Source organism: Myotis yumanensis, unplaced genomic scaffold (assembly GCF_028538775.1).
Source record: "Myotis yumanensis isolate MYYU_CA2020_CCGP unplaced genomic scaffold, mMyoYum1.0.hap1 SCAF_8, whole genome shotgun sequence".
In the NCBI taxonomy this organism is placed as follows: Eukaryota; Metazoa; Chordata; class Mammalia; order Chiroptera; family Vespertilionidae; genus Myotis; species Myotis yumanensis.
The window spans coordinates 24,785,161-24,853,932 of record NW_027223759.1 but is presented as its reverse complement, the minus strand read 5'-3'; the positions used below and the strand labels follow the sequence as shown (position 1 = coordinate 24,853,932).

Below are 68,772 nucleotides of genomic sequence, written 5' to 3'. Positions count from 1 at the left end.
GTGAATTAAGACATGGTCTCTCAGTCTTTGAGAATTCACTTGCATTCATTCCTTGACTATTTGTGGAAAGGTTCTATATGTTGGCCTTGGTGGCGAGTAGAGATGGGCTACAATAGTGAATAACAAAGGTTTCTGTTTTCATGAAACAGAAAATAGCTATATAGCCAAATGTGTGATAGTGCCCTGACAGAAACATATAGGTTCCAGTGATTGAGAATGATTAGCACCTATATAAAGCAAATTGGAGGCAAGAAGAGTGGAATTAGACTATTGTAGGGTAAGTATAGAGGACGGGGACTTGGTCTACTGTGATACAAAGGAGACTAGAGATGGATTTGGGAACAGCATGGGAGATATAAATGGTAGGCCTACTTGATAAATTGGATTCACAATCTGTTGGTAAATAATTAAAGCAAGATACCCAACTCCTACTCCTAATCACTTGGAGTTTACTGGACTAAATCATGCTTTTCTCACTTCCCCAGAGCCCTTAGCTGGTAGAAAAAAACTGTTATCGCCCATTACAGCCCATTGAAGCAAAGCATGGACCCAAGAGGGCTCAGGCAATGCAACAGCCCATCACCATTTTAATCAACAATTAACTCATTCACTGGTTTGTTGTTCAACACATACTTATTTGTGTACATATTGCCCCAGGTTATCAGAGTTAAGTGACTATTGGAATTAAAAAGAGAGAGAGCTTTAATTTATCCAGCTACTCAAAACAGCTCATTTGCAGATGTTTCGTTTATAGGGAAACATGAGCCTTAAAATTATCTTTTCAAATTACACATTTCATAGATAGGGAGCCAAGAGCAGAGAAGTCAGGTGATTTGCTCAAGTTAACCCAGCCAGTTAATGGCAGGAAGTACCGTAGACCTAGATCTCTTTACAACTGTACTACAATAGATAAGGTGAAGCAACGTGGTGTGGGATAATGGTTTCAAACTTTGATTTAAGCAGGGGAATTTTTAAAATATCTCCAAAGAACTCCAATTTATAAAAGAAATTCAAGTGAAATTTCTCTTGTTGAAAAGGAATGGGGATCCTGGCTCCCACCTTCTCAGTATCCTCCTCCTTACAAGGTGACTATATTTTTAGCAACATTAAATTGATATCAAACAGGCATAGAAAAACTCAGGTTGGAAATCACACCTTATTTGCCTCCCTCCCTCCCTCCCTCCCTCCCTTCCTTCCTTCCCTTTCTTTTATGTGTGTGTGTGTTGGGGGGGGGGGGGGGGGGAGGACAGCCTGATATTTGGAAAAATAATTGAATGGGGTTGCGGCTGAAAAACCATAAGTGATATATCAGCATTACTGAGTTCTTAGTACCTCACAGGCACTGTGCTGCTTGCTCTGCATGCCGTGTCTGATTTAAACCTCACAACTCTCCCGGGTAGGTACTATTATTCTTTTTACTAATAGGGAAAGTAAGAATAAAGGTCAACCTAGTTGTTCACCTACTAGGTAGAAGAACCAGTTTCTGTTTTTTAAAAATAGGTTTGTCTGTTTCCAGGGCCTGGGCCAATACCTGCCATACCACACTGTCTCTCAAACGATGTGACAAGGAAGGAAGGAAATGTTGTTGACTCAGAGGAACAAGCTTAGGAACAGCAGGCAGAGGAATGCAGAGCACCAAGCTTGTTGCTGTTTGGTTTGGGGTTAGTTACCCATTCAATCAACCAATATATACTAATCACTTACTATGTGCTTGGCATTGGGTATATATGAGTAATAAACATACTTAAATTTTCAATAGAGTAATTCAACCAAAATGTATCAAGCACCTCTGCTGTGGCAAGTCCTGGGGAGTGCATGGCAATAGGAAACCAATATTGTCTTGCTTGAGATTCCACTGACCAAGTGTGGTTCCTCTTTCTACTGCTCAACTCTGAGGAATAGAAGGTGACAGTTGAAATTGCCCCATAGATTACAAAAGCTAGCTCTGGGATATAAGTAATTTAAAATTACGTCCTTGTTGTATTTTATCATAGCTAATTTCTACCAGCAAAAAGATATTTTTCTATTACATGACATTTTACTGTAACTTACATTAAAACATTCCTGTCGTTAAGTGAAAAAGGAAATAGCATTCTTTCTAGATTGAGAGTCCATAAAGTGGGCAGTTGAAGACAAAGGTCAGTGTTCTGATTTTCATAAGTGTTCTGGCAGTCATAATCATAAAGGTAAATATTCTTTCACACACACACACACACACACACACACACACACGGAACCCAAATGTCATGGTTGCTCTAATTCATTGAGAGTGACCAGCTCTGGTAAAACTCAAGTAGAAGGGCATCACTGTGGTAGTTTCAAAAGAATGTCTATCAAGAAGTTCTGTTTTCCAAACGACAAGTGCTCGAGAGGATGTGGAGAAAAAGGAACACTCGTGCACTGCTGGTGGGAATGCAGACTGGTGCAGCCATTATGGAAGACAGTATGGAGTTTCCTCAAAAAACTAAAAATGGAACTCCCATTTGACCCCGTGATCCCACTTCTAGGAATATATCCCAAGAAAACAAAAACACCAATCAGAAAGGATATATGCACCCCTATGTTCATAGCAGCACAATTCACCATAGCTAAGATCTGGAAACAGCCTAAGTGCCCATCAGTAGATGAATGGATTAGAAAACTGTGGTACATCTACATGATGGAATACTATGCTGCTGTAAAAAAAGAAGGAATTCTTACCATTTGCAACAGCATGGATGGAACTGGAGAGCATTATGCTAAGTGAAATAAGCCAGTCAATGAAGGAAAAATACCACATGATCTCACTCATTTATGGATAATAAAGACCATTATAAACTTATGAACAAAAATAGATACAGAGGCAGAGCAGCCTCGAACAGACTGTCAAACTACAATGGGAAGGCCAGGGAGGGTTGGGGGGCAGGAGGGGAGGGTAAGAGATCAACCGTATGCATGCATATAAGCATAACCAATGGACATAAGACACTGGGGGGTAGGAGAGGCCAGGGGATTGTCAAGGGCGGGAAAAAAGGAGACATATGTAATACTCTTTGTAATACTTTAAGCAATAAAACAATTAAAAAAAAGAAGTTCTGTTTTCAAGGCTCTTTTTTAAAAATATTTTTTTTATTGATTTCATAAAGGAAGGGAGAGGAAGAGAGAGATAGAAACATCAACATGAGAGAGAATCATTGATTGGCTGCCTCCTATGTCTTATACTAGGGATCAAGCCCACAACCCAGGCATTTGCCCTGACTGAGAATCGAACTGTGACCTCATGATTCGTAGGTTGACACTCAACCATTGAGCCATGCTGGCCGGGCTTCAAGGCTCTTTTGAACCAAATTCAAGAGATTTGCTCTGGCCCCTCTGTTTTCTTACTGTCTTCTTGATGAACTGTTTTATCAATCTGACAGGGCTCAAATCTGCTTGCTCTGGGTAAAGTTGCAGGAGTCTTACCTGAGATAATGAGGCTTTATAGCTACCATGATTATTGTTCAAGATTTCCTTTCCCCATATTTTCTTGTTGCTATAGGCACATACAAAGTCTCAGACTCTATACACCATTCCTGCCTTTCTGTCTTTCACATTTTCCTTTGAAAGCTCCATTGAAATATATGTTCAACTGTTGCTTTTCCTTTAGCTCATGTAAGTATATGTTTTCTCTACAGAATAGGTGCTCTTTAAGTTATAACACTATGAGCAATTACTCTTAGAACTTATTATGGTAATTACTAATATTTATTAAATATCCTTTCTCTTCGTATGACCTTCACCCCCACTTTTGTTTGCACTTGGCCTGAGAACCTAAGGTAAGGGAGGAATGAGGAAAAAAAGACTGAGAAGGTTCACTGTGGCCAATCTGGGTTGAAGGCAGGCTCTTGAAAGAGGCAGTCAGCAACTCAAACAGCAGTGTCCTTGGAGGTGTGGTAAGCAGCCTCCATCACTTCCAGTTTCCAAGAAAGTCCAATCCAGGTTATGGGCTTGCACTCATGTTGGTATTATTCTAAATGTTTATGGTTACTTAGTATATGACCTATTGATTCCTCTGGTCTACTTTTTTTTTCTTTCTTTACACATGCCACTTTCTCAGTTCTGGCTGCTATCATTCCTCCCCTGGATTACTGCCACTTTCTAACTGGTCTCTGTGCCTGAGTTTTGCCTTCCACAGTACCACTTCTAATCCCACTTCCACTATGTACCCAATGTGATCTTTCCAAAACCATGTTGATCATGTCATTTCTCTGCTTAAAATCTTTGATTTTCTTTCCATTGCTCTTAAAGTCCAAACTCTATAATTTAGTTTTAGAGCCTGCTTACCTTTGAGCATCTACTGATCTTTTGAGTCTCAGCTGTCACCCTCCAACTCACACACTCTAAGGCTTAAGCTACCTGAACTTCATTCAGTAGAAGAAAAAGGTTCAGGAAAAGGAGGGAACACCTGGGTTTTAAGAACAACCAGGGAATTAAATACTTACAGGGCTCTTTACAGTATCTTTTTTCTTGGGGTCAGTATCATTTTATCTCACTGCAGATGTTTTCTTCATAGGGCAGGAAACATGGCCACTAATGGCTCCAAACTGACACCTTACAGCTTCTGTCATCAAATAAAATGGACCTCAAGTTCCCTGTGGCCCCAAGTGCAAAATCCAGCTTAGGTCAGGTGTATACCCCTGGACCAATTCACTGACATGAGATATAGGGTCCCCTTGCTTTAATATGGTGACCGAAAGGGTTGCCCTGTGCTGGGAGAAAAAAAAAAAAAGCATGCTGGGCAGATGATCTCAATGTTCCTCAATCATAACCAGTTAGAAGAGAAAAATGATGGAGGAGGAGTTAGGTCGACATCAGTATTTCTGGCTTGGATAACCTAGTGGATGGTGGTGACATTGAAAAGGTTGGGGTGTGCATGGGGAAGAACAAGTGTAGGAGTAAGGGATAAATTCAGTTTTTGACATATTGAGTATGAGATACTAGTCTGTTGAACATCTAGGTGCAGATGTTCAGAAGCTGGTAAGAAATATACACAGATGAGATATATGAAAGACATTAGCATGGGGGCCATTTATGCTTAGGTAGTAGTGGGAGCTGAGATCTTTTGGGGAGAAGATCACCAAAGACATAACACTGGAGGGTATCCCACATTGAAGGTAGGGAAAGGGTAGTGCAGGATATAGAAGAGGCTGTGAGAGAATTAATAGTTATCAAGTCTTCCCAATGTATCAAACCCAAACATGAATTACTTCTTTTAAAATTTTCACAATCCTCCTATAGCATACCTATGAGGTAGGTCTTATTATTATCTTCCTTTTACAAGAAACCGAGATTTATCAGTATTTGATAATTGGTCCAAGGTCTCAGTTAGTAAGCAGTAGGTATAGGATTTTAATCTATGACTAATTCACAGATCTCTTAACATTACATTGTGTTATCTTTCACACAGTAGACAAATCTAGAGAGCTAAATAGAGGAGTCTGGAGTCAGGAAAACTAAGAAAGGAGAATTTCAAGAACGAGGGAATGGTCAATAATATAAAATGTCTAATAAGTTTATTAACCAAAGAACTTATATGCATATATGCATAATCCATGGACACAGACAACATTGTGGTGTAGGCCTGAGGTGGGGTGGGAAATGGTGGAGGGGGGGGGGGGCAATGAGGGAAAAATGGGGAACATCTGAAATACTCTCAACAATAAAGATTTTAAAAACCCACTAAGAAAGTTTGTCATGTATTTTTTTTTTAAAATACAGTGAAAAACAACCACTGGTTTGACAATTAGAAAGTCAGTACTGATCAGCCTGATTCTTGGTGAGTCTAGCAGACTTTCTTGGTTCCAGATAGATCTATCAATAGAAATCCAAGAAGATAAATGGGCTTTGGTCACCTTCCTGGAGAGAGCCTGCCAAGTTTGACTAAGCTTAATACCAGAGAGAATTTATAGTCTTAGATCACATGGGTTGTTACCTTGAGTATAAATCCAATATTCAAAGGACACTTTGCAGGTTCCAAGTTGTTTCCACCTACCTTACCCTCATAGCCATCTGATAAGGTCTTCATTTCATAAAGGAGAAACTGGGGCTAGAAGTGGACAATATTTGTTTTGGAAAGGAAAACACTATACAAAACATCGGCATACCATGTTAAACTATCTCCTGCTCCAGTGGGAAATGTCATCAGACACAGTAGTGCATTTTTAGGACCTGAAATATGTGGGAAGGATTTCAGATTTGACAATGTCTCTTTCACAAGCATTAGAGGAAGGTGGCACAGGCATTTCAGAACCTTTCTCCATGTTACATGTTTAACAGGCAAAACTGATCATAATTGCACAGATCTCTGTGGGCTCTGATCACATATGGATGAAAGGGTTGGATTGTCTTCCAATGTCTGATTAAGTAAGGAGAAATGAACATGACTGGGTTTTTCTCAGAGCCACTATTAATGCTTTGGTTTATAACATACCAGCTGCTTTATTTTTGCTCACACTCACATACATTAAAAAAGTCAATCATTCTATATCAGTGGTCGGCAAACCACGGCTCGCGAGCCACATGCAGCTCTTGAGTGTGGCTCTTCCACAAAATACCATGTGCGGGTGCACACGTACAGTGCGATTGAAACTTCGTGGCCCATGCGCAGAAGTTGGTTTTCGGCCTGGGCGAGTCTATTTTGAAGAAGTGGCGTTAGAAGAAGTAGGGGTACGTTCGCTGAGGTTGACCCCTCAGATTGAGGACGTTTTAAGCAAAGGCCAGCTTAGGAGTACCCTAATTAAGATAATAACAATGTACCTACCTATATAGTTTAAGTTTAAAAAATTTGGCTCTCAAAAGAAATTTCATTTGTTGTACTGTTGATATTTGGCTCTGTTGACAAATGAGTTTGCCGACCACTGTTCTATATAATAAAAGGGTAATATGCAAATTGACCCTAGACAGATTGACCAGGAATGACTGGTCACTATGAAGCGCACTGACCACCAGGGGGCTGACGCTCAACACAGGAGCTGCCCCCTGGTGGTCAGTGTGCTGCCACAGGGGGAGCGCCACTCAGCCAGAAGCTGGCTCATGGCTGGCCAGCGCAGTGGTGGTGGCGGGAGCTTCTCCCTCCTTCGCAGCAGTGCTAAGGATGTCTGACTACCTGCTTAGGCCCGCTCCCCATGGTAGCGGGCCTAAACCATTAGTCCAGCAGTTCTCAACCTGTGGGTCTCGACCCCTTTGGTGGTCGAACGACCCTTTCACAGGGGATGCCTAAGACCATCCTGCATATCAGATATTTACATTATGATTCATAACAGTAGCAACATTACAGTTATGAAGTAGCAATGAAAATAATTTTATGGTTAGATCACAACATGAGAAACTGTATTTAAAGGGCCAGAAGGTTGAGAACCACTGCATTAGTCGGACATCCCCTGAGGGCTCCTGGGCTGCCAGAGGGATGTCTGACTGCCAGCTTAGGACCGATCCCCCCAGGGAGTGGGCCTAAGCCATCAGTTGGACATCCCCCAAGGGATCCCAGGCTCAGGCCGGGCTGAGGAGGACCCCTCTCCCCAAGTGCATGAATTTTTGTGCACCAGGCCTCTAGTTATAAGTATATTGTCCTGTATCGCCTTCACACAATAAGTTGTGGGCTTTTTTTCTCCATGCTAAAAAATATAGTTCTCGGAAAAAAACCAAGATGGCGGCATAGGTAAACACCGGAGATTGCTGCCTCGCACAACCACTTCAAAAATACAACTAAAAGACGGAACGGACATCACCCAGAACCACAGGAAGGCTGGCTGAGTGGAAATTCTACAACTAGAAGGAAAGACAACAGCATACCGAGACTCAGAGGAGGCGCAGTGCGGAAGTAAAATACAAAGGTGTGGAGGTGCATGCGGAGCGGGCTGGTGGCTGAGGGCATGGTTGTCTTTTTCAATTGGGAGGGAGTCTCAGGCTCTGAGCTCCAGTTCCGGGTGAGTCTCTGGGGACCCAGACTCAAACGGGAGAAGCGGGACTGTCTGGCATCGGTCGGAACTCGAGGGCAGCTTTCTCTCCGAGGTACTTGCAGCAATGGCTGGGACACTGAGAAGCAGAGCCTCTGAGGACAGGACTGAGAGCAGCCATAACTGCTCGCTCCGCCCGCCCTGTTGATCCCCTGGGACCCGCCCTGCCCAAGCCTTGCATGGAGGCATTTGCTGGATAACCCCAGGCAGAGGCTAGATTAGCACCTCCCTAGAGGACAGAAGTTCTCCCACTGCAGACACAGCTGATTCTCACAGCCAGCTGGCTTGGAGGTCAAATCCGCGCCCCCCCCCTCCCCCCCCGAGTGTTACCTATAACAATCAAGGCTTAATTACAACAAGACTGTGCACAAAGACCACTAGGGGGTGCACCAAGAAAGCATAAAAAAATGCGGAGACAAAGAAACAGGACACAAATGACAGAAATGGAGGAAAGCAAACTGCTGGATATAGAGTTCAAAACCACACTTTTAAGGTCTTTCAAGAACTGTCTAGAAGCCGCCCATAAATTTACTAAGACTCTCGAAAAGACTGGTGAGACCGCAGATAAATGTAGTGAGATCTTCAAGAAATCTAATGAGACCTCGATGTTGTGATAAAGGACCAACTAGAAATTAAGCATACACTGACTGAAATAAAGAATATTATACAGACTACCAACAGCAGGCCAGAAGATCGCAAGAATCAAGTCAAAGATTTGAAATGCAAAGAAGCAAAAAACACCCAACTGGAAAAGCAAAATGAAAAAAGAATCCGAAAATACGAAGATAGTGTAAGGAGCCTCTGGGACAGCTACAAGCGTACCAACATCAGGATAATAGGGGTGCCAGAAGGTGAGAGAGAGCAAGATATTGAAAACCTATTTGAAGAAATAATGACAGAAAACTTCCCCTACCTGGTGAAAGAAATAGACTTCCAAGTCCAGGAAGCACAGAGAACCCCAAATAAAAGGAATCCAAAGAGGACCACACCAAGACACGTTATAATTAAAATGCCAAGAGCAAAAGACAAAGAGAGAATCTTAAAAGCAGCAAGAGAAAGAAACTCAGTTACCTACAAGGGAATACCCATACAACTGTCAGCTGATTTCTTAACAGAAACTTTGCAGGCCAGAAGGGAGTGGCAAGAAATATTCAAAGTGATGAATACCAAGAACCTACAACCAAGAGTACTTTATCCAGCAAAGCTATCATTCAGAATTGAAGGTCAGATAAAGAGCTTCACAGACAAGGAAAAGCTAAAGGAGTTCATCACCACCAAACCAGTATTATATGAAATGCTGAAAGGTATCCTTTAAGAAGAGGAAGAAGAAGAAAAAGGTAAAGATACAAATTATGAACAACAAATACACATCTATCAACAAGTGAATCTAAAAATCAAGTGAATAAATAATATGATGAACAGAATGAACTGGTGATTATAATAAAATCAGGGACATAGAAAGGGAATGGACTGACTATTCTTGGGGGGGGGGGGGGGAGGGAAGGGGTGTGGGGGATGCAGGAAGAGACTGGACAAAAATCCTGCACCTATGGATGAGGACAATGGGTGGGGAGTGAGGGCGGAGGGTGGGGTGGGAACTGGGAGGAGGGGAGTTATGGGGGGAAAAAAGAGGAACAAATGTAATAATCTGAACAATAAAGATTTAATAAAAAAAAAAACAAAAAAAGAAAGAAAAAAATATATAGTTCTCAATTATCGTTTTAAGTATTTGCATAGTATTCTATTATATGGAGGTACCAGGCTTTATTTAATCAAGTCCCATATTGTTGGACATGTAGGTTGTTTCCAGACAGAAAAATACTTGCCTATTTCCTTAGAATAATTCCAAGAGTAGAATTTCAGGATCAAAGAGAATACATATTTTCAAAATTTAAAAAAAAATTCAATTACAGTTGACATTCAGTATTATATTAGATTCATGTATATAGCATAGTGGTTAGACATTCATATAATTTATGAAGTGATCCCTTGTTAAGTCTCATACCCATCTGGCCCCATACATAGTAATTACAATACTAGAGGCCCAGTGCACAAATTCGTGCACAGGTGGGGTCCAGCCAGCCCCACCCCCAATTGGGGTGGGAGGGCCAAATGGGGGTGGGGCTGGCCGGGGTGAGGGGCGGTGGGCGGTTGGCAGGCCGGCCCAGCCCCCTGGTCAAACTCCCGGTTGAACTCCTGGTCGAGGGGACAATTTGCATATTAGCCTTTTATTATATAGGATAATTGACTATATTCCCTATGCCAAACTTTACATTCCCTTGACTATTTTCTAAGCACCAATTTGTACTTCTTAACCCCTTTCACTTTTTTTACCCAGCCCCCCAACCATCTGGCAAACCATCAGTTTGTTCAAAGGGATTTTATTCATATTGCCAAAGTGCTATTTATAATCATGAAAGGTGTGTCTAAGAGTGCCAGTTTCCTAAACCTTTGCCAACAAGGTGGTATCATTTATTTCTTTAATCTCTGCCAGTCATCATGGAGAAAATAGCCCTCCTTTCACTGTTGTTTTAATTTACATTTCTCCTCCCCTCCTCACTTTTTTTTTTATTATTTCTTAAAGTATTACAAAGAGTATTACACATGTCTCCTTTTTTCTCCCCCTTGACATTCTCCCGACTCCCCCCACCCCCCAGTGTCTTGTGTCCGTTAGTTACTGTCATATGCATGCATATAAGTCTTTCGGTTGATCTCCTACTCTCCCCAACCCTCCCCAGGGTTCCCACTGTAGTTTGACATTCTGCTCAATGCTGCTCTGCCTCTGTATCCATTTTTGTTCATCAATCTATAATGTTTCTTGTTATCCATAAATGAGTGAGCTCATGTGGTATTTTTCTCAGCTTCCCAAGGGCCGTCTCAGTCTCACAGGGGCCGTCCCCGCCTCACCAGGGCCGTTTCAACCTCACTGGGGCAGTTGCAACCTCACCGGGGCCGTCTCACCCTCACCGGGGCCGTCGCAACCTCACCGGGGCCATTTCTGCCTCACCGGGGCCGTTTCAGCCTCACCATGCCCATTTCAACCTCACCGGAGCTGTTTCAACCTCACCAGGGCATCTCAACCCCACCGGGGCTGTCCCACCCCCACCAGGGCCATCCCAGCCTCTCCAGAGCCGCCTCAGCCTCACCGGGGCCGTCCCAGCCTCTCGGGAGCCGCCTCGGCCTCAGGGGGGCCATCTCAGCAACCCGAAGTTTGGCATTCTGTCCTTTTTTGGGTGGCTCCCTGCTGGACAAAATCTCCAGGCGTTCCTGGTGGCTGAACATCCGGCATGCCTGCCCGGACCTCATTTTCTACCAAGTGCACAGATTGCCTGTCTGCCGTCACCCAGCGTCCCATGTGAGACTGGATCTGGTGGGCCTGACCTTGCGTCTGCTGGTACAGCGGTTCCATGTTGCTGGCCCAGCTGTGTCTGACTCCGGCTTCCTCCGAACCCAACTCCGCCCCTTTATTGTGTCCCTTATGTATGCGAGGAGTTGAAATCTGCATTCTGCTGGGCTGGGCTGCAAAAGCATCGGTGGTTCTCTTTGTGTCACTAGCACAGCTTGGTTGGGGATATAATTTGAGTAGGGCGGGGTCCCCGGGAATCACCAGGGCGGGGCCAAGGGCAATGGCGTCTCTGCGTCTATTCGCCTCTCCGCGACTCAGCGACTCGCATCCTGAGTACCAGCGAGCAGTTCCGGGAGACAGCCACTCTCGCTCTCCGGGTCATTGCAAGGCCGTCCCGCTTCTCCCCGTAGGGGTCTGGGACCTTAGTATCCCGCCCCAAACATGCTCAGTGGATTTGAGAGTCTGCATCCCCTTCTGATTGAAAAAAACCGCGCATCCAGTTGCAGCCAGCCTGGTGCGATTCCGTACCTCCGTTCTTGGAGCCTCTGCACAACCTACTCAGTCTCAATGCTCTTCTTTCTTTCCTTCCAGTTGTAGAGCTTCCACTGGGCCAGCTTTCCCACGGTTCTGAATGACAACTGTTTATTTTATAGTTGGTAGTCTCGATGTTATTGTGGGAGACAGCATGCACAGGTCTGTACCTTATGCCGCCATCTTGGTTCTCTCCCCGTCTCACTTTTTATTTTCTGATTATTTAATGAATTATTTATTTCCTTTGCCCACTTTTTTCCTATGGAAGTATCTATTTTAAAAAGAAAAAGATAATATACCAAATATTCCTATCATTAAATGAAAACTTCAAATATTTATTGAGAAGCTGCTCTGTTTGAGGCTCTAGGCATATATACTTTTGTGAACAAAACACAAAAATCTCTGCCTCATGGAACTTATGTTTTAGCAGGAAGAGACATTTGTATTTCTAACCATAATAAGTAGTATAGCCAGAGATAGGTCTTTCTGAAAATACTTGTAGGAGCTGAGGGAGCTAGCCCTGCACGAATCTAGGGGCAAGAGAACTGCCGGTTCAAAGACTCTAAGGTGGTGCCACTACCTGGCATGTTCAAAAACTTGCATAGAGCCCCGGCTGTGTACCTCAGTTGGTTAGAGCATCATCCTGATACGCCAAGGTTATGTGTTCAATCCCCTAGTCAGGGTACATACAAGGAGTAACCAACAAACACATGAATGAGTGGAACAACAAATCAATGTTTCTCTCTCTCTCCCCTTTCTCTCTCTGAAATCAATCAATAAATTTAAAAAAACCATAACCTATAGTAAAATGGGTGCAGGGATAATAATGAAATAAAACCATTTTTGAACCTCCAAAAGAAAAACCATAACCTAAAACCCCAGAATCTATAGGGGAAATTAATTATAAGTTAGACTAAAACTTTGAAAAAAAAAGTTCTTTATGACAAAATAACTTAAAACAAAATCAAATATTAAGTATTTATTCCTGTTGTGTTTCTACTCATCTATAGGCCACCAAGAATTTGTCTCCCTGACCCCCAAAAGAGTGCCACATTCAGCTCTTGTTTCTCACCTTTATCTTTACTTTCTTACTACACATACATGGAGGTATACCAGGATAAACAGAACATTACTGGTATTTTTGAAACTCTTTGGTATCCCAACCTCCCCAGACTGTGTCCTTTCCATCCCACTCAGAACTAACTAGTCTCAGATTTTATGTTTATCATCCCCCCTCATTTTTTTTTAGAGAGAGGAGAGGAGAGAGAGAGAGAGAGAGAGAGAGAGAGAGAGGCATTGATTTGTGGTTTTTTTTTTTCAGCTATAGAACACTTCGGAGTGCTCAGAGGAGAGCAGGTTAGCATGCAATAATTCCAAAAGTCCGTTATTAATTAATTGAGCACTGAGTACCAATTTGGGGGCATAGAGTTGTATTTAGCATTGGAAATGTATGTCATTAATGGGGACTCCGCCACTCTGTTATTCTGGGCACTGGGAAGAGGCTGCCTGCAGCCATGGAGGGAAGCTACTAATATAGTGGAAAACTACTTGACCGGCCACCAGGGAGGCCTAAATCCAATCCAGCTGCTGCCCCCTCACATGAATGGCCTTGAAGGCCAATTCACTGTACAGTAAAGAAATAAAGGGCAAGACCCCCCCCCCCTCCCCCCAATGGAACTGCCTCAGCTCTGCCTCGGGAGTTGGGTGATTCAGATAGCATGTGCCGCAGGTTCATCATCTGTGAAATGGGGATAGTGGTGATACGAAATTTTGGACTGGAACCCAGATTCTTTGTCCGCTGAAGAATGAATCCACCGGCAGAAGGTGGTATAGCAATAGTGGAAATTTATTAAAGAACAAATATAGACTCCCACGTGGGGAAAGGGAAAGATTCTCACAGTACAGACTCCCACGTGGGGAGGGGGAAAGCGGTCCCACCTACTTCCTATTTCCAGGGTCTATAAAGGCAGCAGTTCCTGTGCCCTGATATCCCCTCTGATTGGTCAATATTCCCTTTCGAATTGGTTACTATAGTAACTCCTGAGGCCCTCCTCTCTCATTGTCCTCCTATTGCCTCTGGCCTTTCTTCCCCCTTCTTTATTTTGTAAATATAGACCTATTTTGGCTACTTCCACTTCCCTTGTCTTATGGAAATGTAACTGCTCTGGCTTCCTTGTGTGATGGAAATGGACCTTCTCTCAGTCTGTAGCCCTGTTTTTTTTCCCAGGGTCCCCAATTCTAAAAATTCCCCAAGCCTGCCTCTATGCCCCTAAAATTCCTGTTTCAGCGGTAGTACCTACCCAGTGTGTAAGTTCCCATGGCTGCTGTAACAACTTACCACAGACTTGGTGGCTTAAAACAAAGAAATTTATTCTTACAGTTCTGCAGACCAGACGTTCAAAATCAGTTTCTCTGGGCCAGAATCCGGGTCTAGAGACACCACAGGCGGGTTGCAGAGGGCTCGGGCAGAATCCCCTCGCCTTATCGGCTTCTGGTGCCTCCTGGCACTACTGGCCTTGTGGCTGCATCGCTCCGCGCGCTGCCTTCTGGGTGCATGGTCTGCCTCTTCTCTCGTGAAGGCTAACCCCTAGCGGTCACACTCGTCAGATTTCCCACTGCCTCCTTCTTATAAGGACACGTGGTTTTATTTCCGGCCGTTCCCATCATCCAGGACACTCTCACCATTTTGCAATCCTTCACCTGCAAAAAGACTCTTTCCACTTCAGGCAGCATTTACAGGTTCTAGGCCCGCAGGGGCGGGCAAACTTTTTGACTCGAGGGCCACAATGGGTTCTTAAACTGGACCGGAGGGCCGGAACAAAAGCATGGATGGAGTGTTTGTGTGAACTAATATAAATTCAAAGTAAACATCATTACATAAAAGGGTACAGTCTTTTTTTTTGTTGTTTTATTCATTTCAAGACGGCTGGTAGGGCCTAATATCTTTGGGGCGGGGTGTGCTTATACAGCCCATTCCACTCTGAGTTGTCATGAGGAAATCTGCTAAGGCCGGTAGAGGACTGAGCATAGCATTGGCCCGTGGGCATCACGGAGTAAATATGAGGCCTCCGTTATAGGGCCGCTGCAAGGCTGAAATAAAGCACAGCGACAGTAATTAGAAGTGTACAAGGGGGACTGTAACAATGACATAAAGGCTGAGGTCTGTGGATAGACTCTCCCGCTGCCTCAGACACCGCCCAGTCACGTGCTCCCCACCTCCCCGCCCGGAATCTGAGTCGAGGCCCCGCCCCCTGCTATGCACCCACCCTTCTTGCACCGCCCATCTAGTTTGCGGAGCTTTAGAGGCGTGAGGGCTTTTGGAGTCTGTCTGGAGTATTGCCCACCAAATCGTAGGCTATTTCATCCAATTATGTCTCCTTCACCAGCCTTTAGGTTATTCATCCAAAGCTTCTAGTTTTTAATGAGATTAATAGTGGCAATTTATTTGCTTTCATATGACAAAGAAAAGCAGAAGCTGTTAGAAGAACACAGGCAATATTTAAGACAGCCCGTAGGGGAGGGGCTGGGTTCTGCGTACCTGGGTCCCTGAGGCCTGGCCCGCTCGCCGCGCAGGCGCAGTGGACCCTACTCACCATGCCGACTGTCAGCGTGAAGCGCGATTTGCTCTTTCAAGCCCTCGGCCGGACCTACAGTGAGTTCCGACCCATAGCTTGTGCCTCCCCGCGGAGGCTGAGACCCCTCTCCTAAAGGGCTTCGTGGCCATGGTCATACAGTTTGACACATTTTGGCATCCGGCTGGCGGGGGTGGGTGGGGCTGACGGCCGGAGTGGCGGCCTGGACTGATGTAACCTCAGAAGCGGTCTTGCCCGGGCTGCCTTGGCCTCACCCACACGTGCCCGGCTCGCCGTGTCATTCATTCAGCGTTCTCGGCTGGAGCGCCTACTCCCTGGTGCCAGGGGCCGCATGGGACTGCAGCCCGGGTTGCATCCCGAGTGTAGCGAGCTGAGCGCACCAAGGAGGGAAACATGGGGACGTGCATGAGGGGTAGTAGAAGGGGTAGTAGAAGTTTGAGCAGCAGGACTGACGGCATCTGTTTTTGTTTTATGTTGTTAGTATTTACTGAGTGCCTGGTTGGGTGCTAGGCACTCTTCTAAGCGCTTCGAGAATACAGCGGTGCAGATGACCCATAAGGCCCACTCACACTTTCTGACTAGGGAGGCAAACAGTAATTAAGTAGCACATAAGTAAAATGGTTTTCGGAGAATATTAAATGCTAGCAAGGAAACAAAAAAAGATACTGTGCACAGAATAGCATTAGACAGGGTGGTGACGGTTGAGCTGAGACCTGAACGACTAGGAGGCTATTCGATGGGCTTAGTCTTCATGCTATTCATCTCCTTTCAGTTCTAAAGATAATACCATTTTTTTAAAAAAGGGGGGGAATATTATGTACAATTATCAGCCACCACAGATGTAGCAGTTGAAATTACATCTGTACGCCATGATTATCAGCTCGTATAAAGGTTGTATATAGCAACTTGATTGGCGTTATCTTTGGTTTTAGAGCTCAATATGGTAACATAGCCCTAGTCGGTTTAACAGGTACTCCTTCCTGGAAGAATATGTTACTGTGAAAATAAAGTTAATAAAAATGCTTTTATTGATTTTTATAGAGAGAGTGTAGAAAAAGAGCGAGAGAAACATCAATGTGAGAAACATCAATAGTTTGCCTCCCGTATGCACCCCCACCCGGGATGGAACCTGCAGCCTGGGAATGTGCCCTGTCTGGGAATAAAACAGCAACCTCTCCGTGCACAGGACAATGCTCCAACCCACTGACCCACACCGGCCAGGGCAAAATAAAGTTAGCTTTTAAAAACGGTTTTAAAGGTGCACTTGTGGGTACTATGTAGTCTTGAAGTGTTATTCTCCCTAGAGTTCTGCCATGAGTCCCTAAAAATAGAGGTAATACTCCTGCCCTCTGAACTTGGCTCTAACTCCCTATACTTTTTATTTTCTACTTTGCTTATTTATATTTCTCACCCATCCTTTTAAATCATATTCACACTAATGGTATATAGTTTACCGGATTTGGATAACGTGGTATGTGGGCAAATATTTGTTCATGACATTGATCAGGTATTCATCTCTGGAAAAGAAATAAATAATCCAGGTTTCAAACAGTGGTGAGATTATTTATTGTCATTTGATTTTAAAAAAAAAATATATATTTTATTGATTTTTTACAGAGAGGAAAGGAGAGGGATAGAGAGTTAGAAACAGCGATGAGAGAGAAACATCGATCAGCTGCCTCCTGCACACCTCCCACTGGGGATGTGCCCGCAACCAAGGTACATGTCCTTGACTGGAATCGAACCCGGGACCCTTCAGTCCGCAGGCCCACGCTCTATCCACTGAGCCAAACCGGTCAGGGCTGATGTTTTAATATATTCTCTAGCTGCCCTCTCCCCTTTGTTTCATATTGAGAGAGGTTGGGTAAGCTTGATTTTCCACAAATATCTGTCAGCTACTGAATGTTTAAAATTTCAATCAGAAAGATGTTGAGATGTACTTCAGACAAGACAGAAATAATAGTCTTTCATCATTAGTTTATATTTCATGTGTTTTTCCTTGTAATTTTTTAATTGTTAATTTGGTTGAGATTAAAATCAGAAAAGCAGCTCTGGCTGGTGTGGCTCAGTTGGTTGGGTGTTGCCTCTCGGACTGGGTCCCCAGGAGGGGGCGTGCAGGGGTAGCTAATTGATGTTTTGCACTCATCAATGCTTTTCTCTCTCTATCTCCCTTCCCCTTTCTCTAAAAATCAATAAAAAGTCCTTAAAAAATAAAAAAGGAGAAGCATGTGTGGCAAGCACCTGGTTTTAAAGTAACGTGGATCCATTTTGTTTCTTACCCTTTTTTTTTTCTTTTTTAGACTGGCTTTTTCCTTGTTTTCAGATAATGCCTCATTCACTCTTTTCTGTTCCCATGCCTTTTTTTTTTCAGTCTCTCTAAGGGTTGCTTTTTGTCTGTCCTAAATCCCACGGTTTCTACTTATTGCTTTTCTTTTTACCCCCTCATTCCTTGTCAAGGACATAAAGCTGCTTTTCTTGCTCTCATCATCTGGGCCTTCTGGGGCAGTTTTGTCTCCTTAGGTCTACCTTTTTCTATTGCCTTTTTGCTCAGATGTTTTCCTCTTGCCATTCATTTTCTTGTTAATGGATTTATTGTCACTGTTCTTCAATTCTAGTTCTGTTCTGCTTTGCTGTAATTCCTGGCAATACTGTCAGAGCTACCTGTGTATATCATACAAACCTCTAAGACAGCGGTTCTCAACCTGTGGGTCGCGACCCCTTTGGCGGTCGAACGACCCTTTCACGGGTCGCCTAAGGCCATCCTGCATATCAGATATTTACATTACGATTCACAACAGTAGCAACATTACAGTTATGAAGTAGCAACGAAAATAATTTTATGGTTGGATCACAACCTGAGGAACTGTGTTTAAAGGGCCAGAAGGTTAAGAACCACTGCCTAAGATGTATTTACTTAGGTGTGTCATTTTCTTACAGGGAATTATTAATCACGATTTTATTGCTGTTTTTTTTCTTACTTCTAAGCTTGTGAAGTACAGCTGGAAGTATTACAGACATACTTTGCTTTATTGCAGTTCACAGATTTTTTTTTTTTTTTTTTACAAATTGCTGCTTTAATTAAGTCCTCACTGTCTCACCTGTACATTGTAGTAGCATCCCTGCTCCAATCCCTCTGCCACCCTTCCACCATTCTTTAAAATGCAGATCCAATGATGCTTTTGCTCAGCTGAAAATCCTTCAGTGTAACTCCCCATTGCCAGCAGGCAGGAAGGAAGGCAAGTCCCTGGGGGTGTTATGACATGACTTCTGTCTACTAGTACTTGTTCCGTCCCATCTCTTCTTGACATGAACCTTATGCTTCATCTATATTGAACTTTCCAAATTTGCCATGCTGTTGTCTCCCTACAATCTGCCTAATGAACGCATCCTTTTTTTTTTTTAAGCCTTACCTGACCCTAAGTGGAGCTGATTACTTTCTTTGGGTCATCTCTGTACCTTGCACTTCACTATATTTACACATCTGGTCTTTTTACTAGAGTAGGAGATAGTTAACATAGGAATTGTGTTTTCTTTATCTTTGTAGCCCTGACACTTGGTACAGTGCCTGGTATATAGTAAGTGCTCAATAAATGTTTGTTAAATTGATTTAATATTGGGATCTGGAATCTTAAGGTCACCTTTTCACTAGAATATACTGGTAATGATGCTTTGTGTTCAATTTTTGGTAATGAGCAAACCCTAGAAATGCTGTATCAGGTAGCAGAGTAAAGTAGAATATAACTTAAAATAAGGAAGAAAACAATTAGTTGTTGCAGAGTTACTGCATTTCAGGGCACTGTGACAGGCCCATTATTTTCATGAACTTAATTAAAAATTTTCCAATAGTTGCATGCTATACATAAATGTCTGCAAAATGCTACTTTATGGAGGAAGCATAGGAATTAGAACGTTTATGTAAGGTTCCAAACTCCAGAAATAGTAAGTGGGATAGTCAGAATTCAAACTCTGATAGGCCTGGCTCCAAAGGCCTATCCAAAGGCCTCTGATAGGTCAGGCTGCCTCAGAGAATTTTGAATGATAGGATTTATATGACATTTCAATGTGTTGGGTCTGTAATTTGGAGCTACCCATTGATCCCTATTTAATGGGTTTTTCTTCTAAGTAAATGTAAACTTCCCAGTTCAGGTAACCTAATTCCATAGTTGATGTTAGATGAATCAGCCCTTTAATAAAAGTTTTGTGTGTTTTTTCTTATTTTTAAATTTTTTGTTCAAGCATTTTTTGTTGTTAAGTGGTGACATTTGATGACTGATACTTAGTATGCTTGGTGTAAGGCAATTAATAAGAAAAATGCAGTTTCTACACAGTTCATTTATGCTGATCAGATTAAAGCAATATCCTTTCCCCCCCCACCCCCCAGCTGACGAAGAATTTGATGAACTATGTTTTGAATTTGGTCTGGAACTTGATGAAATCGTATGTATTGGATGCTTATTTTTCTAATATTCTGTGTTTAAGCCCATTTTTCAGATGTTTACTATAGTTTATTTTTGTTACACTTGTGGGCCATGGTGATTCCTGTGTTCTCTGTGTTAAGAGGCTAAGCTCTGGTTCTGAGAGTGTTGCTTTGATTAAAATCTCAAAAGGGGTTCATGCCTTTTTCTGTGTGCAGTCACCGCACGTTATCTGGCTAGTGCTGTGGAGCTGGGTAGACCATCTCAGGTAACCCTAGAATCAGAGTGAGCTCTGGCAGTGAGGTGCCTTATTGCAGATTAACCATATGGAAAGGGACCTGGGAAGCGGTGGAAATGCTGCTTCAGCCGGAGTTGCTGTCTCCTTGGCCTCTGGCTCCCCCTCCTTCACTTATCCGATTCCCAGCCCCACCTTCCTCCATGCATACTCAACCAATGTTAATTCATCCCTAGGTCATTACTGTATATACCAGTGATGGCGAACCTCTTGAGCTCGGCATGTCAGCATTTTGAAAAACCCTAACTTAACTCTGGTGCCGTGTCACATATAGAAATTTTTTGATATTTTCAACCATAGTAAAACAAAGATGTATATTTTTGATATTTATTTTATATATTTAAATGCCATTTAACAAAGAAAAATCAACCAAAAAAATGAGTTCGCGTGTCACCTCTGACACGCGTGTCATAGGTTCGCCATCCCTACTATATACTCTACATTGATCTTCTAAAATGATCTATTTTTGAAGAATGGCTTATAGAAATGATTATGAAGCATTTTCCTAGTTTTTTAAATTATATAATGATTGAAATATTTTTAAAATAGCTTAATTTACAAAATATGTCCACTAATATTGATTATGTAGTAAAGACTTACTTATTTTTTAAGCCTTTTATCTTATTGATCTATTCAGTATTTTATAACACTATAAAGTTAAAAAATTGTCAGGCTGACAAAAATGTTCATTGCCTTGCCTTGTTTTTCCTGCTGTGCCTTTACTAATATTACAGGAAGATTTTTTACATTAATAAGCATCTGTATGCTTGAGAAGTTGGCTAAGATTTCTGTAGTTTATATTAAGTTGCTATCAATAATTTAATTAGATCTCAAAATTAAGTTTGAGGTTGTGCAGTAAGAACTTAGGACTAGATATCAGAAAATTTGAGTAGTAGTTGGAGTTCCCACGATCACTAGCTGTGTAACCAGTGACAGTTACATTGCCTGTCTGGGCCTCACATATTAGTCTCTTTGGGCCTCATATATTAGTCTCTTTGAGAGAGAGAATATGAGAATGCTAGATGTGTGAGCTCAGTAAAAGTCATTTTTATGTTTGTTGCAGATTATAATAAACCTATGTTTTGTTGCAGAAAATAATATATGTAATGTAGTTACTGCTTTATAGTGCTGACAACTACTTTTGCCAAAGAATTTCATTTTATTTTATTGTGCTTGTTTTAGACTTCTGAGAAGGAAATTATAAGTAAGGAACAAGGTAATGAAAAGGCAGAGGGGGCATCTGATGTTATTCTTTACAAAATTGACGTTCCAGCCAATAGATATGATCTCCTATGTCTGGAGGGATTGGTCCGAGGACTTCAAGTCTTTAAAGAAAGGTAAGGGTATATATTCATTAAATACTTTGCCAAATTGGATGTTTTTTCTTTGCCTGTCATTGTTTTAAGTTTCTAGCAAAAACCTTGTTGGACAGGCACACAGCTCTAGGTCTGGCAGTGGTTCTCAACTTTCCTAATGCCCGACCCTTTAATACAGTTCCCCATGTTGTGGTGACCTCCAACCATAAAATTATTTTCGATGCTACTTCATAACTGTAATTTTGCTACTGTTATGAATCATAATGTAAATATCTGATATGCAGGATGTGTTTTCATTGTTTGCGACCCACAGGTTGAGAACCGCTGGGTAGAGGGATGATTAGTGGGTAAGATTCATGTAGATTGTAGCCATTTGAAACACTATCTGAATATTGAGTCATAGCCTTTCATTTTGGGAACATATTTTAACAGTGAAGTGGTTAATGGTTTTATGGAGAACTTTATATGTTAGAAAGTTTGTTAGTTTGTGTGTTGTTTTTTATATTCAGTTCAAATTTGATTTGCTGTAACTTCAGCCTATTGTTCATTTTGTTTACACAGCAGAGAATATACTTAAGTTATCAAATGTTTTGGTTAATAATGAGCAAGTTTGTTTTAATATTATTTTAGGATAAAGGCTCCAGTATATAAACGGGTAATGCCTAATGGAGAAATCCAGAAATTGATCGTCACAGAAGAGGTAATAAGGATAAAATCTTATTTTCCTTTAAAAACAATTTCTTTTGTTTATATATGAGTCATGTGGGTGGAAAAAAGAACAAAGCCGAATCTTTTTTTTTTTTTTTTTTTAAATATATTTTATTGACTTTTCACAGAGAGGAAGGGAGAGAGACAGAGAGTTAGAAACATCGATGAGAGAGAAGCATCAATCAGCTGCCTCCTGCACACCCCCACCGGGGATGTGCCCGCAACCCAGATACATGCCCCTGACCGGAATCGAACCTGGGACCCCCCAGTCCGCAGGCCGGCGCTCCATCCACTGAGCCAAACCGGTCTCCAAAGCCGAATCTTTTGCCAAATATAATTTCTTTGATCATTTGCTAAAATGGATGTATATTTAACCTTCTAGTTTTTAAAAACTGTCAATTTGTTTGTATCAAGCAATGAAAGGGATAAAGCATCTGTTTTGGAAAATAACATCCAAATATTTATTTAAAATACATTTGAGATGTAATTGTTTAAATTGTGGTACAGTGATAAAATTAAAAATTAACTTTTGGGGGAGGTTATTTTGGTAAAAAAATAATCAACTAGAGCAAACTACTTAAAAGAACTTTTTCTCATTTAGTAAATTTTCAGAATTCTTACTGAATGGAAATTCCATGAGGACAATGACTTTGTCTCTTGTCACCACTATATTTTATTACTTGAATGAATGAATATATACTTTTTGAATGAAAATGTGTGATAATGTCAAGAGTGCCGCTAACTTTCTATTACAAAATGTTATTACAAAGAAAAGCCTTCATACTTACCATCTCTAGTGACATGATTAATTTCAGACAGCTAAAATACGCCCTTATGCTGTAGCAGCAGTTCTCCGAAATATAAAGTTTACTAAAGATCGCTATGACAGCTTCATTGAACTTCAAGAGAAGTTGCATCAGAACATTTGCAGGTTTGTGGCTGCATTTTCTTTTCTCTCTGCCTTCCCTTCTCCTCGTGTCACTTTATCTCTCCATTCTTCCTCTCTCCCCTTCTTCCTGCCTTTTCTGTTTCCCTCCCTTTTTCCTTTCTTCTTCATATTCAGAATTTTTCAAAGCATTTCTAAAGTAATAAAATGTGAGAGTGACGAGGTTAAATTTCCTTTACCAGACAACTAATTATTATTGCTTATAAATAGTGTGTGCATGGGAAAATAAGATATATTTTGATTACTGTATAGAACCACTATCTAGTCCTAGAAATTTTCTCGTTTTTTTGTGTTTTGGTTCAGATCATTAGTAGTGGATTATACTTTTAAATAATAAGCCATGGTAATTTGAAGTATGATCTTCATTTTTAAAGTGGGAAATTTTTGGCTTGAATGCACTTTTTGAGTGAGCTTAATTATAAATTGACAGATAAAACTGGAAACTTTTAAATGACCAAATTTTCCTATTGTATCTTTAACGTTACTATACATCATTTCCCATCAGTATAGTGATCTTCAAACCTAAATAATTCCTGAACTGCTGAAGGTCAAGGAACGTAATGATGAGAGTCCTTGAAATAATTTTAGTATTTCAAAACTTTAATGGAAATTACATATTTACTGATGATAACAAATATCAGACTTTAGCTAATATGTCAAATTTGTTTGTGTTGGTTCTGAAATCTACATATATAAAAGCCAAGCGACCAGAACGACCAGTCACTATGATGTGCACTGCGGCCCCACCCCCGATCAGCTTCCCCCCACCCCGATCAGGGGTGGGGCCGGCCAGCCAACCTCCCAGGGCCCCTCACCCAGGCCAACCTGTCCAGCCCAGCCCCCGATTGGCCCGATTGGGGCTGGGCCGGCCAGACTCCACCTGTACACGAATTCATGCACTGGGCCTCTAGTAAGCATATAACTCATTGAGTAAAGTAACACTTCCTTTTTGCTTGTCAACAATTCTGTTCAATTCAACGATATTAATATTTTAGTCACTGGTCTTAGAGGTTGACCAAAATTTGGTTTCTTGGAAATCTTAAAAACTATTTCAGAGTTAATGTAATATGGACTTTAATAAAATCCTTGATTACTAATGCATTTTAATCCTTGATTACTAATGTATATGTGGTTATGCATAAATATGCAAATATATGCATATATATCTAAAACCAGGTTTAAGAAATCTTAAGGACATCATAAATTCTGTCCAAGTTTCTCTTGTTGAATTGTCTGTTAGAAAGCTTAGAGCCAGCCCTGTCCTGTGTGGCTCAGTTGGTTAGGTGTTTTCCTGTGCTCTGAGAGGTCACTGGTTTGATTCCTGGTCAGGCCACATGCCCAGGTGTGGGTTCAGTGCCCAGTCGGGGTGTATACGGAAGGCAACCAGTCGATGCTTCTCTTTCACATTGATGTTTCTCTCTTTCTCCCTCTCCCTTCTCTAAAAAAAAAAAAAAAAAAAAAATCAATAAAAAAGTAAAAAAGAGAAGAAGAAGAAAAGAAAGCTTAGAGCCAAATTTGTGACCCTCGTTGGTAAGATGGTGGGCCTTTAGATTCTAATTTAATATTTACATTGTTCTGGATCTATTTGATATCCTACTTCTATTTCTTTTCTCATTTGTAACTTATTATAAGTTCCTAAAATTACCTTAAATCCTTTGTAGATAAACTGTAGAACAAAGGAAATTAGTAGCTTTTGAACTTTCCCTACACATTAAACTTTAAATGTAAATTCAGTCTTTTAAATTAAATTTTCTCCATTATTAATGTAGAATGTATTAATGTACAATGTATTAACATAGAAAAGTAAAAAATACAGCGATTTGGTAGTTTACTCTAATTTAATAAAACATGTTTACTTGAGGAAATGAAATTCAAAGAAGACAGAGGGAATGTTGATTTGGAAAATGTCCTATAACATAGCACTTGGGAAAGCATAGTGGCAAGGAATTTACTTCAGTTACTGAAATCATGTTTTGTTAGTAGCTTTATAATTTCTCATTACTTTTAATAGTTGTTTGAATTTGTTCCTTATACTCCTCTAAAGTTGCATAAAGCAACAGGCAATTTTAGGGAAGTGTCTAAAAATAATTTAAAAACACATATAGTCTATGTTATCTTTAGAATTTCTGCTTTGGAATATTTAAATCTCTTTTTCTATCTTTTTCCTTCTCTCTTTCCCTCTTTCAACATTTAGGAAAAGAGCGTTGGTTGCTATAGGTACCCATGATTTGGACACTTTGTCAGGCCCATTTACTTACACTGCGAAGCGACCTTCAGATATCAGATTCAAACCTCTAAATAAGACAAAGGAGTATACAGCCTGTGAACTGATGAATATATACAAGGTAAATTTTCTTCTATATTATGTAATAGCTCTGCATAAATCTTGAAATTCCTTCAAAGACAAATCTTGGAATTTGAAAAATGTACTGAGTGCTTTAAAAAAAATAGCAGTGCCTGGGCCCCAACACAGAGATACTGATTATTTGATCTGGAGGAGGGGTTCTGGGTATAGTTTTGTTTTATTATTACACTTTTATCCACTTGGATGATTTTAATTTGCACCTAGAGAATCACTGAAGTAGACCATACCACAATGTAATATTCATATTTGGGTATTATTAAACTCATGTAAGTAGAAGGAACAATAGATTTAGTTAGTGTTTTGGTTTTTTTTTTATGTGTGTGGGAAATACTATTACAAAATGTTTGCCTCCTATTATTATTTTATTGTATAACAGTGACAAGGAATTCAGTAGTCACTTTAAGAGGAGTAGTGGATATTGTTAGAAAAAAAGCAACTATTATCCTTGGCCTGATTGGCTAGTGATTTCTCCGATTTATTTAAATGATTTTTGTTTGTTTTTTCCTTTTTATTAAATTTATTAGGGTGATACTGCTTAACAAAATTATACAGGTTTCAGGTGCACAGTTCTACAATACATCATCTGTACACTGTATTAGTGTTCACCACCCCAAGTCAAGTTAAGTAGTTTTGTGATGGTGTGTGTTTTATTTTAGATGACTCAGGCTTACCAGTGCAGATTTGTTTTCACTGTTGAAAAATGGCTCAATTGTGTTTTCGTCTCTTCCCAGTGGGAGATGAGGCTGTATTAGGATGTCGAAACACTAATTTATATTAGCACCTTTAAAAACTTAGAACTTTCTGTAATCTAGGGCATTTTTAATGTTTTTCTGACTTTTCACCTTCTTTTTATACTAGGTAGGTATATAAACTAATTACATTGATAGAAATAAAAAACTAATTTTGACTTAATTTTTTTCAGACTGACAACCATCTTAAACATTACTTACATATTATTGAAAATAAGCCCCTGTACCCAATTATCTATGATAGCAATGGTGTCGTCCTATCAATGCCTCCAATCATCAATGGTGAGCTATTTCTTAAGCATCATCGATTTTTACTATCTTTTCTTATTCAGTATTTCTGTAGAATTCTCAATAGAGTTGGCTGAATCAAATCAAATTAACTCTTAATCTGAGAATCTCACGTCTTTGGTAGATTTTTCTTGTAATAGTTCTTTCCATTCATTATTCAACAGCATCTTACTTGGGATTTTTGTAAAATTTATAAATGTGTAAGTATTCTTTTAAAAAAAATGTATTTTTTATTTTAGAGAGGAAAAAGGAGGGAGAGAGAGATAGAAACATCAGTGATGAGAGAGAATCATTGATTGGCTGCCTCCTGCGTCCCCCACACTGGGGATGAGCCCACAACCTGGGCATGTGCCCTGATCGGGAATGGAACCGTGACTTCCTGGTTCATAGGTCTATGCTCAACCACTGAGCTACGCTGGCTGGACTAGAAATATTTTTGAATGCTTTTCTCTAGATTTTTTTTGGTTTTAAATAATTTACTTGGTTAAACTCAAAGTTGAATTCTGCTTTGTCTGTTTTATAGTTAAACTAAAACTTTTAAACTGAATTTTACCCTCTTAACTCTTCTGAAGGCTTTTTTGATGAGACAACTTGAATGTAACTACAAAATTTAATGATGTTGAAGCCATAGATGTTTGCTTTTCTTTTCCAATTTACATCAGCTCCAAAGCTTGGACTTTAGTAGTTATAGGGGTTAAGAATCTGGGCTCTGGAGGTAGCCAGATCCAGACCCAAATCTTAGCCTTGCTGCTTACTACTTTGTGATCATGGTCAGTGAGCTCTATCTCTCAATCTTAGTTGTTTCTCTGCAACTCTGTCTTAGAGTTGTGGTGAAGATGAGATGAGATAACCTCCGCTAAGTGCTTGGCATAGCTCCTGACACATTGAATACACTCAGTAAGGCCTGTTATTATTTTGTCTTTATTCTGCAATGGAGCTTAAAATAAAAGCATATCCCCTTACTTTGAGATGTTAGTTTATATTGTGTTCTAAATTAAAATGTAGTTTCTGTTTTGTAGAGCTTTTTGTGCACTTATATTTCTGAAACTGATTGTTTTGCTATTATTTTGTGTTCATTGTAGGAAACCATTCGAAAATAACATTAAATACCAGAAATGTATTTATCGAATGCACAGGAACTGACTTTACTAAGGTAAATAAAACTTTTTTCTATTTTTGTACTGTCAGGATAGATTTTTACTTCTGGATCAAGACTATATGGCTAAATTTAAAAATATGTTTATTTCGAAGGTGGGAACATATTTTAGAAAATTAGAAAGATATATTCTATACTTCAGTTATGGTGCTTTCATTCCATCAACAAATGTTTAGTGAGCACCTGTACTGTCTTTTCAGTGCCAAGAATTTAATAATGAGTTACATGTTTCTTGACTTGAAGGAACTTGTTGTCGTGGGAGAATTAACCACCTAACTGTAAAACAGAAGAGGATAAGTATTGTAATATGATCTGTATAAATTATTTATCTTAGCTGGCTTAATTAAAATGCTGGGTAATTTGGTACCTGTGTGTATTTGATAAAAATTCTTTAAAAACGAACTGGCTATAAAGAAATTCTGTTTAACCATTAAAAAAGTGTTTATGCACATAATGACATCCAGAATATGTAGAATACTATTGTGCACTCACTTTCAACCACTACATATATTGGATTAGATTGCTATGAAAGCTTTTTGCTACGGCATATGATTTCTTTATTCATGTTACGTAAGGCATAGAGTGAGATGGCAGTTAAGCAACTTAAGAAAGGTAAACTTGAAAGGCAGGAGAAGGCTGGGGTATAGAGGCAGGTAAGTGGCATTCATGTACATTTACAAAGTTGGAGATCATTGTAAGGTATTTCATTTATAACTTTTATGTACCATATTTGCCTTGGGAAATAGTGTAGTAATATATTAAAAAACATTTTTAAATTCATACATTAGCAGACCTTGGATATCTTTCTCGAAGCTTGTTTATAAGAGTAAAGTATATATAAAAGCAAGGCATATATCCTAATAAGGTTATTGTATTTTTTCTAAGCATATTTTTTTATTAAAAAAATTAAATTGTTATGGCATTCACTATATCAGGCATTGCTTTCCGTGTAATACACACACACACACACACACACACTCCTCATAATAACCAAATGAGGTAGGGACTTTAATTATCTCCATTTAACAGATGATGAAACTAAGGTACAAAGACAGTAAGTAACTTGCCCAGACTACTACTAAGTGGTGGAGGTGAGAGTCAGGCATCTGGCTGCAGAGACTTATGGTATTGATCCGTAGTTAACCGTTTGTCGCTCTCAAAATGTGGTGAATCCAAGGAAGGGCTGGGGGAAGTAAATGCTTTGTCTCAGTCATGGATTGTACCTTTCAGAAAACAGCATAAATGCTAAACACTTGAAGATAAGGACAGGCCTAATTTAGCTCATAAGTGTTTATTCCATTCCCCCTTTTACAATGTGTGTATAGAGGTTCATTTTTAGATATTTGGGAACTAAATTATATTAAATATTCATTTCTGAGTGAAGAGAAAATACATATATTTATAGATTACCATAATATTTGTCTTTTTTCTTTGCAGGCAAAAATAGTTCTTGATATTATTGTCACCATGTTCAGTGAATATTGTGAGAATCAATTTACGTAAGTTCACTTGGTGCCCTATTGTTTCTTCTGAAGGCAAAGCACGAAGGCCTGTGCTAAATATAAAGATGAAAAATGTGTTCCTGTAACTAGAACATGTAATCTCTTTGGGAGCTAAGACATATGCATAAATAATGTATAAAATAAAAAGTGATAAGTACTTTAAAAATTTTCAGTGTTTTGGCTGTTTGTAAGGGCAAGTTACTCCTAGCTGAGGCAATCTCGGCAGGCCTCTTGGAGGCAATGAAATTTAAGCTGTGTTAAGGATCATTGAATTTGAGAATGTAAACATGAAGGAATAGCAAGAGGAAGAGCCAGACAAAGGTAGAGAAGTATATATCAGAGCAATCTTATGTCCCATGTATATAGCAATAAGATTACTATAATTTTTTCAAAGCTATTTTTTATTTAAAAAATATTTAATAAACTTATATGGCCCTTACTGTGTACCAAATCATAGCTTATTCTAGACTACTGATTATAATTCAAAATGTGTAACTGTAGAAAGTAGGACTGAAATTTTATGAGCAGTATCAATTGCTTTGTTTAAAAATTGATTTTAGTGGTTGTGTCAGTCAGCTTTTGTTGTGTAACACACCACCCTGGTAAAGCCTGGACTGTGTGTGTCAGTACTGGCAAGGAGTCCATAGAGAGTGCATGCTCTACAGGACTGGGAAACGTATCAAGTGGGTGCTGCCTGGAGAGACATGGGAGCCATAGGAGAGAGAATGGTAGAGTAAGGTTGTATATAGGAGGATTAAACCAAAAAAGTGTTGGAATGTGAACAGTTTCAATATATGGAGGCTACAGTTGTAGACCAGGTGAAAGATTTGTTAACCATGCACATTTCTAGAATTTATGGATCTTCGTTTTCTTAAGTATTTTTTTTTTTCCCAGGGTTGAAGCAGCTGAGGTAGTTTTTCCCAATGGAAAATCATCTACTTTTCCAGTAAGTACTTAAGAAGTGACTTGATGATGATGTGATAATGATAATGGCTATGGAGTGCTGCCTGTTTATCTGTCCATCCACCCACATGCCAGGAACTACACTACGTGCACTGCATGGATATAATCCTCACATTAACCCTCTGAGAGTGGGTGCTGTTATCATGTCCTTTTCTAGATGGAGATCCAGAAACCTTGAGATTTTAAATAGTTTGCCTGTTACTGTTATAGGTGGGCCAGGATTTAAGCCTGGACAGTCCCACTTTAGCTCTTAACACACTATATTATACCTCAGCATTATTTGGCCATAATTTCTGTGATTTATTCTCTTATTAACTAGTTAAGTGGGTAATTTACAGATTACTCACCCCTCCAAACCTCATTAGTCTCTTCACACTTGTTCATCACTGTAACTAAAAATAATGTAAACTAGCATTATTTTTAATTTGGGGCTTTTTCCCCCCAAGAAGGCTTTATAAATATAAAGATGTCATGTCTAATACATGCTATTCTTTCATGTCTAAATGTGTCTCAGTCATTTTGTTATGGTTCTGATTAAGTGAGGCGATTCTTTGATGAGCTGGTTTTTGTGTGTGTGTGTGTGTGTGTGTGTGTTTTTTGTGTGTTTTTTTTCATTATTCCTCTGTCATTTATGAAGTGTATCCTTTTAGAGTAGTTTTTACTATTAAAATAGCTTTTAAAGTAGATCAAACCTGCCAAGATCAAAACCTCCCCCTTCCTGATAGTATATAGAATCATCTTTTTTTCTAGAGTATTAGTTATAATTCAAAATCTACACTAATAAAAGAGAAACATGGTAATTAGCGTACAACCGCTACCCTTCCCATTGGCTAATCAGCATATCCTTATGCAAATTAACTGTCAGCCAAGATGGCGGCCGGCAGTCAGGCAGCTGGAAGCGAACATGAGGCTTGCTTGCTTCAGTGACTGCAGACTCCAACATTCCCCGCTTGACTTGCCGGCCTCTGAGCTGGCAGTTTGGAACATTCTAACAAATATAGAAGCTAAACAAAACCCCAGAAAGAAGGCCGGGATCTCAGAGCTGGAGTTATACATTGTTTCGATTATAGAACCGAAACAAACCAGATACCTTCTTTCAGCAGCGGCAGCCTCAGAGCTAGAGCTAGAGCTAAAGCTGGCCCAGAATAAAATAAAAAAAAGAGAAAAAAAAGGAGCGGTTGGTAGCTTCAGTCAACAACCGCCAGCCTGAAAGCAGCCCTCAGCCCCTCACCCAGACTGGCCAGGCACCCCAGTGGGGACCCCCACCCTGAAGGGTGTGTGACCAGCTGCAAACAGCCATCATCCCCTCATCCAGGCTGGCCAGGCATCCCAGTGGGGACCCCCACCCTGATCCAGGACACCCTTCAGGGCAAACCAGCCGGCCCCCAGGCCTCTATCCTATATAGTAAAAGGGTAATATGCCTCCCAGCACTGGGATCAGTGTGACAGGGTGCAGCGTCCCAATCCCCTGATTGGCCCTGCTCTGTGTGTGACAGGGTGAGGTGCCCCAACCCCCCCCCCCCCCCCCCACGGGCCCTGCTCTGTGTGTGACAGGGTAGAGCCATAACCTCCCCATCGGCCCTGCCCTGAGTGTGACAGTGGTGGCGCCCCAACCCCCTGATCGGCCCTGCTCTGTGGGTGATAGAGGGTGGCGCCCCAACCCCCCCGCCCCCACGGGCCCTGCTCTGTGTGTGATGGGATAGAGCCATAACCTCCCCATTGGCCCTGCCCTGAGTGTGACATTGGCGGCGCCCCAACCCCCTGATCCACCCTGCTCTGTGTGTGACAGGGGGTGGTGCCCTAACTCCCCTATCGGCCCTACTCTGTGCGTGACAGGGGGCAGCGCCCCAACTCCCCTGATTGGCCCTGCTCTGTGCGTGACAGGGGGTGGCACCACAACCTCCCAATCGGCCCCACCCTGAGCGTGACTGAGGGTGGCATCGCAACCTTCTAATCTGCCCTGCTCTGTGCATGACAGGGGGTGGCGCCGCAACCTCCCCATCGACCCTGCCTTGAATGTGACAGGGGGCGGTGCCCCAACCCCCCAATTGGCCCTACCCTGAGCGTGACTGAGGGTGGCATTCAATCTCCCAATCCGCCCTGCTCTGTGCATGACAGGGGACGGCGCCCCAACTCCCCAATCAGCCCTGCTCTGAGCCCAACCAGGGGCTGCACCTAGGGATTGGGCCTGCCCTCTGCCACCCAGGAGCAGGCCTAAGCCAGCAGGTGGTTATCTCCTGAGGGGTCCCAGACTGCAAGAGGGCACAGGCCAGGCTGAGGGACCCCCCCTTCTCCCCCGAGTGCACAAATTTTTGTGCACCGGGCCTCTAGTAAATATATAATTGTAGAAAGCATGACTGAAATTATAGGCAGTGTCTTTTTTTAAAAAATTATTTTAGTAGTTGTTACAAGTTAGCTTTTGTTATGTGACAAACCATCCCAAGAGTTAGTGACTTAAAATAACAAGGATTTGTTTATGTCCTGATTCTGTTGGTCAGCTGGGTAGTTCTTCTGGTCTGGCCCAGTTTGGTTCACCTCTGCTGGGCTCGCTCCTGTGTAGCCCCTGGTTGGTAGGCTAACAGCTGGATGACCTGGGATGGCCACATGTCTGTTCTGGCTGTGGGGTCAGTAGGTCAAGTGTCTCTCATCATCCAGCTGATGGTGGTGCGGGATTCCTAGCAGCAAGAAAGCATGTCCGGTGCTCAGGTGCCTTTAAGCAGAACCAGTAATTTTGCTAGATCGAAAGGGGGTAAAGTAGACTCCAAGGCCATGGAGACTGTAAGAATGTGGCCATTTATACAATCTACCACAGTAGTATTTGGGATTAGCTAGAGGTGCCTTTTCCGTCTGTTTTAAAATAATGTCTTATTTGAAAAAGTTCTTTTTCTTTTTAATATGAAGAATTGTCAAATGTTAATAAAAGTGAAATATATACTTTCGGGAGGAAAAAGAAATATATCTTAAAATTTTGTTCACTTTTCTCCTCATGTAGCTAATTCCTTGAAATCATTTATTTTTATTATAAAGAGCTTTCATAAATGTGAAATGGTGGACTTTCTGAAAAGGAGTGCTATACCCGTGTTTCATTATTTATTTATTCACTTCTTTGTAAACTTAGACTAGGACAGATTGTCCTCCCAGAAAAGGATGAGCCTCTGGGGGAAACTAATTCTTCCTCACATGAAATAGCAGTTTCCCAAACACTTTGAAAATGTTTCCTAGTCTTCTGTTATCCTATATAATAAAAGCCTAATATGCTAAGTGTCCAGTCGACCGGTCGGCTGTTCAACCAATCAAAGCATAATATGCTAATGATATGCTAAGGCTGCTCAACCGCTTGCTACGTCATGCACTGACCAACGGGGCAGACGCTCCGACTGGTAGGTTAGCTTGATGCTGTGGTCCGGCCAATTGGGACTGAGTGAGACGGGCCATACACACCCTGGAGCCCTCCCATGGTCCCTCCCCGACTGGCCAACCTTCTCCATCTCTCCCCAACCCCGATCGTGCACCGGTGGGGTCCTTTGGCCTGGCCTGTGCCCTCTTCAAATCTAGGACCCCTCAGGGGATGTCGGAGAGCTGGTTTTGGCCTGATCCCACAGGGGGAGTGCTGCTCAGCCAGAAGCCAGGCTCAAGTCTGGCAAGCACAGCAGCTGTGGCAGGAGCCTCTCCCGCCTCCGTGGCAGTGCTAAGGATGTCCAATTGTTGGCTTAGGCCCAGGGAGCGGGCCTAAGCCATCAGTCAGACATCCCCTGAGGGCTTCTGGACTCCGAGAGGGCGCAGGCTGGGCTGAGCCCCCCCCCCCTCCAGTGCACGAATTTTGTGCACCAGGCCTCTAGTTTCATATAAAAGAATAGAGTTTGGAATAAGAGAACTAGAGGAGAAAAAGAGAACAGAGACACTAATTAATGGTTAATGCTGTGAGCTTTGGAATGAAGCTACCTGAATTTGTTTATTAATTTCTTCATTTGTTACTTCATGCATGCAGGCATATATTTTTTAACTGTATACTGAGTGCTTATTATCTAAAAAGCATTTTTCTAAGCACTGGGAAATATAGCCAGTGCTAGGATTAAGCAGCTTAACATTGTTGTGACCTGAACTAGTTATTAATATCAAACTCATATTCCTTATCTGTAAAATGAGTATACTAATAGTGTCTGTTATCAGGGTTAAGATTATCTTAAAAGAGTATCTTGTCCTATTAGCTCTTAGTAACTGTTCAGTAAAGGTTAGTTACTTTTATGCAGTCAATAGTATCCAGTCCAGTGTTTCTCAAACTCTAATGTGCACTCAGCTAGGGATCTTGAGAACATTCCAGCTCTGGCTCAGGGGGTCTGGTGTGCCTGCCCTGTGTGCCTGCTCTGACTCTAAGGGCCCGGGAGTCTGTCGCTCTAACGAGCTCTCAGGTGGTGCTGATGCTCCTGCCCGAGAACTGTATTTGGAATAGCAAGGCTCTGGCTCATTGATCTGACCTGAATCCAAACAGGTCTTAAAATTTATGGCCTTTTTGCCAATGGCAGTTACACTCTTGAGAGTAATTTAGTGATAAAGAAATATTCATAGATGTGTTTCCAAAGTTGCTGAAAAGCCTGGATTTTATGCGTGTTTGTTCCTGCTACCATGTAGAGTTATGTACAGTTTGAAGACGACGAAGTACCAGTTCATGAGATGCTCTGGTAGTGCTGGCTCCTGGAGCAGCTTGAGAGCTAGCACTAGGGCAGGGCTGCATTTCCCCACCTGGAAGATGATAGGAAAGCAATGTCTCCTAACACTGCTGGACTCAGGAAGGGAGAGAACATTGTGGTACATGAGTTACTCTTTCTTGGTCATAAACACCTACTTGCCTGAGATGAGACTGAAAATCTTCAGCAGGATTCATAGCATGTTAGCAATGATAAATACACCAGTGTTTTGTTGAAGAAAATGGTGACTGACCCTCTAAAAGAGAATACGGTTTGGCATTTGATGTTCTTTGTGAGCAGTTCCAGTGGTCGAGCAGGTAGAATGTTCTGACATGAACATAATGTAGCAGGTTTGTTCCTCCATAATGTTTTGAAACACTAAGTATTTTCAGCATGTGGCTCTAGTGACAGTTTCTTAGAAGGGAAATGAAACTGTAACAACAGCAAGTTGAAATAGAAAATGGCTAAGGCTGCATCTTATGGGGATGATTTAAGCTTCTTAAACTCTTTCTCTTAAGGAACTGGCTTACCGAAAGGAGATGGTGAGAGCTGACCTAATTAACAAAAAAGTTGGAATCAGGTATGCTCTGAAAATTTCATCTATTTATTTACAGTTGGAGAGAATTCAAGAGTGAAGTGCACACAACACTATTTAATTTTTTCTGAAAGAATGCTGGGAGAGGGTTTTGAAACCCTTTCAGAGTATATGAAGTGATGATAGGACGTCTGTTAGAATTGAGAAAGAAGTAGGATTTTTAAAACAAAAAAGAAACATGTTTTAAATAATGCAGTGAAAGTTTATGGTTTGTACATTCCTATTTCAGAGAAACACCAGAAAATATTGCTAAGCTTTTGACTAGGATGTACTTAAAGTCAGAAGTCATTGGCGATGGGAATCAGATTGAGATTGAAATCCCTCCGACCAGAGCCGACGTTATCCATGCATGTGATATTGTAGAAGATGCAGCTATTGCCTATGGATATAACAACATTCAGATGGCTCTCCCGAAAACATACACCATAGCTAATCAAGTAAGATTGCACCCGTAAATAAACACTCCTTATAGTTAGAATCTGATTGTTGAATGCCAGAACATAGGAATTAAACAGTATTTGGATGTGCTGTGCTATGAGGTATTTGCTATGGAGAGGATACAAAACAGATGCCCAGTTGATTAGAGTAAGTTGGAAACCTGTGATGACTAGTTCTTTGAAGAAAGACAAGTTTTGAGTGTACTAGTAGAGCCCTTGTTGAATCTCTAACTGGGAGATTCATTTTCTTAGCCTGGGCCTGGAGGCAGCAGCTCTGTGTGAGAGAGGTAAAGTGGGGTTTTGTATGTCTGTGTAGGTATATTGGGGTGGTGAGGGGGTGGAGGAGGGGTGGCACTAGCAGCATATTAGTAAGGATGGAAGGGTGGTTTCCTTTTATCACATGTTCTGTATAAATCTCTTTTTTAAAAATACAAATTTTATTGAGGTGAATTAAACTTTTCCCCCTCAGTTTCCCCTTAATAAGCTCACGGAACTTCTAAGATATGACATGGCAGCTGCTGGCTTCACCGAAGCACTTACGTTTGCTCTGGTATGTTTACATGTTCTCTGCTCAGCTGACTGTTGACTTTGAAACTGAATTGTCGATTCCAGGATTCCTTATATAAATTTATAAAATCTAGATTACTAAAATTTCCAGGCTTTAAAAGAGTAACTTTGTTATTTGAGATGCTACAACTTTCTCATAAAGAAATGTTGGGAGATTTCTGTTTCTAATCACAGAAAAACATGAAGGACTAAAAAAAGTCTTCAATAACAGATCATAATGTATTTTATAGTTTCATGTGAGTGTTGATGGTTCACAATGAATTTCATAACCAGATTTATTAGGTTAGAATTATTAGTCTTAATTTGGCTGTGCCTGTGTCCACTAGATGCTGCCCTGGTTAAGGGCTTGGGGACTTTTCCACATTAAACGTATTCTTTGTCTTTGAACATGTTCCCAAGCATTTGCTTTGAGTTGAAAAGCTGACATAAAGGGCCAAAATTAGTAAATTAATTTTATTATAAAGGAGGAAATCCCCATCCTCTGGTAAGGCAAATGGAAGCCTAGCTTAGGAACAGCCCAAGTACAGACTATACCACCATCCTCATGTGAAAATTACTGTAGCTCTGTATCACTGCTAGAACTCATTGTAGGAGAACTATTGATGTTAAATTGCATCTGCTGTGGGCCTCAGTTATTTGCTAAATGTTTATTCTTAGCTCAATCTTAACTCACTGATTTATATAGAGAATCAACATTGTTATAAGACAGTAAGTTGATTTACAGCATTTGATACTTCTTATATTAAATTTGGTGGTCACTTTTCCTTATTGATCTATTTTGTATGCATTTCTTAGTGCTCCCAGGAAGATATTGCTGATAAACTTGGTTTGGCTATCTCTGCAACTAATGCAGTCCATATAAGTAATCCTAAAACAGCTGAATTTCAGGTAAGAATTTTCAGTAGAGAAAGTACATAAGTTATGAAAAGTTTTTTCAGATATTATTATACCTCATATGATATTGAAAAAAATCTCTCAGATAAGTTATAGTCCAGGGGTGGGCAACCCCTGGCATGCGTGCCATACATGACACGCCAGTAACTTTTGCTGGCACGCGAAACCTTCTCTTAGAATCTTCCATTTACAATTTTTTTCTTAATATCGACTTTTTTATTTTTCAGATAAATTCAGTGTAGGTGCATCTTAGATAAATAAATAATTTTACATAACAAGTTATCTTAAAAACCCTAGACATGGATTGACGAGAGAGGGGATGAGCAATTTCTATGCCTCTGCCTTAACTCTCCCTGCCTTCCTAGATCCATCCAGTGTTTTGGTTTCATCCACATACACTTGTGAATCTTTGTTCTCAGTGATGAATGTTGTTAAGTCTCGTAATAGGAGTAGCCTGACGGATGAAAGTAGTAGCTCGTGCATATCTCTGAAGGTCACGAAATATAAACCTGATGTAAAATCTCTGTCATCAGTGATGCAGCAGCAAAAGTCCCACTGATAATATCAAACGGAGTCATAAAGTTTTCTGTCGGACTATCAGTGTACATGTATACATTAAAAAATGCCTATGGTGTTCTTTTTAATAAGAAATTTTAAAATTCATTTGGATAGGGTGATATTTCAGTTAATTTTAATGTATTTTTATTTGAGGTTATTGCAAATTTTTCTTTTTCTCACAGTTTCATTTATCAAACTTGATAGTTTTCTTTCTTTTTTTAAAAAATATTTTTCTTAAGATATGGTAATGTGTTTTTAGGGTTTACATCCTGTCTTAATCCTCTAATAGGTGGGAGGAAAACAGAAACACATTAAATGTCACTATAGGAAGCTGTGGCTTTGCACACTTAAGAGTCAATATTTCTGTGTAAAATACATTTGAGATGAAACTGAGCCTGCCTTTTAGACTTGACAAATTCTATATTTTACTCCTGCCTTACCAACACAGATATGCCCTACCATTACTAATGTGGCTAACAGGTTTATGTTTATTTATGGTTAAATTAAAGTTGTTTGTGGTCTTGTAACTCAGTTTATTGTCTAAGCCCATTCTTTTTCCTGCGTAATTTTTAACTTTGGACTTTTTTCTGATAATAGATATGTTAGAAAATGAATAAAAGAAATGATATTTAGTTAAAATATGTGAAGTTTTATTATAATTATTGTCAATAAAATTACAGAATTTTCCCACATTCCCCCAAATTAGCAATAATATTCCTTAATATCTTTAAATATCCACTCATTGTTCAAATTTTCCCAATTGACTTAATTTTTCAGTTTGATTTGGGACTCAGATGAAATTGTATATCAAAGTTGACTGATGTGCTTCTTACATCTCTTTTAATCTGCAGGTTGTTCCCCTCTCTCTCTTTCTCTCTCTGTTGAAGGAACTGGGTCATTTGCCCTTCAGAGTTCTTACAGTTAGGATTTTGCTAACTACATTCCAGTGGTTCCTATCCTATATTATTAAAGGGTAATATGCAAATTGACCCTAATGGCAGAACAACTGGGAAGGACCGGTCGCTATGACACGCACTGACCACCAGGAGGCAGACGTTCAATGCAGGAGCTGCCCCCTGATGGTCAGTGCACTTCTATAGGGTGAGTGCTGCTCAGCCAGAAGCCGGCTCATGGCTGGCCAGCACAGCATCCATGGTGTTAGTCAGACATCTCCCAAGGCTGCCAGAGGGATTTCTGACCCAGCTTAAGCCCAATCCCCCTGGGGAGCGGGCCTAAGCCAGCAGGTGGACATCCCCTAAGGGCTCCCAGGCTGCCAGAGAGGGATCCTGGACTGCGTGCATGAATTTTTGTGCACTGGGCCTCTAGTATTTTCAATAAATTGGTAGTTAGATCTAGAAGCTTGATCATAGTCAGGTTTGTTTGTGTGTGGGTTTTTTTTTAATATTAGTGTGGGTTTTTAAATAAGCAAATAAGGTTTATATATAAAATAAAAACACTAAGAAAAGTTATCTATGAAGTAGCTTGTTTCTATTCCAATAAGTTAAGCTTTCTTTTGACATTGTAATTTTGTTTGTATGGTTTGGGGAAGTGAAGGATATTTAAGAAAGTAGCAAGTTGCAGGTGAATTACCAGCTTGCTGATAGAATGAATGTGATAGGAAAGATGTTCTGTTTCTCCCACCTCACAATCTAGCAAGTCCTTTTAGGGGCTTATACTTCCTTGTGCAGGATCTAGGAGAGACTGCTATTTTAGCTAGGTGGTCAGGACAGGCCTCTGTGGGAGAGGACCTCTGTGCAGAGATTTGAAGACAGTAAGGTAGCCACATGCGGGTCTATGGGAAGAATGTACCAGGCAGAGGGAAGAGCAAGTGGGGAGGTCTGAGATGGAAACCTGCTGTGGTGTGCAGGTGTGTGGCTGGAGCGCAGGAAGCCAGGGGACAGCAGGCGCTGAGGTGGGAGAGAGGCTCCATGTAGGACATGGGTTTTATTCAAAATTTGATGGAAACCTATTGGAGATTTTTGAGCAGGGTAGTTTCGTGATCTAATTTAGGTTTTAAAGGATCACTCTGTGGAGAATAGACCATAAGGTGGCAGGAGTGGAAGCAGAGAAACCCAGCTTAAGAAGCTCATGCAAGAGTCTGGGCCAAATATAATGGTGTTGGAGTCTGCAGAGCCCAGATTCTCAATCATGCTGTCATACCACTGCGCGTAAAACCCTGCCAGGAACGTGATGTCTTGACAGCTGACATACTTCATATCTTAGAGTGAGAAATTTATTTCACAGACAAAAGCAGGGAAGTTTTGCGGTTTTATGTATGTTTGTTTTAAAGAACTGGGATGTTTATTTGTACTTCTTTGGCTACTCAGCTGGAAACTGTAGTCGTAGCCTGCCCATAGCAGCTGCATAGTTTTTTTAGCACCTACATATTTGTGTTGTTTTCCTCATTGTCCTGGTGTTTTAATTACATTTACATTTTCCCTGGTCCTGGTTTTTAAAATTTTGATTAATTCATATTTAATCTATTTAAATATAGGGGGGAGCAAAGGTAGGTTTACAGTTGTATGTGAAACATAAAGCTTATTCTTGTATTACTTATTAATTATTGTATTTTCATATGAACAACTGTAAACCTACTTTTGCCTCATCCTGTATTTCTATTTCTTATTATCTACTTCAATTTTCAAAATAAGGCAGGATATGAAAATTTACATATTTAAAATCTTCAAGATTTTAATTTTAAAAATCATAGTATGTATGTATATACCACCTGTGGTTTCAGGCATCCACTGAAGTTCTTGCAGCGTATCTCCTGAGGATAAGGGCGAAGTACTGTATGTATGTTTGGTTCCTATTTGGTCAGTGCAATTTTGCATCTTCTCCTGTAGGTGGCGCGCACTACCCTTCTTCCTGGCCTCCTAAAGACCATAGCAGCGAATCGGAAGATGCCTCTTCCTCTGAAACTGTTTGAAATCTCTGATATTGTACTGAAAGATTCTAGCAGAGGTAAGAATGAGCCACCTTTCATTTGTATACTTAAAGCATTTTTTATTATGAAAATTTCAACTGTATATAAAAGTAGAGAAAATAGTATAATTACCCTCATAAATACAACACCCAGCTTCAACAATTATCAACACATGGCTAAGCTTCTTTCATTTATACTCCAACCCACTTCCCCATATAATTTTAATGTAATTCCTAGACATATCATTTCATCCATCAGCAAACACTGTAGTATCTATTTCTAAAAGGTAAGGACTACCATTTTTGTCTTTTAAAAATAACCTATATAGCAATTATCATATCTTAATATCAGATATCTAGATAGTGTTTACATTTTCAGAATTGTTACATAAATTTAATTTTCACGATTGATTTGAATCAATCCAAGTATGGTCCAGATATTTGGTTATTGTATCGCTTACTTCTTTTACTAGAAAGCAATTTTAACAAATAATTTAATAACATTTTGGAAGAGCCCTATTAAAACCTTAACTTGAAAAGCACTGTGGAATCTTTCTTTTTTTCTTGTATCATATGATTTAAGGTGCTTGATTTCTTGTCATTTTGGTTTAGCAGTGACTATTCACCACCACTAGTGACTGTTTGCCAGTTAGTGACTGTGGATGTGTTTACCAGGTTTTTTTTTTTTTTTTTTTTTTTTTAATATTTTATTGATTTTTTACAGAGAGGAAGGGAGAGGGATAGAGAGTTAGAAACATCGATGAGAGAGAAACATCGACCAGCTGCCTCCTGCACATCTCCCACTGGGGATGTGCCCGCAACCAATGTACATGCCCCTGACCGGAATCGAACCCGGGACCCTTCAGTCCGCAGGCCGACGCTCTATCCACTGAGCCAAACCGGTCTCGGCTGTGTTTACCAGTTTTTGTCGCTTTTGAGTATGGTCTGGACTTGTTAGTGCAGCAGATTGCTTGGTTCAACATTTGGAATGGGGTGGTTATTTAATAAATACATATTTAGTAAGTACCTACACCTGATTGCTAAGGAAGTCTCTTATTCAAGCTTCCTATGTCTCATTCAAACTTCTGTGTCTACAAACTTATATGAGTCTGTCTGACTGTTTGGAGCTATATATGAGGTCATCTCTTGGTGAGCAGTGCCATCAAATGACTAAATTGCTGGCATTTTTCCTTAGTTCCCTAAAATTAATAGTTCAAGTCCTAGCAGTGTTTATTCAGTGAGTCTTCTCTAGACTACAGGCCTCAGAATGTGTTCTTTTCAATCAGTTAACAAAAGCAGAGTCCTTTTTCTCGACCTCCTGTATGTGGACCGTCCATAGCAAACTCTTCAGCCAAAGCTGGTGCCATCTGCTCCCCAGTGTGCAGCCTGTTTTCAGTCAACAGCGTCATCTCGTATTTGTGTGGTGCCTTTTACTTTCCAAAACAAATTTAAAAATATATATATATATATATATATATATTGATTTCAGAGAGGAAAAGAGTGATAGAAACATTAATGATGAGAGAGAATCATTGATCGGCTGCCTCCTGCACACCCCCCCTGGGATGGAACCCGCAACCTGGGCATGTGCCCCTGACCGGAATCAAGCCTGGGACCCTTTAGTCCTCAGGCCAATGCTCTATCCACTGAGCCAAACCAGCTAGGGCCAAAATAATTTTTAAGCATACGTTTTTCTCTTTTGATTGTTACACCAGCTCTTTGAAGTAGAAGGGACAAAAAATTTTTCTAGCCTTCATAAATACTGCCCTTAAAGCTAGGGTCAGGGTTTTTATCTCAGTGCATATATCCTTAGAGAATAAACATTCGTTTAAATATCAGTCTATGGAGAGTGTTCTTTGGGTAATAAATCTGCTATAATAGAAATCTGAAACCATTTTCAGTGCCGGCTATAAATAGTTGTAAGGGTTCTTGTGCTTCAAGGCCTCCATTGGTACAACTAACTAAGAATGTGTTGTAATTCCAATGTCAAATTTTTCTGTTAACTTTGACTTGTTTTCTTTCATCTTAGTTCTTTGAGTTTTACATTGTTTTGATCCTTGGTGATTCAAACATATTTATAAATAGAGAATTGGGTTAATTACACTAGGTTTCCTCAAAAGTATTGGAATTCTATTGTAGCAGTAGGCCTCTTCCCTAATTGTAAGGGCTCCCTATAGGGCTGTGCAGAGCTGGGCATGCTCACAAGCAAGTTGCTCAGAGTCTGGAGGGTGAGGGTGAGGAGCAGGCTGGGATCCTCACAATTGTCACAGGAGGGTTTTGCTGTTGGCAAGGAGCACATGGGGGCACTCACAGTGTTGCAGCCTGGGTAGAGGTGCATTTACTGATTTTTCCTTCTGTGTTTCTTGGGAAGGCCTAGACATAGACTCCACTCTGCCCCAAGGCCCAGGCCTGGAGATTACCTCTCCTATTGAGAGAGCTGGTCTTAGGTACTAGTGCTGTAGGAGTGCTGATAATAACCCCAGAAGCCAGTCCATATGCTTTTTAACTCAAAGATTTGCATTTCTGCTGCACTTGATTTCATTAGGAGGAATAATTCTCATCTCTGTAGCAGACCTCTTTCATTCCTGTTTTCAGTTGTGACTATTCTGCTCTGTTTTCTCCATCCAGCCATTTCCATCTGATAGTTACTTCTGCCTGTTGTCTTGCACCATCATGGTTTATTCTCTTTAAAAATTTCTATCATATCACTAGGATTTGAGGAATGAGAGGAGGTACATCTGCTTGGTAAGTTTACCATCTTGAAAACATAGGTTTGCTTTCATTTATTTGGAGTGTGCTTCCTCTTTAGGTAGGCCTAGAATTTATTTTATAACAAAAGTAGCTTTTCTGATGGATTATTTTAAATATGTACTTGTGGATTCCCTACTTGTCATCTGGTGCACACAGAGGACTCTCTAGGTGAGGCAGCCCAGTGCTGCGGTTCCGAAGAGAGTGCAGCCCAGGTTTCAGTCATGGTTCTGCCACTCAACAGCTATTACCTTTGGACAATTTATTTAATCTCTCTCTGCCGTAGTTTCCTCATCTGTTCCATGGGGATAATGACAGCATTTATTTCATAGATGCGTTATAAGGATTTCAGCCACATAATAAGCACTTTTTGATGTCTGCTTTTACTATTAGGGCAGTGATGGCGAACCTATGACATGCATTGTCAGAGGTGACATGTGAACTCATTTTTTTGGTTGATTTTTCTTTGTTAAATGGCATTTAAATATATAAAATAAATCTCAAAAATATAAGTCTTTGTTTTACTATGGTTGCAAAGATCAAAAAATTTCTATATGTGACATGGCACCAGAGTTAAGTTAGGGTTTTTCAAAATGCTGACACGCCGAGCTCAAAAGGTTCACCATCACTGTATTAGGGTATTAGCAACCCCTAACGCCAGATACCTAGCATCCCAGTTTGGTCAGTTTCTGTGAGAATGACATGAAAACCTTGACTGGCCATTCAAGGATTAATGTCACCTTGCTGTGCACTTGGGGCTCATTTTTATCCTAACTTTTGCTTAATTGGTTTTTCTTCTGTTGTGCACTTTTTTGGGGAGTGGGGTGGGGTAAGAAAACCAAAATGTACTAATGTGGGAATTTACTTAAGAAAAATAAGAATCTTGTTTTTTCAGTAATTCATCACTCACTTCTTTTTGGTGAATTGAGCACATATGTTTTTACTATCTTTCAAATCAGTAAGCATTTCTCTGTTGGATTTACATTAGCCATTTCCTCCTAAAGAAAAAACTATTTTGAAGAAAAAAAAAATCTAGTCCATCAAAAGTGAAATGATAAAAGAGGTTTCCAGTTAATATGAAAGTGTCTCAAATTTTCATGAGGGCAGACCCAAACTAGTGATTCAAAGGGGCAGAAATATGTGGTAAGAGTGAGCAAGGCAGTCTCATTCATCACTCATTGCTAGGGACTGCTCAGAAAATAGGAGGCAGAGTTGCCAGTCTTGAGGCAGATAGAGCAGGGAACAGATTTTTAGATAGATAGTGCTCGGAGGGAATGTGCAAGGTGGCCTGATGGCACAGACAAGGAAGTGACTAACTTGTTTGGTAAGATTTAGGAAATACCCAACATTACCAGCCTCACGTCAGTGTGTGTAGGCAAGCATATCTTCCCAGATGGAAATGAAAAAGGAATCTGTACTGGATTTCAGTGCCTCCCACAGGTTTGCCTGGCCTGCATTTCTGTAAGAGTAAATGGAAGACTACTAGCCCCATTTTCATGCTTGACCTCATTGGCCAGTTTCCTGTGCTGAAGTGGACTTTTTGACTGACTGTCATGTTGTGATGCAGGCTGGCTGCCCATTTATGGCTGAGTCAGGCGCACTGCTCAAATATTAAGACTTTCCCTCAGACTCAGACACATTCCAGTTCTTTGAGGTTGAGCCAACCACTGCATTTATTGAGTCTTAAGATCCGAAGTTGCTGCAACATTTAAAAAAATTGGAGATCCCTTTTGTTGGGCAGAGTGACATGTATCTTTGGAATGAGAAGTTAATGCAGACTGCTGAGGGGTAAATTTTTAGCTTTATAAAGGGGAAATCAGTTGAGGCAGCCCTGAAGCTATCAAATCAGGCTGCTGTGTGAGTTATTGATTGGTTCCAGTTGTTAATACTTTTGTTTTTTCTGTTCAGTGTCAAGGCTAACTAAACTATAAACAAAATAGTAAAAAACTACTTTAGAGGAACAGAGGACCTAATTGTGAACTGCTAATCTTTATGCTCAGAAAAGGAACTGTATTTTGCAAAGCCAACATTCTCGCATTTTATTAAATGCAGATTGAAATCTACCATCACAGCCCTAGCTGGTTTGGCTCAGTGGATAGAGTGTCAGCCTGTGGACTGAAGGGTCCCGGGTTCTATTCCGGTCAAGGGCACATGCCCAGGTTGCAGGCTCGATCCCCAGTAGGGGGTGTGCAGGAGGCAGCCGATCAATGATACTCTCTCATCATTGATGTTTCTCTCTCTCCCTCTTCCTTCCTCTCTGAAATCAATATATACATATATATATATATATATATATATAGAGAGAGAGAGAGAGAGAGAGAGAGAGAGAGAGAGAGAGAGAAATCTACCATCACAGTTTATTCCATGATGGTCTCTGAAACTGCCAGTATGCCTAGAAGCTCACTGAATGGGCAGGAAAAAATGCATTGCTGGGTTGAATTTAAGTTTAAAAGGAGCCACGGCCTAATAAAGATGACAGCTTTGTAATGTACAGAAGGTGATGTAGAGTTAGCACTAAACAGCCATCTTGTCAATTTGACATATATCTGTGGAGAAGCCTGATAATCAAATTGACATGCACTTTAGTTTCAACTACTGTATTTAAAGAATTTGGGGTGTTAATTATCCTAGTAGATGGAATAGGTTAGAGGCCCTTGACCACTCAAAGGGCCGCGGTTCCCTCACTTGCCTTAGCAGGCACCCCTACTCCAAGCCTTCACTTCCTGCTCAGACCGGTCCTGTCTCCAGAGCATTGCTGCAGTCCTGGACAAGCTGCATTTCCTCTGCTTCCCACATCCCTGTTTAAATAGCTTCTAAAATTTCATGTTCTCCCTGAAGCTGATTTTCTAAATCAGAGAATGATCTACTTCTTACCTTGACTAGTTTGATATGAGCCCCAGAATTTACTTTTTAAACTTTAGTCACAATATATATTTAAGATTCTTGTTCCTTTCTCCTCTCTGGGCCACCATGGCTACAGGGAACATAACTAATTCACTGCTCTTTTATGATTTGGGTTGTTCTTTCAATTTGTTCTTGGGTTTTACCATTCATGAATCTGTCTTATACTGTGTAATCTAAAATATAGGGTCCAGATCTTTATAGTTTTTTCTGTAACTCTTTGCTTCATAAAGAGCTCAATAAAAGTGTTTTAATTATGAGCTTGTAAAATACTTCAGCTCTGAGAAATTGTGCATTAATTCTGCAGCCATCAAATAATGGAAGATTATCTAGCATCCACATGTGGAATGTGGTTATCTGAAGAGAGCTTATGTCATCAGTCTGGATTAATTTAATTTTACTACTTCATATTTTTGGCATGTAGAATTTCCCAAATAATAATTTAAAAAATATGGGTGTAAGGTACATTGACATTAACAATATTTGAAGTAGCATTATTCATATATATGATAGCATCTTAATTGTGTAAATAACATCATTTTTAATAGAGACAGTTATTTTAGTATGTTTGGCACCACATAGTTTAGATCTGCTAACGTGAGTGTAATGTGCTCTGTCATGCATTGCATTTTTTTTAATAGATAAAAATCCATTCCAGGTTTATGTTAACTAAATAAAAGCCAACCCACAAGGATACAACTTTTTCCTTCATGCATTGAGAAGATCGTAGGTTTTCCTCACATTTGTTTCTTGGCTTTCAGCATTATTTAAAAATGAAATCTGTATTTTGGTGCTATAATATAGATATGTTTTAAGGAAAGTTATTTTTTATTATGTTTGTTTTTAAAATTGAAAATATTTGTAATATCCTTAAGAACTTTTATTAATATATATTTCTAACTTAAAAGTAATTCTATTATCTTGGTATTAAAAACAAACACATATCCAACTTCTCTGTAATCCTACTCTTAGAATTGGTTGCCAGACATTTTCTATGCATGTGCATTCATGTTACACATTTCTATATACAGTCTATATGTGGATAAATACTCTTGAGTTCATACCAGTGGAATTATGCTTTACCTGTCCGGTTTTTTCCTGTGGACACATTCTGTTCATCTCATTCTTTTTAATGGCTGCACAGTATTCCATTGTGTGGATATGCTATAATTTATTTAGTCAGACTGTTGATGAATATTTAGATTGTTACCAGGGTTTTGCTAAAATGTGTACTTCTAAAAATTTTTAGAAATAGAATTGGTCGGTCCATAGGTATGCCTGTTAAACATTTGCTATCTTGTCAACTTTTTTTCCAAAAAGGTTTTTTACAAATTTGCAGTCCTGTTTTTTCATATTAGGTGTAATTTTTTAAGGTATATGTCTTCAGGAGATTCTTTTAGCTTTTGTGAATCATTTAATACTACACTGGAATTTTTCAGGAGATAATGTATAAACTCCAGTCTCTTGGGGACCAATATTAAAGCAATTTATTGGATAGAAAAGACTAAAAATCAAGGTGCTTTGTTTTATTTTCTGAGCTTGGCCAAACTATTAATCTCAAGCTCAGTACAAGCCAGTGATTACCCTGGAAGCCTTTTTGATTTTCCAGCAGGCTTTCTCTGAACATCTGTATTTGGGCTTCTGGGTGAATGTGGAAGTAGAGATGGAAAGGTTGAAGACTGCCCTTTTCCAGTTAACCTAACACCCCTGATTGCTCTTAATCGTTGGTACTTTTGTGAAGGAGGATCTACACCAAGCAAGAGCCTATTCTAAATATTTGAGTTGTATGCAGTAGTCATCTAATAAGGGACATCTTCTACCATTCTTTTTTTCTTTCTCTTTAAAAAGAAATAATTTGGCATGATCTTTCAGCTTACAGAAGCGTAGCCAGCCGCCCCTCCTCTGGGTGGGTAGATCAGCCTCTCCAGGCAGTACTTTGAAGTCTGTGAAATACATTGGTAATTTAGGCTGACACACTTGGCAGACCCGTCTAAAAAGCAGAATTGTTTGATGGGATGACACAAGAGGTCTGTTAACTGAGTTATAAAGAACTGAGTCAGTTATAAAGAACTGAGTCATTTGCAACAAACCCTAATTTTGGCATGAAATTTAAATGGTTCTTGTTTTGTGGCATGCAGTCAGTGAGCTCTGTGATGTAGCATGGTCCCTGGGTGCAGAATCCTAGGAAATGGGGAGTGTACCACACCTCACAGTTCTCCAGGGAGGAGTGGGAGGAATGGGGTATGTGGTTATTCTCTTTTTTCAGTTCAGCCGCAGTAGGACTATCTTAGCAAGATGTGAGGAAGCCAGTCTAGAGGCAGTGGGGGTTCTTAGGAAATGTGGAAAACCAGCCAGTCATTGGTGGGAGTTGGGAGGGGCTGCCTAAATAAAGAGTTTAATTTAATTCTTATGGTGGGTTAATAAGTACAATGCCCTAAAAGTTAGTGGCCTATCTTAAAAATATTGCAAAGTTGAATCTAAAAAATCTATAATTCTTTATAGTGTGTGTGTGTGTGTGTGTGTGTGTGTGTGTGTAATGTGTGTGCTATAAACACCCTGGAACTTTTCTTGGAGTATAATTTTTGAAAAGTCCTGTATTTTTTATTATATTTTTATTATTCTGATCATCAAAATCACTTAGTTTGTTTTCTTTAATATTCTAATTCTTTAGACCAGATATTGTTCCTCTTTAGGTAAGTTTTACATAATTTGGAGGTCAGGAAAGAAGTATCCCAAGGCAAAGGTTACTAAAACAAAGCTTCCAGTTTATGTTGCTAAGCTCTCTGAGTGGTGGCATTACTGTTGGGCTGTTCTCTCACAGCAAAATGCAACAACAAAGTAGTTTCAATATGTGTCTGTGTGTTCAAGTGGAAGCATGTGACACCAACAAATGGTTACCACATGGCAAGAGATGCCCAGGAGCAACTCAGTGTTATAAAAGGGATAATTTAGTTCTGTTTTGTTTCATTTTTTTACCCCTTCAGAATGGAGAGTGGAATGGAAAGAGGGAGAGGGAAAGAGGGAGGGAGGGAGGGAGAGATTGAAATTTCCTACAGAGGAATCAGGCCCCTCAGTTTATGCACATGGTTGGTTTATTGAGGTTTTTTTTGTTTTTGTTTTTGTTTTTATTAATCCTTTCATGAAAAATCTGCACAACCATTACAGATAAAGTCACCGAAGAATCTTTACTCCTTCTGTAGTTCAATCTCCAGCTCACTGCAAGATACTTCGTTTCTTTCTGCCAGCATCAACATTGGCCTTTGCAGTCCCCCTGACTTTCTTCATTCTGTTCTTGTGTTTCTTTCTCTGTTTTCTTGAGGTCTTCTTCTTCTCATATAGGCCATGTCTTGCAAGTCTGTGTTTGGGTTCGTTTTTCTTTGCATAATCCAAGGAATCATAAATCATGCCAAAGCCAGTGGTCTTGCCACCACCAAAGTGGGTTCTGAATCCCAACACAAAGATGACATCAGGTGTGGTCTTATACATTTTGGCTAGTTTTTCCCGGATTTCTGTCTTGGGTACTACATATTGCCTTCCCAGGGTGAAGGACATCAATGACCATTTGCTTCCGCTGAAGTAGTCTGTTGGTCATGAACTTCCTGGTCCGGATGGTTACTGTATCATTCATGATGAAGGTTGGTCTTCAGGCAGCCAGGGAGGAAAAGAGTTATTGAGGTTTTATAGCTGCCTGATTTTAATATTAATCTGTATTCTTACACCTTCAAGTAAAGCTTGTAGATACCAAATGTCTTTATCTTTGCAAATGGAAATGATAGAGAGAGTACTCACTTTCCTGCATCTGCTGACTCTTGTGCTGACATAGATTGTGGCCAGTTGTCTGGTCTTGGCCTTGTTAAATAGTTACTTGTATGTGCTTACCTCCCTTTCCAGGTTTTATTCATTTATTCAGAAAATGATTGTTAGGGTTTAGTTTGTGCAGGCCCTGTGCTGACTCTGACTGTTATCCTCCAGGGATACCTACAGAAGAGTGTCTTTACCATGATAGGTACTGAGAAATGTTACATGGCAAGAACAGTTATTTCTCCACGTGGTCAGTCAGTGTTTAACTTAGAATACGCTTTCCATGAGTGACAATATTGTTGATAGCTAGAAACTTTAGTTAACTAACTTCTAAAAATAATTTACTCCGGTTGCTTACCTAGAATTCTTAGAAAACTTTAGAACAAACATCTGTTTGTCATATAAAAAGCATTTCAGGAATGGATATCTTTTACTATATTAGGTAGATATATAACCATATATAAGTTTGCCCTTATATTATTTGTTGTCATTCAAATCCGTTAGAGATTGCCACTGTATCATGGAAAGACCATGGGTTTAGAGTCAGATGATTCTGGTCAAATCCTGGTTTTTGTCATTTATTAGCTATGTAATTAAATATAGTTAGCTCCAGCCAGTTGGCTTGGCTTTGTGCAAAATCTTTCTGGACTCGTGTTTCTCCATTCTATTTTATAGGGCAAATAAAACTTAGCTCACATGATTGTCTTGAAAATTAAATAAGATTATAGATACATTGATAGACAGGTAGAGAGTTAACATTAGTTTCCCTTTTCTTTTTACCCCATTTATGTGCTCACTTTTATATAAATTGCTTTAGTAGGTGAGAACAGTGTCTTAAAACACCCATTTTATTTGGACATCTGGAAGGTAAAAGGCATTCAGTATTTTGTGTCAATTATGCAATGGGAATTGTTAATCAAAAACCTTCGAGGCTAAAGTGTTTCTTAAAGAAAGATTTTGTTGAGCTACATGCTAGCCAGAGAAGGACCAGCTCCTGGGCATGCAGTCTGAGCCACCAGTAGCAGGGCTGGATGGAGAAGACACCATGTCCATGGTCCTGGGCTTACAGGGCTCTTTTATACAATGAGTTTGGAGAAGAAAGATGTAAGTTGTTTTGAAAGAATTTACATTGACTATAGATAAGGGGGGCTGGAAAAGGAGAAGTGGGGGACAGTTCTGGGATAGGTGCACAGTCCACAGGAAATACTTGATGTTTTGGATTGGTTGTGGGCAGCAGTCTGGAAAGTGCGTGTGTAACCAGGATGCAGTGCCTTCTGGTGGTGTCTTTTGGTGATTGGCTATTCTTTTTAGATAATTGAGGAAATTGCCACCTGAAAGTTAATGCAGTTTCAGTATACATTCAGGATGTAAACAGTCATTTGTTGGGTCTGGCCCTCCTGCTGTTGACTGATCAACCCCTTCTTGTCTCTTCCTTGCACCCTACAGCCTATTATAATTTAATTTAGGATTCTCAGAATTTTTCCTTCTCAGAATAAATCTGTGGAAGAACTTTTGCTCAGTACATCTCTATATATAAAAGCCTAAGCGACCAGCCCACTGGCTGGTAGCTATGGCGCACACTGACCACCAGGGGCAGACGCTCAACACAGGAGCTACCGAGCTGCAGTGACTTGGCAGCTGCGGTTTTTGGGTGATGCAACTGGAACCAGAGAGGAGGGAGCCCGATTCTGGGGTGCATCACCCGAGAACCTCTAGCAATCTGTGACCCCTCAGGGGATGTTGGAGAGCCGGTTTTGACCTGATCACCGCAGGCAGGCCAAGGGACCCCACCGGTGCACGAATCTGTGCACCAGGCCTCGAGTGTTAATTTAAAGCAGCTTTTTTATTTTCAGTTTGTTCCCTGATAGACATTAGTTTTCTCTTTTCCTAATTTGAAAAGCAAAATGAAGCTAACATTCATTCAGTATCTGTGTTAGAATTGTGGTTTCCTCCAGAATTAATTAAAGGGCCACAAGTGTATATACCCATTATAAAGTAAATGATCACCATTGAATTTGAGTCTACCTTTATATGCTATACGCTTCTTTAAAAAAAATAAAGTTTTGCCGAAACCGGTTTGGCTCAGTGGATAGAGCGTCGGCCTGTGGACTGAGGGGTCCCGGGTTCGATTCCGGTCGAGGGCATGTGCCTGGGTTGCGGGCATATCCCCGGTGGGGGATGTGCAGGAGGCGGCTGATTGATGTTTCTCACTCATCAATGTTTCTAACTCTCTCTATCTCTCTCCCTTCCTCTCTGTGAAAAATCAATAAAATATATTTAAAAAAAAAAAATAAAAATAAAAAAAAATAAAGTTTTAATATGGGTTTACCTTTTCCAGAATATCATACAAATAGACTCATGTTGCCCTAGCCGGTTTTGTTCAGTGATTAGATCGTCAGCCCCCAGACTAAAAGGTTTCGGGTTTGATTCTGGTCAAGGGCATGGACCTCAGTTGCAGGCTTGATCCCGGCCTCTATCGAGTGCAGGAAACAACCAATCAATTTCTCTGTCACACCAATGTTTCTTGCCCTGCTCCCTCCTCCCTCCTCCCTCCTCCCTCCCTCCTCCTCCATTCCACTCTTCAAAAATCAATGCAAAAAATATCCTTGGGTGAGGATTCACACAAAAAACACAAACAACAAAAATCAAATAGACTCATGTTATATGTAGCCTCTTTCATTCAGCATAGCACCCTTGAGATTAATATCTAAATTGTCAACTTTATCAATAGGTTCATTCCTTTTTCTTGATGAGTAGTATTCTATTGTATGGATGAACCACAGTTATGTATCCAATTACCCATCAGGGTTCATTTGGACTGTTGCAAGTAAACGATATTACCTTTTTGAAAATATAACCACTTTTAAATTCAGTATTTCAAAGTAGAATAACATATACTAATCAAGGAAAATATGGAAAAATAGATGAAACTTGAAAAAATTATCTCTGCCCAAACATAACTTCTGTTAACATGTAAGTGCATTTGTTTTATCTTTTTCCTGTGCTTGGAGTTTTCTGGCTTATGGTTATATTTACATAGTTGTAATTCTTCATTTATTGCCTTTTTCCTGTTTTAACTGTAAAAAGTATATATAACATATAGTTCAAAAAGATTATTATCAAGCAAATGCTAGTGTAGCCATCCAACATAAGAAATGAAATATTGCCACTATCTTAAGCTTCTTTAAGACCCTCCCCATCATATCACTTTCCCTTTACCTACAGTAATCACTGTCCTAACTTTTGTGACAGATTCCCTTCTTTGCTTCATAGTTTTTGAACCTATTGTATATTTTTCCCTTTTCTTTCATTTACTATTACTAGCTGCATTATACATCTTAATAAAGATGCTTTTTAGCCATAGTATTCTGATGAATGATTGTAATTTTATGTAGCCATTCCCCAATTTAGTGGTTTCTAGTTTCACTATTGGAAATAATGTTTTGTGCAGAAATATCTTTCAACATGAAGCCTTTTCTTGTATTTAGGATTATTTACTTTGTATAGTATTGTGAATAAAAGATGATGAAGTTTTAAGGCTCTTATGTTTGTTGCTAAATTGTTTACAAAGAGTTTTACCAGTTTATACCACTGTAGAGCCTTATTATTCTTGGGCCAGCATTCAAGGTTTCTTATACTTCCCCAAATCAAAACACCTCAGGGGATTTGATGGTTGAAAACCATATTATTTTGCATTTGACGTTGAATGGTTGTCTGTGTATTTACTAATAGGTTTTCTTTTTTGTTTGCTGCCCAAGTTTGTGTTGGTGTAAATCAGATTCTTAAGTAATGGTCAATGTGACCTTGTTACTAATTCTTTTATTTTTTCAGATGTAGGTGCAAGAAACTACAGGCACCTTTGTGCTGTTTATTATAACAAGAATCCTGGGTTTGAGATAATCCACGGGCTACTGGACAGAATTATGCAGCTGCTTGATGTTCCTCCCGGTGAAAAGAAGAGGGGATATGTGATCAAAGCATCAGAAGGTAGGACAGATCGGCTGAATGTAGTTTGTGATAACGTAATGAAGTGGCCGTGCCCTAGTTTTGATAGTTTTTTTTTTTAATTTGGGGGGAGATAGAGCCTCATTTCAATTATTTGTTAATATTTTCTAGAAAATACCCTTTTCTACCTACATTTAAAGAAAATGCTTTTCAGAGCTCTTGTGCTGTGCAGTGTACTTTCATTCCAGCTGAGTGTGGGTAACTCCTAGTTTTTGGCACTGTTAAGCACCAGCACCATAGTGAACCCAGAAGACCAAACTGGAAGCTGAGTGAATCTAAACTGCTGATTTGTACTCAAAGACACCTGCCTAAGGCCTTTAAGGCAAAAAAACAAAAACAAAACCCTCAAAAGTTATTCTGAAAGACTTCATGTATGTTAATCAAATCATAAAGTTGACTGAGGAAAGGTGGGAATCCTACGTAAAAGCCCAAGCAGAGTAAAATCTGCTGGTGAGTTTAGATTATTCCAGTGGTCAGCAAACTCATTAGTCAACAGAGCCAAATATCAACAGTACAACGATTAAAATTTCTTTTGAGAGCCACATTTTTAAAATTTAAACAATATAGGTAGGTACATTGTTATTAACTTAATTAGGGTACTCCTAAGGCTTAGGAAGAGCCACACTCAAGGGGCCAAAGAGCCGCATGTGGCTCGTGAGCCGCAGTTTGCCAACCGCTGCCTAACTGAATGGGGTGTGAATACTTCCTAATGTGCTAGTTTCCCATTGTCCAGGGACTTCTGAAATTTTTTTGCTTCTCATGTATAGCTGAATCTGAGTTTATTTTGTTCGGCAAGAGATCCAGAAACAACTGGAAACAAATATTTTACTACTGGTTTCTACTGTTGTACTTGATAATTTTTTATAACTATATTTGGCTTCTTAAATTTTTAACAAAGTATTCATTTTTAAAAAGTGCTATTTAGCAGGTACTTGGTTTTGTTTTTCCCTTAGATTTATTTGTCTTAGTCCTCTGAGATTTTTGTTGTTGGTTTGTTTTAATGTGTTTTTTTTTTTTTTTTTGAGACTTCCTTGAAAATGTAATAAACCGGAAATATATGGGCCCTTTTATGTTAAGGTTGTGGGGTTGTCTGTTTCTAATAATTACAGTTGAGAAGTTAAATATTGTTTTCTACCACATCTCTATTAGAAATAGCAATGAAGTTGTGTTATGCTTATAGAATTCTAGAGTGTTAGCACTAAATCTTGGGGTTCATCAAGTCCAATTTCCTGGGTTGACAAGTGAAGGAACCAAAGCAAAGCAAGTTAAATGAGTCGGGCTGGGTCACACATGTAGGACCTGAGGTGTTTGTAGACCTTTCTGTTCAGTTTGTTAGGCCAAGTTGTTACTAAAGTTTATCTAATTGGCTTTCTTTGAGAAAAGAGGTATTTTCTTTCAGTATCACCAGCACTGGCCACATCATTTTTCTCAGTATGCTTTCTGTAAGAGCCATCAAGCCAAAAACAATTAGTGTCATTATAATTAATAGTTCCTCATTTCTCATAGGGATTTCTAACTTTAAATTTATCTAATGACAAATATGATTATATAAATGTGATTATCTTTTTATGGTTAAAGAAATTAAGACCTAAAGACGTGGCTTATTAAAATGAATCAGTATTAGTTCTTCATCTAAAATTTCATATGCGTATGATCCATATATATATATATATATATATATATACACACACACACACACATACATACATACATATATATGTACATATACATATATATATCATATATATGTCTTGAGCAAAATCTGTAAACACAAAGATTTGGTTGCTGGGGTGTGTTTAGCCAAATCATTATTTCAAATTTATATTTTGTATGTAGTTTTTTCCTGCTAAGAAAAGATCTAAGTATCAGAAAGTAGAGTAGAAAGAGATTAAGAACGACTGTGTCCTACCAGTCTTGATTACTGAGTTGTCTTCTGTTACTCTGGCATATGGTTTACCTTTTAATAATTAAAAATCCCTGGTGGCTTTGCAGTTATAATTGAGCTAAGTCTGTTCACCAGAGATTCCTGCTAATGTCAATCAACTGGCAGTTATACCTCCTTTCTTTCTGTCCTTCTAATGCACACCACCCGTTTCCTTTTGTACGGTTTTGTTTGGAGGTAGGGATGAGTAGAATGGAACTTGATTCCCCCTGAGGAACTTAGCCCTGCTCATTATGAGAGAAATCTGGAAACTCCTTTGATTGATCATCACATTGATCCTGAGGAGTTCTGTTGACATTGGCGTGTGACCTTGCTTATTTTATTATGCAGGTGGCAGTGCTGTGCAGCATGCAGAGCCTCTGCTGTGCTCGCTTAGCTTTACATAGTTTTCATTTGCTGAGCCCCACTGCAGTTAAAAGTGAGATATTCTGAGTTAATGATAGAATAAGGTCAGTTGTTGAGTGGAAACAAAGAAAGAAGAACCTTTAACTTTTTAGCAGATTCTAGAGCATCTTGAAGGTCTCACAAGTGTGAGCTCAGAATGTTTTAGTGGCACTAGATCAGATTCTTAGAGCATATGTATGTGTTCTTTTCCAGGCTTCTTCCCTTTTGTTTTTGTGGCTTGTTGCAAGCTAAATTATGTATGTTAAAATGCATTTATCCTTTCAAAAACCACGTCTGGGCAGGAAAATTCTCCACATTTTTGTGTTTAGAACAGTTATGTGGTTCCTGGGCAAATCAGTGGCAAAAGCCATTTCTTACAGAAGGCAGTGGGCTTTGTGTGGGATTGGCTGCAGTGACTTGAGGGTATATTTTTCCCCTTTAATTTGTTACCTATTTCAGTTTTGTTTATATACAATTCTACAGAAAACTTCAAATTAACCTGAGACAAGATCTCTCAATTCTAGTTTTCATGCTTCTCAAAATTCATTTTGTGAAATGAAAAGTAACCTTGTAAGTAATGTGCACATAATCCTGCACCATATGTACCCACAGCAGCTATTCAGATACCTTCTGTTACAGTAACACCTAATGATTATTGACGTGACCTGTAGGTCGTGACCTTTTTCCTCTCTCAGGACACCTGTGAAAGATTTCAGATGCTAAAAACTTCGGGTGAAGTTGTGATGTTTCCCTGGTTTTTAGTGTAATATGAGCTTGGGAATATGTGCTGACACCTTGTTGAAGTAAAGGTGTTCCATTTATGATTTGATTTACAGAAAACTTTCTGGACTAGACTAAAGGGGATCTGCATGACATATCCACATTTAGTTATCACCAACAAAGACATTATTCTGTTAAGGCACCAGGTTTACTCGTAAAAGAAAAAGGTTTGAAAGTTTTTAAGCTTCCTGGCCTTATTCCTCTGGTTCCCTATTTTTGTGTGCTTGAGAGATTTCAAATACATTCAAAGATGGGATTAAAAGACAGCAATATGAAACTCATTAGCAGTAATCAGTATACAGTGGACACAGCCCTGTAACACAGGCACAATGTTTATAAATTATGGCTTCTGCAGTTATCACATGAGTCATTTAGCTCTGTATTGTTTTTGAGTGTGTTTGTTTCTCTTGCCCACTTTTTCTTAAATGTACAAGGCAAAGTTCTCATGTTCACCCTCTTTGGGGGGTGGTATACTTTGGTTCTTATTTAACACTAGTGACCTGGTGCATGGATTTGTGCACATTGGAAGGAAATTAATTAGAAGGTGGCCGGCAGGGCGGGGGCAGGACTGGGAGAGATGGACCAGACACACCCTGGAGCCAACCTGCCATGGTCCGTCCCCGGCGTCTGCGGAGTGAATGGGGTCCCTCCAGCAGGTGAGGTCCTTGGCCTGGCCTGTGGGGATTGGGCTGAAACCAGCTCTCTGACATCCCCCGAGGGGTCCTGGAGTGCGAGAGGGCACTTTGCAAAGTTGCTGTCATACAGGGTGTGGAACACAAACAAATGTTCAGTAAACCAGATTCAGGGCGGACACTGCCCCAGCAACAACATAACCCACGGCCAAAGGTGGAATAACATGCCCTGTGAGGAATCGGGCTCCCTCCTCCTGGTTTCAGAGTGTGTCACCTGAGAACTGCTGCTGCCAAGTCACTGCAGCTCGGCAGCTCCTGCATTGAGCATCTGCACCCTGGTGGTCAGTGCGCATCTTGGTGACCGGTTCGACGGGTGGAGGGACACTTAGCATATTAGCCTTTTATATATATAGACTAGTGGCCCGCTGCATGAAATTCGTGCATGGGGGGTGTCCCTCAGCCTGGCCTGCACCCTCTCCAATCTGGGACATCCCTCTCACAATCCAGGATTGCTGGCTCCTAACTGCTCACCTGCCTGCCTAACTGCTCCTAACCACTTTGCCTGCCTGCCTTCTTGCCCCCAACTGCCCCCCCTTGCCAGCCTGCTCACCCCCAACTGCCCCCCCCCCCACCAGCCTGCTCGCCCCCCACTGCCCCCCTCCCCTGCCCCGCCAGCCTGATCACCCTCAACTGCCCTCCCCTCCTGGCCTGATCACCCCTAACAGCCTCTGCCTCCGCCCCGTCACAATGGCTTTGTCGGAAGGATGCCTGGAAGGTCTCCCAGTCTAATTAGCATATTACCCTTTTATTAGTATAGATGTTAGTACTCAGTGAATTAAGAGTGAGTGCTCCACACCAGGTCTCCCTGGAATGACCTGGTCAGCTCAGATTCCCATCTGATAGATGTTGTAACCATTGTTTCTAACTTAAAAAAAAAAAAAATTCTCAAACCCCTAAGAAACCTTTTTATATTTTTTCTTAATAATCCCACCATCAAATTTTAATACCACAAATATACTGCATTTTATCATGCATTATATGTAAAATTCTGCTTTATACTTAAAAAAGAATAAGTGTAAACCCTACTTTTAAAAATTCAATTCAGGGTTAAGAATAAATTAAAAATCTTAAGTTAAAAGTTAAATTAGCCCTGACCGGTTTGGCTCAGTGGATAGAGCGTCGGCCTGCGGACTCAAGAGTCCCGGGTTCGATTCCGGTCAGGGCTGTGTGCCTTGGTTGCGGGCAAATCCCCAGTGGGGGGTGTGCAGGGGGAAGCTGATTGATGTTTCTCTCTCATCGATGTTTCTAACTCTCTCCTTCTCCCTTCCTCTCTGTAAAAAAAATCAATAAAGTATATTTAAAAAAATAAATAAATAAAGCAAAGTATTATTTTTAAAAAGTTAAATTAAAAAACTACATTTAACTATATCTGCTTAATAACTTTTAATGTTATTTGTTTACTTAAATTATAGTGTATGAAATTATGTATACCAATTAGCAGTTAATTTAAATGCTTAATAACCATAACTAAAACATTTTAAAAATCATTCAGAACTTTTTTGTTTTTCAGCAAAAGTTAAACAATTGAAAAAGTAATTTCTTAGAAATGATTGTAAGTGAATTTAACTTTTCCTTGATGAGAGAAAATAACTAGCTGGTAGTTCGATACTGTCAGTGCTTTCCCCTCTGGCACTTGATGTAATCAATGATGTGTTGAATAACTTTTTGAATTAGAAACTCTTTATTTTAAATCTCACAGCCTGAGCTACACACAGTTCTGAGGATCAAAGATAAACATCACCAAGGCAGCCAATGGCAGTCCCCAGGCCACCTCTCAACATGACTTCACAGTCAATAGAAAGTTTCCCAATCACACGATCACAGCCATCTATCACCATAGTTTTATAGCACTGATCTCATATATTTGCTATGTCTCCCATGTCAGTACTGCTCCTGTGGTGTCCAGACAACCATTGAGAGGAACTGAATACCAAGGAGTAAGGTTTTGTCAGGTAGGGTTCGGCCGTGGAGCACCACAAGCCATTATAATCTGTGAGGCTTTTTTATACTTTCCATTGTCACCCCCCGTTGAGAATGTATACTGTAACTGAATGCATTTTTTGGAGTTATTGAATTTATAGATACTAGGGGAGAAAAAAAGAGAGATAAAGATACTTTTAGTTACCATCTTGTACTCCTTTTTTTCCTGTTTCCAAATTGGACCTTGGCTTCCACTAGTCTGTAGAAAAGACCCAAATACAAAGGGATGCAAAAGAAGTTCATTTTTAGCTTGTTTCATAGGACCCAGATTCTGAAAGTTTAGTTTTTTTTTTTTTTTTAATATATTTTATTGATTTTTCACAGAGAGGAAGGGAGAGAGATAGAGAGTTAGAAACATCGATGAGAGAGAAACATCAATCAGCTGCCTCCTGCACATCTCCCACTGGGGATGTGCCCGCAACCCAGGTACATGCCCTTGACCGAAATTGAACCTGGGACCCTTGAGTCCGCAGGCCGACGCTCTATCCACTGAGCCAAACCGGTTTCGGCTGAAAGTTTAGTTTTTATCTTACAAGTGAAAGGTGGGTGTACCTTCCTTATGTACTAGCAGGTGTACACATGGGTCACACTTTGGCAGCACCCTGGTTTTGGACTTGGTACGCTGCAGCGTGTTGGTTATGAACCACTGTCCTGTGAATTCCTCGCACATGATGTGTTCTGGTAACCTAATATCAGCCCTCTAAGTGGCCAATCCAGCTTAATCCAGAAGGATTAAAGGGATGGATGCGTAGATAGAAAACTAGATAAACATACTGAGTGAATCTCTAGGTGGGCTGATAAATGTGGTGGACTCAGCAGGGCTCACAGCCACTCATAATGAAGGCCTTATTTCCTGGAGCATTTACTCTGTCTTTGACCCGAGAGAGAAACAAACTTGTCTTTTTCAGCCATTGATATTTGGGGTTTTCTTTCTCAGAGATGAAACTTTCTCAGAGATGCAAATGGAAGAATTTGGGGAAGTATTTTGGAATGGGTAATCATTCGCTAGAGCAGTGGTTCTCAACCTTGGCTGCACATTAGAATTACCTGGGAATCTTTAAATCCTGATTTCTGGGCCCCATCCTCCGGAAATTCTGTTTCTTTGTTACTAATGTTGTGGCCCCACCCCATAAAAAAGAAACAGAATTTCTGGAGGATGAGGCTCAGAAATCAGGATTTTAAAAAGATTCCCAGGTGATGTGCAGCCAAGATTCCTAATGTGCAGCCAAGGTTGAGAACCACTGCGCTAGAGTATACTCAAGGTGGCTATTAGGTGTGCCCTTCAGAAAATTGCCATTGGATAAAAGTGACAGACAGGGGTTCAGGAAGAACCGGGTTCCAATCTCAGCTCTGGTGGTGTGTGGCTGTGTGGTTTTCTTAACCTCCTTGGTCTCTGTTTTCTCATGTCTAAAATAAAGGAACGGACAAGATCACCTCCAAGGTCATTTTCAGTTTTAAGATTTTTCAGTTTAAATGCTTCAGAAGCAGTGTCCGCCGTAGGTACTAACACATCAGCTCTTTTTCTTCACTTTCTTTTTCTTAAGTTTTGTTTATTTATTTAATTTGAAACCAGAAGAAGTTTACAAACATAAAATGGACAGTTTGACCAACCTTTTGCAAACATTCTCCTGTAGGCCTTCCATGCCTCCGGGCCACATACAAAGAGGTGCCACTATCAGTGGCTATCCTCACCTTCAGTAGCCTGTGCTGCTGCTTGCCTTGGGCAAGTCCCCTCATCTCCTTGTGCTTCCCTTTTCCCATCTGTGACATGCCTGTCCTTGGGGGTTTGGCCAGGACTGGGACTGAGTCACTGCCTTGACTGTAGATGAAGGAATACTAGGTAGAAAGCAGGTTGTTTTAACAATCTTCATTCTTTTCTTTTTCCTCTACTTGCCCTACTTGTCAGCTGAAATCTAATCCTGAACTAGAGCGTATCTGTCATAATCAATGTTTGAAGTTATGTTTACTCTAACTTGGCCAAAGGTTTCGAATGAGTTAACTAATTGGGAAATTATAGATACAATCTCCTTTACTCATTATTTCCATTCTTCCTTAATTAGCCCTAAAATATTCCCATTATTGTTATTTTTTTCACTCTAATTGTGGGTAAAATAGTAAATTGCTCATATTTGGTTTGAGAAAGAAGCAATTTATTGATCCAGGAAGGCAGGATGTTCCATACCTTTTATTTTCAAAATTATTATTCTAAATCTTCCCTGTGAATGCATGGTTAAGAAATGTGAAAATCTGTGGGGGAATGATGGCATTTGGCATTATTTTGGAATAGGAGTTTTCAAAAACAAACCCATTGGTAGATAGGGTACTTTTAACCTAGAGGTAAAAATCCTTTGGTTTTATACAAGTTAATTTGAGACTGATTAAAGTTGCCATTAGATGGATCACATTTAAATTCTTCTAATATTCCTGACCTCCTTCAGGTTTTGAAATACGAATATGTGTAGAGTATGTGTTAGATGAGAGACACATAATTAAGATTAGACTTTAAAATCTTAAGAATCTTAAGATCTTAAGAAGTGTTAAAAAGGGATAGCCATGGAAATAAGCTATGAATTTTTTTTATACAAAATAAAACTGGGGAATTTTGGAGTTATGGTTTTAAATATTTAGTCATAAGGCAGTTGTGGTGATCTATATTAAAAAGGTTCTTTGTTGAAGATGTTTTTCCATTAGTTGGAAGACGAGGTAGCCTGGGCTTTGCTGATGACTTCTTAAGAAGAAAGCCGCAGGACCCAGCCCTATGTGCAGTGCCGGCTTCCCAGGCTGCCTTGATGGAGTGTTGCTGAGCACAGGCTCCTCTCCAGGGCCCGGCGGTGGGGTCTGGTGCTCTAGCGTCAGTTTCCTTTGCTTTAAGAGGTTAATGATGTCTGCAGGTGTGTTGGGATTAGCACTGTAAAGTTGTGTAAGGGGTTTTTTCTTTCTTTTGATCTTCAGAAGGGGATGAAAGATAGCCATTAAACTCAAGGGATTAGGTCCCCTTTCTTTAAGGATTTTAGGTGCCATAAATATTTCACTTCAGATGCAAGGTGAAGAATTGTATACATCTGGGGGGAAATGGGTGTTTTATATTACCAGTTAGAAATTATTCAGTCTCCACTTACATGTTAAATGATCTTTGCAGAGACATTTTCTTCCAACCTAGGGTGTACTAAGATCTGAAAAAATGTGTGTGCTTATATCTTGGTAGTTATGCCAGTTTTTCCTCCACATACTTTTAAACCCTTTTATTTTTTATAAGTTAGCATCTTACCGACATGGCTTTCCCCGCTTTGGGTTCCCCCTCATTGTATATAATTCATTGGTGTACTCAAGAAACTCTTTTAAAAAGAATACACGGTTGGTGCAGTGTGCCTTCAGTTCTTTTTAAAGCCTTATATTTTGTCTTTTTCTTTAAATTAACATTATTTAGAAAAGGAAAGTGAGGTTAAAGTGTTGGCAGCAGCATTAGTTATGGTTATTACATTCTCAGAAAACTGCAGGGGAACCAGGAGAAAGTCCTAGGTAGGAAATTGTGGCTTCAGCCCCAACTGTTCTGCCACTCTCTGTTTCTTTCCAGAATGGAACCATGGGAAATTTTGTGTGTGTGTGTGTGTCCTTTGTGTGATTTCTGAGGATGGGTTGTTGGAACATGGAATTGCACTATTTTATAGATATCTAATTGTATTAGAATTAGGGTTGGGGGCGGAAAGGGTAGGGTTTGGGTAGGTGCCAGACCTAGAGTCAGCCTGTTAAAGGATTACTCCTTCCTCCCACCTCATCCTATCCTATATAATAAAAGCCTAATATGCAAATCAACCAAACAGGGGAACGAGCAGTCATTATGATGTGCACTGACCACCAGGGGGCAGGTGCTCAACGCAGGAGCTGCCCCCTCATGGTCAGTGCACACCCACAGGGGGAGTGTCACTCAGCCAGAAGCTGGGCTCATGCTGGTGAGTGCAGTGACGGTGATGGGGGCCTCTCCTGCTTCGTCGGCAGCACTAAGGAGCAGCAAGCCTAGTGGTAAGGAGCAGTGAGCAGGTGGGCAGTAAGGAGCAAGGGGTCCCAGACTTCGAGAGGGTGCAGGTTGGGCTGAGGGACACCCCCCCCACCCCCGAGTGCACCAATTTCATGCACTGGGCCTGTAGTATTATATATGGTCAGTCATTTAGAACAGAGGTAAAATACATCCAGTTGGCCCAATGGCTTAACTAAATCTATATAATCCTGCATTTTGTATTTTGTCCCTGAATTTGGGGACCTATATGGTTGTTAGTGCTAAAGTTCGTGATTGTAGTTTCTATTATTTGCTATAACATATGTGACATATAAACATTCCTTTTCCAGTGTGCTCTGCCCTCTTTATTATATTCTTATTTTATTATAGAAAATTTGGTTGACAAAGCACCAGGTTGCAGATAGTTACAGTATTCTACACATTAGTGATGTGCAGAAAGGGAAAAGTAAAATTGTATTAGTAGATAAGTTTTAGAGATGGGCTGAATAAAGTACCAAATGAATTAGTTGAATATAACTCATGGCCGGGGGTTAAAATTAAGGAATTAAGAGTCTCCTGCTTGATAACACCCTTGACCTTTCAGACTAGGGTCTGCTCAGTTACCATTTTAAGTTTCTGCTTCCGATGCTTCATATAGTGGTAGGAATGAGTCTCTGTGGAAAGCTTATCCAAACTTTGGTCCTAGAATATTACTCTAGAAGAAAGAGGCAAAATGAAACTGTGGAAGGTGCTTGGCAGCGAGCAAGAGAGGGGGCTCACAAACTCTTTGAAGGTCAATTAGCCAGAAAATGTGCTAACGACGGGATGCTGTGCTGGATTACCGGCCCAAGAATTACCCCCAAGGTCCTCAAAGTGGTCCTGCTGCTTGAGCACAGAGAGACAATTATAGACCTTGAGGAGGTGCGACAAAAGCTTTAATTAAGGGACTTACTTACACCCCACTAAGTTTTGGAAATTAAATTCTTGTTTGTGCTTAACTGATGTTTCTTTTGTCTGGGCTTCCCATGTATTTCAACAGAAACACAGTTTTCCCCCAAACCTGTTTCATGCTGGAAACTTTTCCTGGGATGTGTACTAGCAAAGTTGAGTTTAATCTGTGAGGAACTAGAGGCTGTTTGCTGGGGAGCATTTGGGCTCAAGTTGAAATGGTATTTATGCATCTTGGTACCCCAGTATCCCAGGGACTCTATTTGGGCTTAAACGCATGTAAAATAGAAAACAAATGTACTTTGTAGAATTTGAATTTTAGAATTCCCATTCCCAGGGGCAACATGATTTTCCTTGAATTGGCAACTTGCTGTCTCTAGACGCAACATTTGTTTGTTCATGAGATAAAGGTAGCCCTTGGCCATTACCCACATTTAGATTCCATTCAGATGTGACTTCTCTTACTTCTGGTAAGACTCCGATTTAAGTTGCTAGAGCAGGTGATCGCATCGATGTGCCTGCATCTGAGCTCAACCACCTACCTGCCTGCTGAACTGGGGCCTAATCCCTGTCTTACAGGGTGCGTTCCCTTTGTTGGTTAGTGAAGCAGTTCTCTTGTCTGCCCTTCTTTGAAGCACTTCACTTCTTCCTGCAAAGTTTGGTTTGAATCATAAAGGTTTTTAAAAAGCACTAAGAAATACTGGTGTTTTGGTAATTTTAAATTTTCTTTCCGTATTTCTGGTTCACATACAACATCAGTTAAGTGCTACATTTTTGGGGTCTCTCTGTACCCCTAACAAACTTGAAGGTGCTTTTGTGGGAATTTCAGCCTTGTCTAACTGAACAGAGGAATCATAAAGAAAATCATAAGAAGTGTTCCTATCCAATCTGACCTTGTTAGAAATGAAAAATGGCAAGAAAAGTTTAAATTGTCATCACAGGTTAATGTCTAGTGTTCTATAAAGTGGAGTTTCTACAGAAATCCCATTATTGGGCTCCATTTTCCCATGTAGGTGGGAAGAAGAGGATTAGCATTGGGCTAGAGGGCCCTTGGTGTCTACTCCATTTGAAGTGGCTCCTCTGTGGTGAAGGCGGCTGGCCCTGGCAGTCTGGGATGCTACAGTGACTCAGTGGGCCCGGAGCTGGGCTGAGAGTTTGATGTTTGTCATTTAGAATATCCTCATACTTGGATATGTTTCAAATAATGCATAATATGAATTTCAGTTTTCTTTTCTTCGTAAAGAGGAAAATTAGTGATATGAATACAGTATTTTTGTTTAACTGAATACCTAACTGGTTAATGAACTAAAGCAAAGTTTCTCAGTTTCTCATGCTTGCTAACTAAAGAAGAATATAACTGAACTTTGCTAAAAAGTGCTGACTCAAAAAGTTGTTTTATGAAGTAAAAATTCTAAATTCTTTTTTCTTAGGCTTTATTTTGCTAACACTGTCAGAACTAGCACATCTGGCTTAGATTCTGAAATAGCCTGGTTTTATGCTTTAGTTAAAATGAATCCAATCACATTGGAATTTGAAGATAGATAAAAGGGAGGATTTGGGTACAGTGAGGATTCTTAAACATTGCAGCATTCTCAGGGAAGGTCTTGAACATTTCCTTTCTGAATGGCCTTTAGGAATAGGCTGCTGTCCTTTTCAGCTAGCATAGGTCATGCAGACAGTTCTGTACACAGGGTGCCGGGTGCTGGAGTAAACGCTTCTCAGCAGCCCTTCCCGTGACTCTTGGTTTTACTACTTACCATCAGTAACTTTATCCAAACTGCACTTATTTGTCGACTTTTTTTTTTTTAATTTGGAGGGGGAATGGTATTGTCTTTTCAGTTAGACCTTCATTTTGATAGAATTAAAATATGCCATCTTTATCAGGATTAGCTACTCATGTCTTACTGAGGCTCTGCATTACCAATCCACTTTGGTTTCTGCCCCTCTCCCACGTGTGGGTTAGTAGCCAAATAATTATGACCTTCAGATGCAGCTCACTGGAATTCTTGCTTTAATAGACAGTGAAGCAGAATTGTTTAGTTTGGGGGGTAATATGAAAAACAGACCACCTTATATTTCAACCAGGTTGCTTTGGGATTATTTAAGGATGATAATTAAATTTTTTTCAGGAAGATAAACAAACATCCTTCTGTGCTGATCGGGAAATATGTGTCACCATCCTGTGTTTTTGTGGTACAGCTGGTACTGACCTGACAGTAGCTCCTCCCTCCCCCCCCCCCCCCCCCCCCCATTTCTGAATTTCTTCATTATGTTGACCTTGGAGCCATGAGTGGAGACTCAGCAGTTTACTCTTTCATAAATAATGCACTCAGTCTGGAGTGGCAGCTGGAGGCTTGTGGCCCAGCTCTGCTGGGTATTTATAGTTTATGCCAGTAAACGTTTCGGTCAGATCAGCCGGGAGCTGTGGGCCCGCTCCTTTTTCAAGGTGGTGGTGAGAGAAATGAGTCGGCATTTTTAACTTCAGTGGGTGGACTGTTGATAAACTTCTCTGGCACTGGTCATTCAGGGAACGTGGAGTTGGCCTGTATGCTTGCTTGCTTGTTTTTAGCTGTTTAAACCTCAAGAACTATTGCTGGTTTGGTAAGACATAGCTGTGCACTGGCACCCAAGAGAAGGGAGAGTTTCTGTCTGCCTTGGAAAAAATCAGGGTCAACCCAGACTCGTTTTACAGCAGAGGGTGGTTTTACAGTTGATGCTCCAGACTGCCTGGCAAGCTCCTTTTCTGACGGGAATATGGGTCGAGTTGTGGGAGCGAGGTCCTTGTCTGCCGGTGATGTACAGCTTGTGTTTCCTTATGTAGAAGAGAGCGTTGTTTTGAGTAGTAAATAAATTCAATGCAGACTTTTTATCCAGCAAGAATTACTTTGGAAGAACCCCTTTCAAAACAGGTTTTCCCATGCAAGGCTGTCAGTTTTACATTTCATTTTTTCCCTTTGTCCTTTTAGGGCAGTTTTGTGTCCGGGCACAGGTTCCCCTACGACTTCACCTGACTGTGGCCCTTCAGCCTCCCTGTCTTCATCCTCCTGCCTGGACCCCGTGATAAAAAACACAGGGCCCTGGCTTTTCTGTGTGCCCCAGCCTTTTCCTCAGGAGAGTCCCGTGGTGTAACATCAAATACTTCTTTTCCAGACTAGAAAGTGTAACAAGCACTCTCATTTCATAGCCAGTGGTTTAAAGAAGAATCGTTACTTTTAGTGAGCTTTTAGTGTTAAATGTTTATTGACATGTTTGCCGGGAGAAACATTGATTTTCCTCTCTCTGTCTTGCAGGCCCTGCTTTCTTTCCTGGGAGATGTGCTGAGGTCTTTGCCAGGGGTCAGAGCGTGGCAAGCTGGGTGTCCTTCATCCTGATGTTATCACCAAATTTGAGCTGAACATGCCCTGCTCTGCCCTGGAAATCAACATTGAGCCCTTTCTGTGAAGATGGTCCCTGTGGTGTGGTTCTCTCCCTGAGTGTCCCTTTCCTCCTCCCCTGGTGTCCTTTAGTCATCCCCACCAGGAAGGTTGAATAAAGCAGAAAGCACTGTCTACTCTGAGATACCACCCATTCTCCGCATCAGCCACTCGTGCAAACACCAACGTGGTATTTGGGTGAAGCTTCACTGTTTGGTAAAAGCCCGGTGATGCCAGAGGAATACTCGAGCAGAGGATGGGATCCGTCCTGGGAAACCAAAGGCATTCCTCAGACGTGAGAGCGAGGCTCCATGGGCAGTGACTGCTGCTGCGGAGCAAGGCCCGTTCTCCCCCAGCAATGGGACAGGATGGTTGAT

At 40.3% G+C, this 68,772-nt stretch overlaps 1 protein-coding gene and 1 pseudogene across 1 annotated transcript; one reads left to right on the top strand and one right to left on the bottom strand.

Moving 5' to 3' along the window:
• Positions 1–15,428: 15,428 nt before the first annotated feature.
• FARSB (phenylalanyl-tRNA synthetase subunit beta) lies at positions 15,429–68,538 on the top strand. Its single transcript, XM_070422235.1, has 17 exons — positions 15,429–15,502; positions 19,825–19,880; positions 21,336–21,490; positions 22,100–22,169; positions 22,993–23,108; positions 25,318–25,468; positions 26,411–26,519; positions 27,608–27,678; positions 29,119–29,180; positions 30,078–30,129; positions 35,350–35,411; positions 35,656–35,863; positions 36,333–36,413; positions 37,226–37,318; positions 40,729–40,846; positions 54,089–54,244; positions 68,273–68,538. Exons 1-17 carry the CDS (start codon positions 15,445–15,447, stop codon positions 68,374–68,376), a joined length of 1,722 nt encoding a protein of 573 aa, XP_070278336.1. The 5' UTR covers positions 15,429–15,444; the 3' UTR covers positions 68,377–68,538.
• Positions 49,548–50,125, bottom strand: LOC139015563 (small ribosomal subunit protein eS24 pseudogene; annotated as a pseudogene).
• Positions 68,539–68,772: the final 234 nt, after the last annotated feature.

What these genes read in the sequence shown, in the direction of transcription:
- FARSB (XM_070422235.1), top strand. Translation starts at nt 15,445, where the DNA reads ATGCCGACTGTCAGCGTGAAGCGCGATTTGCTCTTTCAAGCCCTCGGC. An exon ending in AACTGATGAATATATACAAG is followed by an intron (nt 25,469 to 26,410) that starts GTAAATTTTCTT and finishes AATTTTTTTCAG; the next exon opens with ACTGACAACCATCTTAAACA. An exon ending in AATGCCTCCAATCATCAATG is followed by an intron (nt 26,520 to 27,607) that starts GTGAGCTATTTC and finishes TGTTCATTGTAG; the next exon opens with GAAACCATTCGAAAATAACA.